Consider the following 72,089-nt stretch of genomic DNA (forward strand, 5'->3'; position numbering starts at 1 on the left):
GGCTGTATTTACTGCGATAAAATGAGAAAGATCATATTCCAGTGATGTATGGGGGGGATTAAAGTGTTACTAAACCCAGGGCCCTGCATTAACTATATCTGGTTTCCCACAGTACACAGAACATGGAAATGCAAATATTTTCATAAATATTAACGGGTAAATACCTTTTCCCAGTAGCAAGATAAAGCAGTCTTGTGACTTCAGTCAGTGTCTGGTTAAATCTTGTAGGGGGAGTTTGCATTCTCCTCTGACTGTCATATGAGGCTGCAGGACCCCTGACCCTCTGTCTGGACAGTGCTAATTGGCGCTGTGCTAATCACATGCACACTCCCAAGATAAAAGAAAAAAAAACGCTCTAGCAATAAACACCAAACTGAGCATGTGCAGAGTGACTCCAAAGGACAGAATCAAACAGGATCAAACAGCCCTTTTACACAATGTGGAGGATCAACCTCTTAGGTTCCACTGTGAGTATAACAAGCATAAGTTACTGCATGTACAGACTGATTTTACGTTCGTTAGTTTAGTAACACTTTAAGTTACAACCAGAATGGATTGAAACATCAAATTCCAGGTGATACCTTTGGGCCTATATGTACAGTTACAAGTATCAAGGAATTATCAGAAATCAGACTGTTACAACCCGATATAGGCTTGCAAAGAGCAAGCACCTGCACATATAAAAGAAGGGATCTTTATTGGCTATTCTCTCACTTACTGTGTATTTCCAACAAGGCAGAAACTCATAATAGTTATTTTAAAAAGTGTGTTTCACCACCCTCAATGACCCTGAGCTTATCCCTGTAGTTTAACAATCTTGTAACAATCTTGTTAAAAGAGGCCCGAACGAGTTTCCAAGAGAAGGGAGGTGGGAGGAAGGTGCCCTCCCCACCACAAACATGGGAGACAACCTGTTGATAAACTAATTTAATGTCAGATTGCATTAAAGTGAAGGTGCACCCATTTTTTTTTAAAAAGCCAGCAGCTACTAATAGTGCAGCTGCTGACTTTTAAAAAATGGACGCTTACCTGTGCAGCACGCCGGCAATGTCGGCAGCCTAGGCCGAGCAATCACTCGTCCCTCGGATGCTGCCACCTCCATCCTCGGTGGGGGAATCAGGAAGTGAAACGTTGCGGCGCGCGGTGCATTGTAACTGGTCCCCGCTCTCTCTTGTGTGTTTCCCAGAAGACAGCGGATTGGGGACGGCAAGTGGCGTGGCTCCCATGGAAGTCTATGCCCGGAAGTGGGTGCAAATTACTGTCTTAGACAGATATCTGCACCCCCTCCCCCTGAAAGGTGCCAAATGTGGGGGGGGAGGGTTCCGAAAAGTGGAAGTTCCATTTTTGGGTGGAACTCCGCTTTAAGAAGGTAAGGTCTTCAGGTTCCCCAGCTCAGCCTTCTAAGGCCATTGCTCTCTCCCTGACCTTCTGTAGATCATGTCTGAAAAAAGAATCATCTGCTTTCCTGCTCTAAGCTTGCTCTGTGAGAGTAGAAAGAAATGATTTACACAGCAGAACCACAGAATACACATCCCTATTTATTGTTTGGACAGTTCACCCTTAGAATGTAAAGGCCCATCATGATCATGCCCACTGCAGTAGACCTACCAATGGGAGATTGCTCAGCATTAAATCTGTAGCTGAGCTGAGATCTCGCATGGAGGCAGAATAGAAGGGGTGACTGTGTGCTGGGCAAAGCCATTCAAGTGAACTGCAGCCTCTTTGGCTTTATCCTTTACAGGCTTGCTTGGTATCTGCAGAGTGGACTGAGAACTTCTGCCATCTTGCAGGTTAGGGCAGTAAACTATTGCTTTAACCTTTTTCTTCCTCATGGCCTAAGAGGGCAGCACCCTTTCCAACCCAGTCTCAAGGGATCTCACGGGATACAAACAGGAAATCACGGGATACAAAGGATATGAAGTTAGAATTCTCAACTGCTTGTCTGCTCACATGAGTCCACAGGCTATGCCCATAATAATTGTATTTTACATATGCACTACAATTTTACATTTTCTTCACAGTTTGGCAGAAGAAAACCCAGGAACTCACTGCATTACACTCTGTACGAGTAGCACTAAAAAAAACATAACATTTTCTTTAATAGATGATGAGGAATATTTTGGAGAAGAAGATGACAGAAATACAATTATTAACTCCACATGAATTCTTAAGTCTGACTTACATGAGAATTAAATTTGTAAATGACCAAACCATCAAAAGATCTTTCTCTTATCTTGCATTCAGTGCATTTCCTCTGGTGATTCCATAGCCTTTAAGCCATTGTAGCGTAGTATCGGTTTGGTCTTTGGAAATCAACACCCGTGATAAATGTCAATTTCTGTTAGATTCATCTATCATCATGTACAATATTTCTACATCTATAACACGTTTGGGGGCTTACATTTGAGAAGGAAAAGTGTTCATTACATTAGCCTTCTCTGCTTGTATATGACAAATTGCAGGTATCCTCTACTTTAGGACAGTGCATTCATTTTAATGCACATGTAGCACTAAACCTATAGGACCTGCTGGATAGGATGGGTCCTCTGCTCTTTGCCTCGATCTTCTTAAGAACCTCAGCCTCTCTGACACACCAGGCTGAGTGTACAAACAAACAGTATCACAGGAAATCAAAGAAAACCAGCACCAAACCAGGTAGTAAAGGCAAACTTAATACATTGCCACCCAATATGGTTGGTAACTAGGCATGCATAAAATTGATTAACAATGGTAATAACTAGGCATGGTCCCGATGTTCGAGTCGAACGTAAGTTTAACTTGAACATTGGGTGTTCGGTTGCTTGCAAACGAATTTAACATATGGGACTTTGTGGCAAATTTGAGCGCCCCATAATGCACTGCGAGATTGCAGTGCATTGACGGCTGCTGATTGGCCAAAGCATGCACCTGACCTGCATGCTTTGGCAAATCACAGCGTGATCTGCTGTGAGAGCCATGATTGGCCAAAGGCAAGGTGCATTTGGCCAATCATGGCTCAGGGGGCTAAGCCCATGCCCCACACTATATAAGGCTATTTACCCGGTGGCCATGTATAGTGTGATAATAAAGTGGAGAGGAGAACTTGAGCTAGTTAGGCAGGTTAGTTAGTGTCGTGCAGGCAGATATATATATATATATATATATATATATATATATATATATATATATATATATATATATATATATATACATATTTTATATATATATATATATATATATATATATATACATATATACATATATATATATATATATATATATATATATATATATATACATATTATATATATATATATATATATATATATACAGTATAGAATATATATATAATGCAGGCAATGTATTAATTAGTGTGTAGTATATACAGTATCTCACAAACGTGAGTACACCCCTCACATTTTTGTAAATATTTTATTATATCTTTACCATGTGACAACACTGAAGAAAGGACACTTTGCTACGATGTCTTATATTGGTCACTGTAAGTTCAACATGGCTCCTCATGGCAAAGAACTCTCTACATAAAGATGGCCTAGGCTTTAAGAAAATTGCCAGGACCCTGAAACTGAGCTGCAGCATGGTGGCTAAGACCATACAGAGGTTTAACAGGACAGGTTCCACTCAGAACAGGCCTCGCCATGGTTGACCAAAGAAGTTGAGTGCACATGCTCAGCGTTATATCCAGAGGTGGTCTTTGGGAAATAGACGTATGAGTGCTGCCAGAATTGCTGCAGAGGTTGAAGGGGTGGGGGATCAGCCTGTCAGTGCTCAGACCATACGCCACACACTGCATCAAACTGGTCTGCATGGCTGTCCTCCCAGAAGGAAGCCTCTTCTAAAGATGATGCACAAGAAAGCCCGCAAACACTTTGCTGAAGAACAGCAGACTAAGGGCATGGATTACTGGAACCATGTCCTGTGGTCTGATGAGATAAAGGTATTTGGTTCAGATTGTGCCAAGCGTGTGTGGTGGTAACCAGGTGAGGAGTACAAAGACAAGTGTGTCTTGCCTACAGTTAAGCATTGTGGTGGGAGCGTCATGGTCTGGGGCTGCAAGAGTGCTGCCATCACTGGGGAGCAACAGTTCATTGAGGGAACCATGAATGCCAACATGTACTATTATATACTGAAGCAGAGCATGATCCCCTTTCTTCAGAGACTGGGCTGCAGGGCAGTATTCCAACATGATAACGACTCCAAACACACCTCTAAGACAACCACTGCCTTACTAAAGAAGCTGAGGGTAAAGGTGATGGACTGGCTAAGCATGTCTCCAGGCCAAAACCCTATTGAACATCTTTGGGGCATCCTCAAACGGAAGGTACAGTGCCTTGTGAAAGTATTCGGCCCCCTTGAACTTTTCGACCTTTTGCCACATTTCAGGCTTCAAACATAAAGATATAAAACTGTAATTTCTTTTGAAGAATCAACAACAAGTAGGACACAATCATGAAGTGGAACAAAATTTATTGGATATTTCAAGCTTTTTTAACAAATAAAAAAACTGAAAAATTGGGCGTGCAAAATTATTCAGCCCCCTTAAGTTAATACTTTGTAGCGCCACCTTTTGCTGCAATTACAGCTGTAAGTCGCTTGGGGTATTTCTCTATCAGTTTTGCACATCGAGATACTGAAATTTTTGCCCATTCCACCTTGCAAAACAGCTCGAGCTCAGTGAGGTTGGATGGAGAGCGTTTGTGAACAGCAGTTTTTAGTTCTTTCCACAGATTCTCGATTGGATTCAGGTCTGGACTTTGACTTGGCCATTCTAACACCTGGATATGTTTATTTGTGAATCATTCCATTGTAGATTTTGCTTTATGTTTTGGATCATTGTCTTGTTGGAAGACAAATCTCCATCCCAGTCTCAGGTCTTTTGCAGACTCCATCAGGTTTTCTTCCAGAATGGTCCTGTATTTGGCTCCATCCATCTTCCCATCAATTTTAACCATCTTCCCTGTCCCTGCTGCAGAAAAGCAGGCCCAAACCATGATGCTGCCACCACCATGTTTGACAGTGCGGATGGTGTGTTCAGGGTGATGAGCTGTGTTGCTTTTACGCCAAACATAACGTTTTGCATTGTTGCCAAAAAGTTTGAATTTGGTTTCATCTGACCAGAGCACCTTCTTCCACATGTGTGGTGTGTCTCCCAGGTGGCTTGTGGCAAACTTTAAACGACACTTTTTATGGATATCTTTAAGAAATGGCTTTCTTTTTGCCACTCTTCCATAAAGCCAGATTTGTGCAGTATATGACTGATTGTTGTCCTATGGACAGAGTCTCCCACCTCAGCTGTAGATCTCTGCAGTTCATCCAGAGTGATCATGGGCCTCTTGGCTGCATCTCTGATCAGTCTTCTCCTTGTATGAGCTGAAAGTTTAGAGGGACGGCCAGGTCTTCGTAGATTTGCAGTGGTCTGATACTCCTTCCATTTCAATATTATCGCGTTCACAGTGCTCCTTGGGATGTTTAAAGCTTGGGAAATCCTTTTGTATCCAAATCCGGCTTTAAACTTCTCCACAACAGTATCTTGGACCTGCCTGGTGTGTTCCTTGTTCTTTATGATGCTCTCTGCGCTTTAAACGGACCTCTGAGACTATCACAGTGCAGGTGCATTTATACAGAGACTTGATTACACACAGGTGGATTCTATTTATCATCATTAGTCATTTAGGTCAACATTGGATCATTCAGAGATCCTCACTGAACTTCTGGAGAGAGTTTGCTGCACTGAAAGTAAAGGGGCTGAATAATTTTGCATGCCCAATTTTTCAGTTTTTTATTTGTTAAAAAAGTTTGAAATATCCAATAAATTGCGTTCCACTTCATGATTGTGTCCCACTTGTTGTTGATTCTTAAAAAAAAATTACAGTTTTATATCTTTATGTTTGAAGCCTGAAATGTGGCAAAAGGTCGCAAAGTTTAAGGGGGCCAAATACTTTCGCAAGGCACTGTAGATGAGCGCAAGGCACCGAACATCCACCAGCTCTTTGATGTCATCATGGAGAAGTAGAAGAGGACTCCAGTGGCAACCTGTGAAGATCTGGTGAACACCATGCCCAAGAGGGTTAAGGCAGTGCTGGAAAATAATGGTTGTCACACAAAATATTGACATTATGGGCCCAATTTGGACATTTCCACTTAGGGGCTTGCTCACTTTTGTTTCCAGCGATTTAGACATTAATGGCTGTGTATTGAGTTATTTTCAGGGGGACAGCAAATTTACACTGTTATACAAGTTGTACACTCACTACTTTGCATTGTAGCAAAGTGTAATTTCTTCAGTGTTGTCACATAAAAATATATAATAAAATATTTACGAAAATGTGAGGGGTGTACTCACGTTTGTGAAATACTGTACATATATATATATACAGTTGATTCAGTGTAGACTATACATACAGTGCAGTGCAGACAGTCTAGTATATATATATATATATATATATATATATATATATATATATATATATATATATATATATATATATATATTACACTAGGTATAAAATTAATATTAGATCCAAGAATATGTCTGCTAAATATAGTAAATAAACTGAATATATCAACAAACATTTATAGTGCAATAGCGAGATGCCTGTTTTTGGCACATAAATTGATAGCGCAGAAATGGATCTCCATATATCCCCCGACTGTAGAGGAATGGAGAACACAACTAAGGGAAACTTTAGTAAAGGAGAAAGATATTTACCTACATAGAAACAATCAAGTGGAATTTGAAGCTATTTGGAAAGATTGGTTGGAGGTTTGGGACCTTGAGCACTGAACGACCTTGCTAAATGAGGATGTGGATAGATGGGGGGGGGGGGGATAATGTATTATCCCCCCCCTAATTTTTTTAGGGGGGGGGGGGGTAATGTATGATGCAATATGTGTCAACTGTATCTGGATCTTATGAATGTATTATTAATGTAGAATGTTTCAATTTGTATTTGATGTAGTATAAAAAAATAAAAAAACGGAACGTTTGCCGGGATTGGCCCACGGGCCGGTCTTTGGACATGCCTGGCTTAAGCTAACATCAGTATCTCAGTAGAGGGAGAGAATAATGAAAGGCAATGTCTCCTTCTCCATACTGCTGTTGCCTAGAACCAAGGCTGCACACATGTATAATGTATCTATTCTGTATGTAGGTTTTTGTTGTCAGTTAATGTATTTAATTCTTTAACACTAAAATACTATTAAAAAGGCTATATTAAAATATATATATTATGTGATTTTTCTTTATGAATAATTATTTTGTATATTTTCTCCACTCATAAATTGCGTTATTGTACTTCTAGTCAAGAGCATATTAGTATAACAGCCTGAATGATAGAGGGCTGTGCATGCATTAATGTAGATTAGCCTGTACAGGCACCGCAGCCAACTGAGACTAGCAAAGGCTGGCAGTGACACAGGCTCTCCTATTTTTGAAAAATTTTAATTGCTAAAAAAACTCATTATTTCATCTTTTATTTCTTCATATTTCTACAAGGATAATTTTTAAAGGTTATTGTCCTTGTGCAAAATCCAAAAGCTTATTAACAATTGTGTGGATGCAGGAACATTACATTGTAAGTGCCTGAAAGGCAGGAACTGATAAACCTTTGTATGTATACTCTATAGCGTTATTAAAAAAATAAATTGATTACATGTTTTTCTATATTCTGTTTGTGTTATTGAAATATTTGTAAACACAATCACTAAGATCTCATCACTTTTACATATTAATAATTAATAAGTATTATCACTTAGTTGTATTAATCACTAAATCTATATTGTTCCTCTATTTTATCTGTAAGTCTAAGTTCTTTTTTTGTTGAGGAATTATCTACTCTAGAATAATGTATGTTTTTAGTTATATATTAAGTTTGCCTTTACTACCTGGTTTGGTGCTTGTTTCCTGTGAGGCCTCGTACACACGACCGAGTTTCTTGGCAAAAACCAGCAAGAAACTTGCTGTTTTTTTTTTTGCCGAGGAAACCGGTCGTGTGTACATTTTTCGACGAGGAAACTGTCGAGTAACTCGTCGAGCCAAAAAGAGAGCATGTTCTCTTTTTCCTCGACAGGAATGGAGAAAATTGGCTCGCCGAGTTCCTCGACAGCCTAACAAGGAACTCGACAAGCAAAACGATGTGTTTGGCCCGTCGAGTTCCTCGGTCGTGTGTACGAGGCCTGACACTGTGGGGGTTATTTACTAAAGGCAAATCCACTTTGCACTACAAGTGCAAACTACAAGTGCAAAGTGCACTTGAAATTGCACTTGGAAGTGCAGTCACTGTAGATCCGAGGGGGACATGCAAGGAAAATAAAAAACAGCATTTTAGCTTGCACATGATTGGATAATAAAATCAGTAGAGCTTCCCCTCACTTCAGATCTGCACTTCCAAGTGTACTTTCAGTGCAATTTCAAGTGCACTTTGCACTTGTAGTTTGCACTTGTAGTGCAAAGTGGATTTGCCTTTCGTAAATAACCCCCTGTATGTTTGTACACTCAACCTGGTGTGTCAGAGGGGCTTATCCCGCGTACACACGACCGTTTTTCGGGTTCTAATTTTTTTTATTTTTAAGGTTCTAGAAAAAACAAAGTTTTTTTCAACCCGATCATTAAAACGGCCTTGCCTATACATGATCGTGAAAAAAAAATGCTCTAGAAAAGCGCGGTGACGTACAACATGTACGATGGCACTATAAAGGGGAAGTTCCATGCAGATGGCGCCACCCTTTGGGCTGCTTTAGCTGATTTTGTGTTAGTAAAAGACAATTTGCGCTTTTCATTCTGTTACTGCGTGATGAATGTGCTTACTGTACTCCATTACGAACGGTAGTTTTACCAGAACGAGCGCTCCCGTCTCATAACTTGCTTCTGAGCATGCACGTTTTTTTCACGTCGTTAAAGCCCACACGATCATTGTTTACAACCTTAAAAACGACAAAATTAAAAACATTGTGAAAAAATAGAGCATGTTCGAAATTTTTAATGCCCATTTTTTAGATCGTGAAAAATGCTCTGAAACCCACACACAATAGTTTTTAATGACATTAAAAAAAACGGTTGCGTGTACGAAGCATTACATTCTTAAGAAGGTTGAGGCAAAGAGTAGAGGGCCCATCCTATCCAGCAGGTCATACAGGAGTAGTGCTACATGTGCATTAAATGCATGCACTGTCCTAGTAGAGGAGCCCTGCAGTTTGTCATATACAAGCAAAAAGGACTAATGAACACATTTCCTTCTCAAATGCAAGCCTCCCAACCTGCTATAGATCTATAAATTCATGATGATAAATGAGTGTCCAAAAATATGCATACTAGTAAATGCACCACTATATCCTGCCAAAAGTAAATACCATATAAATTATATAAACATGTGAAAAATATAAATAAAGAGATAATAAATCAAAACATAAAATAAACTTATGAAAAAAATGTGTAGAAACAAAAAGAGTATAAAACTTAACAACAATGTCCAGTGTTTTCCCACTTAATGGGCTTACTACCATCCACTTTTGCTTCTATAAAGGTGATCCTAAAATGTGACACAAATAGTGCTCCACTGCCAGTGATGCTACAAATGTACTCACTAGATCCCTATGGCCCCCTGGACCAATCAAGCCTTGTTATTTGGCCAAAAAGAACAGATTCACTCCCTCTTATACAGTAAGCATTTCTTCCTCCAATAAACATATTCTCCCATCAATGGATGAAGACCAATTACCAAAAAGGATAGTAACAGAATGGCATGAATTTTGTACTGACCGCAGGGGTAAACATACACTTAATCCACATGAGTTCAGGCGTTACACTGTGTAGAGCAGGGATCCTCAAACTACGGCCCTCCAGCTGTTGCAGAACTACACATCCCATGAGGCATTGCAAAACTCTGACATTCACAGACATGACTAGGCATGATGGGAATTGTAGTTCCTGAACAACTGGAGGGCCGTAGTTTGAAGACCCATGGTGTAGAGCCTCAGACTCTCCCGGAAGCCTATGAAGCACAGATTTTCTTAAATTCCAACAAGAGGTACCCCACATATAGGTTACTACATAAGATTTGGTTCACTAGGAACTAGCAAAGCTGCAGTGTGCAGCCCGGTGGCGTTCATACGGTGTTACCTCACATTTTAAGCAATGGCAGGTTCTCTATTTGCCCAGATGCAAGCCAGATATGGTTTGTCAAACAAAATGTACTTACCCTTACCTTCAATTGCAACACACCATTAAAGCGCAAGCACCCTCAGAGCAGGCGGTGTTATCTCCCACTACTCTTTTCAATATTATGCAGCAATCCTCATCCACTAAAGGGTTCATCTCCAGGTGCTATGAAATGCTGCTGTCAGAGTACCTGGAGAATTTTCCCAACACGGCTATGGAAAAATGGGTGGAGGATGTGGGTGAAATAGACTGGAATCAGTGGTCGGAGGCCTTGGAATCTGTCCACGGCTGCTCTTTAAATGTATCCCAAAGTCTGTCCCAACTATATATATTATTGCGGGTTCATCGTACCCCACTTAAATTGTTTGCTCTTGACCCATTGTGATGCAAGGGAGCTAATGGGCACCTGGTACATCTCATTTGGCGGTTCCTGTACCACTTTTGGACTGGCATAGTAACCATCAACAATATTTTTCAAGTAACTATCTCTCTTGTCCCTAAACCATGCTTAAACCCGCGTATACTGGATGAGGTAATAACTGACAAATATGTCAGAGAGGCGGTGTCCAGAGCACTTTTCCAAGCTCGGAAGCTGATCTTGCAACATTGGATCTCTCAAACCACTCTAACTTTAGAGATGTGGTTAGCCAACATAAATTTTGATATATGCACGCTTGATATATCAGCATAGAGGCAGCCTGACCCGGTTCAATAAGATCTGAGATTTGGGGATGCTGGCTAGCTACCCCTGGCTTGGCTCCATTAGACCTAATTCTTGTTAGGCTATTGACTTAACATGGGAACTCAACTGCTCAGTGTGTCCTCACCCTTGGAGTGAGTTGAATTTAAAGTACTGGGGAAGAGATATGATGAGAATATCTTCCTAAACCAGATCTAGGGATGCATACACTGTGAGATAGAATGACTAATGACATCTCAGGTTCAATTTGTTTTATAAACCTGCTTTGGCTATGTACAAGAACATTATTCTACTTTGTATTCTGTGAAGGTATTGTATACATGTAATACTTTGGAATGTGCATTGTTTATTGTACTGTTAAAAGTTGGTAATTACCTTTATTCTGAAAAAAAAGAAGGAAAGTAACAGGATGATGCTATTACTGGGAAGTACATAGAGGTCAGATCGCTGCTGGTTTACCTGTGGACCTCAAGTGATGTCACATCTGGATGTAGTGGAACACACGCCAGGGCTTGGTGAGAGGAACAGTGGGCATTTTCAATAATTTTATGAATCTTTGGGCACCATTTGAATACAGATATGCTGATCGAGCTGATACAGGTCTGGGCACTTTAGTATGTAAGCCCATTGATTGTGAAATACGTTTTTAAATGGGAAAATTTTAATAAAACTGTGTTGCACGATCATCCTGTTACTTATTTTTTATTATTATACAGGATTTATATAGCGCCAACGGTTTGAGCAGCATTTTTCAACATGAGGGCAGACAGTACAGTTACAATACAATTCAATACAGGAGGAATCAGAGGGCCCTGCTCATTAGAGCTTACAATCTAGAAGGGGGGGGTCAAGTGAAACAAAGGGTAATAACTGCGGGGGATAAGCTGATGGAGAAAATTAAAATACAGTTGTTAGGTGTGGGTAGGATAGGCTTCTACGAAGAAGAGGGTTTTCAGGGATCATCTAAAAGCAATAGAGTAGAAGATAATCATCCAGCTGGAGGAAAGGAGTTCCACAGGATTGGAGAGGCTCTGGGAAAGTCCTGAAAATGAGCATGAGAGGAGGTGATGAGGGAACTAGAGAGCAGGAGGTCTTGAGAGGAACGAAGAGAACGAGTAGGTTGGTATTTTAAGACTAGGCTAGTGATTTAGCTTGGGGCTAAATTGTGGATGGCTTTATAAGTAGTTGTATTTTGAATTTAATTTGTTGGATGAGTGGAAGCCAGTGAAGGGATTGACAGAGAGGAATAGCCGACACAGAGTGATTGGTACGGTGGATATAGAACATGTTTATTGGAGGAAGAAATGCTGACTATGGGAGTGAATCTTACATCTGATCGTATTGGCCTAAAAACAAGGCTTGATTGCTCTAGGCAGGCATAGGGCTCTGGTGAGTACATTTGTAGCATCACTGGCAGTGGAGCACTATTTGTGTCATGTTTTAGGATAACCTATATGGACAGTGGACGGGACTAAGCCTATTATGTGGGACTAAGCATATTAAGTGGAAAAACAGTGGACTTTTTGTTGACTTTTTATAAAGGACTCTTTTTGTTTCTACACATTTTTTCATAATTTTATGTTTTTATTTAATATCTCTATTATTTTTCACAGGATATAGTGGTGCATCTACTAGTAGAGATATTTTGGGGACACTAACCAATGGGTATGATTGGAATAATTGCAATGATACACGTTCTTTGAAACACAGGTCACTGTTTACGTTTGTGGAGTCTAACGCCTACTTTACTTTAGGTTTTGATATATTGTTTCACACTTAAAGGGTCACTAAAGGAATTTTTTTTTAGCTAAATATCTTCCTTTACCTTACTGTTTTTGTTGTTCAACAGCAGCTCAGGTCGGAGCCACTGTACTCATGGACGTCCGCAAGTAGGGTCAAGGGGGGGCATCAGGGATTGGCAAGGTGTCCACATTATGAGTGCGCACAGGTTGTGCCAAGGCACATCCTAATCACCCGAGCGGATCGCGCAGAGTGTCAGCGAATGCTGGGCGCTGGAACGCTCTCCATGTACCAGCACCCAGCTCAACAAAGAAGGTTGCATTGTAGGTGGCAGCCGGCAGGGCTTTTCATTGTTTGGAGCTTCTGTCACCTCCATCGCTGGCCTCTAGCAATCGGGAGTCAGTGCACACAAAACCCTTCCTACTCCCCCAGCTCTGCATATACAACAGAGGAGGGGGCGGGGCGGGTTATTCACACAGCTGCTCAAGCCTGCAGCGTGTATCCATAGAAGCCTGTGCCAAGAGCCTGTCCTGCCACTGAGAGTTATAGACAATTCTCTTCTGTGGGGGGAAAAGAGCTTTGGGATTGGGTATGCATACTGTCATAGCACAGCACATGCCTGGAATCTGCACCCTGTACATAGCGCATGCTTGGAAATCTGCACCCTGTACATAACACATGCCTGGAATCTGCACCCTGTACATAGCACATGCCTGGAATCTGTACCCTGTACATATCACATGCTTGGAATGTGCACCCTGTACATAGCACATGCTTGGAATGTGCACTCTGTACATAGTACATGCCTGGAATATGCACCCTGTACATAGCACAGGCCGGAATGTATACCCTGTACATAGCACATGCCTGGAGTCTGCACCCTGTACATAGCACATGCCTGGAATGTACACCATGTACATAGTACACGCCTGAAATGTGCACCCTATACATAGTAAACACCTAAATTGTGTGCCCTGTAGTAACTAATTGACTTGTGTACAATTCGATGTTAGTACAGCGATCTCCCCTGCTGTGCTATTATGTTCTAACAGGGGGACGTCCCCCTGCCAGAACACTCTGGTCAGTGCTGATCAGAAAATGGTTGGCAGACTGTTTTCGGTCATGAGCCTTCGACTGCTGTACACACAGGCTTAATTTGGCCCATGTGTACTAGGCTTAAAAGGTCACTAAAGGATTTTTTTTTTGTTAGCTAAATAGCTTCCTTTACTTTACTGTAGTCCTGGCATAAAATAACATGCAAAGACTAAACTACTTTCAGTTTCGTTTTTGCATCTAAGAGGCACATTATATGATTGATTTTTATCTATGTTTTATGTTTTTTTAAAAGGAATCAGTTAACTATTATGTCTCTATACCATGTAAACAGTCATTTCAGCAAAAAAAAAAATCCTTTAGTGATCCTTTAAGTCAAGTGGGTGTAAAAAAAGTTTTTAATGTTTTAAATGTTTCATTAAAATAATACCTGGTGATCTTGCCATAAAGGCCTTTGTTCAAGCATGTTTTGTTAGGTGACTGTCCCTGTCTCCCAGTTATGCCCCAGTGGTCTTCCAATGGAGAGAACAAGTGAGTGTATCAATGCACATTAGGTCAGCATGGCCCACTGTTACCTCCAGCAGGCAACCATCCCTAAGACACTGACAAATTATGAAAGCAACACATGTTTTAAAGATACACAGGGGTTGATTTACAAAATCCGGTGTAGCTGTGCATGGTAGCCAATCAGCTTCTAAGCTTGTTTGAAATATTCTTTGAAAATAAAACCTGGAGGCTGATTGGTTTCTATGTACAGCTGCACCAGATTTTGCACTATCCAGTTTTAGTAAATCAACCCCAATGTGCTTTATTTTAGCCTGGAACTGCTAATGCTGTGCTTATTCTGAAAACACTAGTTGCCTACTGTGCAAATTCACAAAAAAAACAACAATGTGCATCTTTGACTAAAGATGAATAATGCCCTTACCATAAATGTAGACCATACTGTATTAATCCTGACCCCCAAAAAAATTCTAGGACATTGCTAAGAGGGGCCTAGCTGTTAGAGTCGGTTCACACTGCAGCGGCACGACTTCGGGGGCGACTCTGCAAGTCACCCTGAGGACGACTTCAGAGGCGATTTGTAAAACGACTTCTGTATAGAAGTCAATGCACGTCGCCCCGAGCCGCCTCCGAAGTCGTACAGGAACCTTTTTCGTCGCTCCTATTAGAACAGTTCCATTGCATTCAATGGGACGCGACTCGTGTCACCTCAGTGTGAACCGGCAAACAGGTAAGAGAGCTGCCGCTCCAGGTGAGCTCACTAGGGTAATTGATGTCCACTCAGAAGCAGATGGGTGCTGGCAATGCACAGGATGTGCAAAAACAATAAGGATATGGACAGCCGCACTCCAGTAACTTGAAAAAAGATGTGCCCTTTATTGGGTACAGGGAAAAAATGCACTACAGGTATCAGCACACAGTGGGATAAACAGCTGACGCGTTTCGCATTGAGTGTCAATGCTTAATCATAGCTATTGTGAACCAGTGAGCCAGTGTGAACCGGGTCTTACTGTTCTCTCCCTCCTTCACAAGAAGTGAGCTCTTTCTGATTCTAATACACACTTACAAGCACTTTCTCTCCCCTGATGCAATAGCTCTGAGCTCAGCATTGAAAAGCTCACTTCTGTAATGGTGAAGGTAAACAGTAAAGCCCTGTACACACGATCGGTTTGTAGGATGAAAACAGACCGATGGACTGTTTTCATCGGAAAAAAACTATCGTGTGTGGGCCCCATCGGTTTGTTTTCCATCGGTGAAAAGAAATAGAACATGTTTTAAATTTTTCCTATGGATAAAAAACCGATAGAAAAAAACGATCGTCTGTGTGGAAGTCCATCGGTCAAAAATCGAAGCATGCTTAGAATCAAGTCGACGCATGCTCGAAAGCATTGAACTTCATTTTTCTCAGCACGTCGTAGTGTTTTACCTCACCGCGTTTTTGGCACGGTCGGATTTTGTGTAGGCAAGACTGATGAAAGTCATCTTCATCGGATATCCGACAAAACAATCCAGCGGATTAGATTCCAGAAGATATCCGATCGTGTGTACGAGGCTTAAAAGCTGGGTCTCTCTTAGTATGGTCTTTAGCAATGCCCTGGGAATTCTCCAGTCAGGCTTCATGAGGTATGTAAATTGACTATATGGTCTGTATAGGCACTTTAGGCTAGCCATAGGTTATGCAATTTTCTTTCCTTTCGACCACAGGCATAAAGATTTCCTAAAAGCAAGTATTGTAATATTGTATTAATATTTTGAACATTTTATTTAGGAAAAAGAGATGGAAACAATTTACAAGAGTGGACAGCAGAAAATTGTACATGTGCACCTAAATCCTGTCCCATCATGTGCGAAAATGCCACCAACTGAGATACAAAGTACATAATATATCTAAATGATGTTTTTGTGTTTCAGTTAATAAAAGGGATTTTTGGAGATAACTTGTTCCCCACTGCGATACAAGCTTTACTTCCTGCTGTACAGCAATTTTCAAAGCTCTGTACACTCATGTATTTTATGCTAGAGAAGAATAATAGGTGATGGCCAGTGGCAGACACAAAACATATTTAAGACATTAATCCGTTCTTGATAGCTCTGATTGTATGTCTTTCTATATACTGTACTATAAGCTTGTAAATCTCTTCAGTTTCTATGTCCTTGACAACCTCTTCTTCTAAAATGTAATTTAACCACTTGCCGACTGCTACACGCCGATATACGTCTGTAGAATGGCAGCGGTAGGGAAATGGACAAATGGTATGCAAATGGAAAAATGGTAGGCAAATGGACGTACCCGTACGTCCCCTTTAAGAAGTCGTACGGCGCCGCACTCTCCGTGCCCATGGGCCCTGCAAATTCGATGTCCACCGGCGACCCACGATTGTGTCATGGAGAAGCAGAACGGGGGGATGCCTGTGTAAAGAAGGCATCTCCCTATTCTGCCTAGTGACAGGACACTGATCGTCTGCTCCCTGTCATCGGGATCAGTGATCAGTGTCGTGTCACAGGTAACCCAGCCCCCACACAGTTAGAATCACTCCCTAGGACACACTTAATCCCGTCCTCGCCCCCTAGTGGTTAACCCCTTCCCTGCCAGTGTCAATTACACAGTAATCATTTTTATAGCACTGATCGCTGTATAAATGACAATGGTTCCAAAATAGCATCAAAAGTGTCTGATGTACCCGCCATAATGTCGCAATCACAATAAAAATCGTAGATTGCCGCCATAACTAGTAAAAAAAAAAAAAAATTATAATAAAAATGCCATAAAACTAGCCCTATTTTGTAGACGTTATAACTTTTGCTCAAACCAATCAATATACGCTTTTTGCATTTTTTTACGAAAAATATGTAGAAGAATACACATCGGCCTAAACTAAGGAAATAATTATTTATTTTATAAATTTTTTGGGGATATTTAGCAAAAAGTAAATAATATTGCTTTTTTTTCAAAATCTTCGCTCTTTTTTGTGTATAGCGCAAAAAATCAAAACCCCAGAGGTTATCAAATACCACCAAAAAAAGCTTTTTGTAGGAAAAAAAGATGTCAATTTTGTTTGGGAGCCACGTTGCACGACCGCACAATTGTCAGTTAAAGCCACGCAGTGAAGAAACGCAAACAGTGGCCGGTCATTGGGCAGCCACATCCTCCAGGGCTGAAGTGGTTAAAGATAAAAAATGTGCAAACTGCATTGTGACCAGTAGCTTTGCCAGCCAATTTTACATGTAAACCTGTTGACAGGGGACCCAAAGCAAAATGACACAGCTACATTTAATTTGATGCCCCACAACTCCTGTTCACAGATGTTAGTAGCAAGAATCCAGGAATGTGTGTTAAATATAAACTACTACTTTGTTTTTTACACTGTTACTCAAATTTGTGTTTATTAATTATTTTTGTTTTAATTTTGCAGCCGTGAAGTCATATTAGAGGTAGAGTAGAATTTCTTCTCCTAAATTGAGGATGCTTTGGGAATTTTGAAACATTCAGAATGCATTTAAAATGAGGAGGGAGACATCAGATAGAGAAGACTGCAGAAAACAAAGATACAAGTTGACTCCTGTCTCCTGACAAACAGAAATGTCTATCCAGCTGTAATAGTATGATTTATAAATTCCTTCAGATCTGGTTTCACAAAATAATTATTAATCAGGGTTATCTTTTTCTAACATGTTTATTGTAAGGTACTCTTGCTTTATATTTGTTAAGAGATTCATTAAAAGTTAATTGAGAACTTCTTCACAGGCATCTAGTTTAGCATTATTTACAGGGAGTGCAGAATTATTAGGCAAATGAGTATTTTGACCACATCATCCTCTTTATGCATGTTGTCTTACTCCAAGCTGTATAGGCTCGAAAGCCTACTACCAATTAAGCATATTAGGTGATGTGCATCTCTGTAATGAGAAGGTGTGTGGTCTAATGACATCAACACCCTATATCAGGTGTGCACAATTATTAGTCAACTTCCTTTCCTTTGGCAAAATGGGTCAAAAGAAGGACTTGACAGGCTCAGAAAAGTCAAAAATAGTGAGATATCTTGCAGAGGGATGCAGCACTCTTAAAATTGCAAAGCTTCTGAAGCGTGATCATCGAACAATCAAGCGTTTCATTCAAAATAGTCAACAGGGTCGCAGAAAGCGTGTGGAAAAACCAAGGCGCAAAATAACTGCCCATGAACTGAGAAAAGTCAAGTGTGCAGCTGCCAAGATGCCACTTGCCACCAGTTTGGCCATATTTCAGAGCTGCAACATCACTGGAGTGCCCAAAAGCACAAGGTGTGCAATACTCAGAGACATGGCCAAGGTAAGAAAGGCTGAAAGACGACCACCACTGAACAAGACACACAAGCTGAAACGTCAAGACTGGGCCAAGAAATATCTCAAGACTGATTTTTCTAAGGTTTTATGGACTGATGAAATGAGAGTGAGTCTTGATGGGCCAGATGGATGGGCCCGTGGCTGTATTGGTAAAGGGCAGAGAGCTCCAGTCCTACTCAGACGCCAGCAAGGTGGAGGTGGAGTACTGGTTTGGGCTGGTATCATCAAAGATGAGCTTGTGGGGCCTTTTCGGGTTGAGGATGGAGTCAAGCTCAACTCCCAGTCCTACTGGCAGTTTCTGGAAGACACCTTCTTCAAGCAGTGGTACAGGAAGAAGTCTGCATCCTTCAAGAAAAACATGATTTTCATGCAGGACAATGCTCCATCACACGCGTCCAAGTACTCCACAGCGTGGCTGGCAAGAAAGGGTATAAAAGAAGAAAAACGAATGACATGGCCTCCTTGTTCACCTGATCTGAACCCCATTGAGAACCTGTGGTCCATCATCAAATGTGAGATTTACAAGGAGGGAAAACAGTACACCTCTCTGAACAGTGTCTGGGAGGCTGCGGTTGCTGCTGCACGCAATGTTGATGGTGAACAGATCAAAACACTGACAGAATCCATGGATAGCAGGCTTTTGAGTGTCCATGCAAAGAAAGGTGGCTATATTGGTCACTGATTTGTTTTTGTTTTGTTTTTGAATGTCAGAAATGTATATTTGTGAATGTTGAGATGTTATATTGGTTTCACTGGTAAAAATAAATAATTGAAATGGGTATATATATTTTTTTTGTTAAGTTGCCTAATAATTATGCACAGTAATAGTCACCTGCACACACAGATATCCCCCTAAAATAGCTAAAACTAAAAACAAACTAAAAACTACTTCCAAAAATATTCAGCTTTGATATTAATGAGTTTTTTGGGTTCATTGAGAACATGGTTGTTGTTCAATAATAAAATGAATCCTCAAAAATACAACTTGCCTAATAATTCTGCACTCCCTGTACTGTAAAGAGCCTTCAAGTCAAAAAATTAAATCAAATACTGAAAGCTGAGCTCTAAGCAGATAAAGAACACTTTAAATATGTTATGTACTCATAAATATTAGATGTAATGTAAGTGAAATGTATATACTGTAAGTACCCAAGTTAGTCTTGGTTCAACCCTCCTGAGAATCATGTAGAGCAGAGGTGTCAAACACAAGGCCCACGGGCCGAATCTGGCCCTTCAGGACATTTCATGTGGCCCTCGCACCTCTCCTGCATCTGCAGGAGAGCTCTAGCCCTCCTCTGGTCCTCCTCCACACCCTTAATTTCTGCTTTCAAGCAATGCATCTGGCTTCTTCCCAGCAGCAGCATAAGGAACGGGGGGTACACTGTGATGTAAGGGAGAGTGGGGGACTCAACTTCTGATGGTGGGGTGGCTCTTGACATCTAAGATATGGGGAGGGGATGCGCTGGATATCTAATCTTACAGATACAACCGGCCCTTTTGAGGGCAATCATAATGCTTATGAGGCCCAAAATGAAATTGAGATTGATACCCCTGATGTAGAGCATTTCTAGGATTGGGAGAGAAAGGGCCAGCACTAATCAAGATCTGCTGCATTTTCATGAGCTGACAATGAACTTGCTGATGGAAGAGAAAGCAGTGAGCAGAGGTATGGCTTCATCTATATGCTGCTGGTTAATTGTATAATCAGCAGACCAAGTGCATTGCAGACTCCTACCTGTTGCTAGTCTCATGTAAAATGCCAGTACAAAAAGTGGTACAACTGCCTGTCAGATTTAAACTTGCCATTCCCGCCGTACTTCCCCTATACCTTTCATCCCTATCGCTTCCTCTCAAGATTCCATCCCATCCCATCTTATTGACTCCTCCATTGCTCCCACCATTGTCCATTGTACTCTCACGGTATCCCATTGTATCTCACCTCACGACCAGGCACGTGCCCTGGCGGTCTATTTGGTGGTCTTTGATTTGCCTGTTTTTGCGCTCGTAGCGGCATAAGGAGTAGTCCAGACGGGGCACAGAGCTCATCAAGAGCTGGGACAGTCGGAGAAACTGCTACCTGTCAGCTGGAGTACATGTGTAAGCCAGCAGCAGTGCTGTGCTTCGCTCTACTCTCTCCACGCGACCTGCTATCTCCACCAGACCTCCACCAGATCCAAACATAAAGTTGGACTTGGGACTACAGGGAATACAAAGGTTAACTGGAAGACCTCTGGCATCATAGCACACCCCTGGTTCACACCCCTGGTTCTGTGAGTAAAGACAGTAACCATAATCAATAATGTTTACAGGTCTCAGGGAGAGCCGGAGTGGTGAGTAAAATGATACAGCACTGTTTGGACTATTATTAGCTGTGGCAGCTTGCAAAAACAGAACCAATGTTTACATAAGGAGTAAGGAGCAGGAGAGAAATGACAAAAGAACTGTGAACTGTGATAAACTATGATTAAGAGCGTGACTAAATATCATATGCAGCATTGTGATTACTTTATAATATCACAGATGTATTGAACGGTGATAATGTTCCAAACAAGTGGCGAATGGTTAATAGAATCGAATTGAACAGTCCCTGAAAAGCACTGAAAAACGTTGTTTTTTTTAAACACTCTATTAGTGTATGTGTGTATATATATGTATATATACTTCATGGAAGTAGATCCAGTCCAGTTTTGACACTCCCTTCAATCTTCAATCTTCCCCATAGGGGGGCATCTTGGAAAAGGCCTCAATCAAGCCGTTGCTACACCACTAGCCTCACTCATAAAATACTCATTAAAATATAACTGAGACGCAGAATAGGGCGCTGATAACCTCTTTTCTCAGTGTCTAAATTTCTTGATATAAATAAAACGCAAAAAAAAAAAAAAAAAGGGGTTAAATTGACAGTTGGTACGGGCATAGTACTGAACTTACTATTTGAGATACTGAGTTAAAGAACTGAGATATTAAGTGCATGAAATAAGGGGGTATTAAGGGATCAGTAACTGACATATTGTAAATATCTCACAGCGATTGAATTGCACCTCTATGATTGCGATTTGAGGGGATATCAGTAGCGGTCAGATAAACAAAAAAAAAGGGGGAAAATTGTGGGAAAAAGCTACTGGTCAAATAAAAATTAGAATGAGGGGAAGATCACTGAGAGGGGCCACAGTAAACCCACCAAAAATAACCGATAGTCCAAGCACAATTAAAAAATATATGATAAAAAATCCAGCTAAAGAGACCCCCTGGAAAAAATGGCATCTACGAAAAAAAAAACTACAGAGGTCGCACAGAAAATGGGACTAAGTAGACAGTGGCTGATGCCGGAAGGGGCAAGGACGTCCACTATAGCAGATGAAGAATATGATGACGGGGAAGAGAATGGCTCGATAGAAGATCAGCTGCCAACAAAGGGAGAAATAGTAAAAATGTTTGCAAGGATGGAGACTATAATGAATAAAATGGAATCTTCTCTTAAAGGGGAAATGGTATTAATCCATGCAGATATGAACCACATTCTGAGGAGGGTGGAAGAAACAGAAGAAATAATAGAGGTTCAAGCAGCAGAGGTCAGGGAACTTAAGGAACAGATGAAAGAGATACAGAAAGAACAAAGACACTTAAAATATAGATTGGAAGATCAGAAAAACAGAAACAGAAGAAAAAACCTGAAGATAAGGAGATTGCTGGATGAACAAGTGGAAGACTTACAGGAAAAAACTGACAAAATATTTGGCCAAATGTTAGGCAAAACTGCAACAGAAAAAATAAAAATAGAAAGGATCCATAGGATAAGGAAACCAGTAGGAGTAGCAGAAGAAATGCCAAGAGATGTTATAGTGAGGTTTCACAACTTCCAAGACAAGGAGCAAATCCGAATGTATTTAAAAACCAATGACCCGGCAAAACATGAGGAGTCTGTGCTGCAAATTTTTCCTGACCTGGCAGCTGAAACACTGGCAAGGAAAAGAATACTAAAACCATTATTGGAGCAACTTAAGCGACAAGAGGTACAATACTTCTGGGGCTTCCCAGCCTGCCTAGTAGGAAGAAAGGAAGGACGTTCTGCTACTTTAAGATTTCCAGAAGATACAATGGATTTTTGTAAAAGATTGAATATCCCAGAGATTGAGATTCCGGGCTGGTGGGGAAAAGCACAGAGAGGGCTAACGGATGACCAGCAGCAATGGAAACGGATCACAAGAAAAAACAAATAATAATTTAATTTTATAAGTAGTGTGATGAAGAGGGATGCCGAGGGGGAGGGGTGGGGTGGGGAGGGGTGGGGTGGGGTGGGGTGGGGAGGGGAGGGAGATGTGGGAAGCAGATCAGTCGCTAGACACATGAAGATATTAAAGAAAAAAGATGATGGTGCACAGGAATCTCCTTTGGAGAGGGCAACGGCACACAAACTCGCCCACTCTAAGCTTAACCTCAAGGGGAGAACCATAGGGCCATATGGGTGAGGGCCACGGATCTTTAGACCTTGGGAAGGTCAATAGTCCCCAATATAGGAGGGGGAGGGGGAGAAGGGGGGAGGAGGGTAGAAGGGGTGGGAAGGGACCAAGGGAGGGGGGGACTGGTAGTTGGGGAGGGAGGGAATTGAGGGAGGGGGGATTGGAAGGGGAGGGGGGAGGTAGTAGAAGGGGAAGTAAAGGGGCCAGTAAATTTGCAACAACATATTATAATTTCAGTACTTGATGCCAAAAATTAATATAATTTCATATAATGTACGGGGGATTAATGCGCCAATTAAAAGAGAGAATATAATGAGAGAACTAAAATTTTTGAAAGCAGACGTAGCTTTTATACAGGAGACGCATCTGACCGGTGAGGCCAAGAGCAGGGCCCGTTCAGATGAGTTTCCTGTATGGTTTTATGCGGACTCACCCATGAGTCGCGCCAAAGGCGTAGCTATAGGTTTCTCCAGAAACTTTAAGTTTGTACTGGAGAAAATGAAGATAGATCCAGAAGGACGTTTTCTTTTTTTAAGGGGGAATCTGAATGGGGTAAAGATGTCCTTTGCGAATGTGTATGGACCAAATAAAAATTCACTAAAGTACCAGATAGGAATAGTGGATGAGTTTATGAACTTTAAGATAGGGGATGCTATTATGGGAGGAGATTTTAACACATGTCTGGACCCCAAATTTGACAGTACGTCACATGCACAGAGCGCCGGAATTAGGGAGAGGAAAACCTTAAAAAGGAAAATGCATCAAAATCAACTTGTGGATGTTTGGAGATCCCAACACACAAGACAAAAAGATTACACTTTCCGATCCCCTGTGCATGGGACGTACACAAGAATAGATTACTTCTTAATAGAACATAAATTACTGGAAGTAGCTGAAGAAACAAAAATAGGTATTACAACATTCTTCGATCACGCACCAATTACATTACAATTGATGATAGGAGAGAGGGTATCTGGGAAAAGGAATTGGAGACTAAATGAAGACCTATTAATGAATAAAGATATTGAGAGGAGATTAAGGAAATAAATTGAACAGTTTTTCTTAGAAAATAACACGGAAGGAATGTCTGAAGCAATAGTGTGGGAAACTCATTTTTTAGGGGAATACTGATTAAAGAGGGAGCGAAAAAAAAAAAAAACAATGAAAAAAAAGTAAGATTAGTAAAAGAAATTTCAGAGCTTGAACAACTACAGTAGGTGTTTGTGATATTGTGTTTTTAGCACGACAGCATCGCGCTGATTCTCGGCGACATGGTGCCGAGATCTCGCCGACATCTCGCACTCACTGGAATAGTGACAGCACATTCCAACGTGCGCGTCATAGAAGCGACGGGAGATCCGACTTGGATTCCCGCCAATTCTACACGTGTGCGGCGTTTGTTATGAATCCTGAGGGGGAAGTCCCCGCCGGATTTTAAATAAAAATTTGGCATGGGTTCCCCCCTCAGGAGCATACCGGGCCCTTAGGTCAGTTATGGGTTGTAAGGAGAGCCCCCCTACGCCGAAAAAACGGCGTAGGGGGTCCCCCTACAATCCATACCAGACCCGTATCCAAAGCATGCTACCCGGCCGGTCAGGAAAGGAGTGGGGACGAGCGAGCGCCCCCCCCCCTCCTGAGCCATACCAGGCTGCATGCCCTCAACATGGGGGGGGTTGGGTGCTCTGGGGCAGGGGGGCGCACTGCGGGGCCCCCCACCCCAGAGCACCCTGTCCCCATGTTGATGAGGACAGGGCCCCTTCCCGACAACCCTGGCCGTTGGTTGTCGGTGTATGCGGGCGGGAGGCTTATCGGAATCTGGGAATCTTTAATAAGGGGGCCCCCAGATACCGGCCCCCCACCCTAAGTGAATGGATATGGGGTACATCGTACCCCTACCCATTCACCTGGAGGAAAAGTGGTAAAAACACAAATAAAAAACACAGGGTATTAAAATATTTTATTAGTCTGCTCCGGAGGCTCCCCCTGTCTTCTTTAGCTCTTTTACCAGGGGGAGCTTCTTCTTCCGATTTCCGGGGGTCTTCTCCTGCTCTCCGGGGTCTTCACCGCTCTTCTGTGACGTCTTCTCCGCTCCGGGGGGGTCTTCTTCTATGTTCGCCGCTCTCCGCTCTTGACTCGGCGCACCCCGGTTCTTCCTCCCGCTGTCCGGTGCCTTCTCCTTCTTCCGCTGTTCTGTGACGTCTTCTCCTCTTCTTCCGCTGTTCTGTGACATCTTCTACTTCTCCCTTCAGGCCGCTGTGCTGTGACGTCTTCTCTTCTTCTCTTCTCCCGATGCTGACACGTCGCCTCTTCTCGCTGCAATGGCGGGTGCGTGGCTTGCATCGGATTTATATAGGCCTCACAGTCCCATCATGCTCCGGTAGGTACCACGTGGGTAGGTATCACATGGGTAGGTACCAGAGCATGATGGGAGCATGCAAGCCACGCACCCGCCATTGCAGCGAGAAGAGGCGACGTGTCAGCATCGGGAGAAGAGAAGAAGAGAAGACGTCACAGCACAGCGGCCTGAAGGGAGAAGTAGAAGATGTCACAGAACAGCGGAAGAAGAGGAGAAGACGTCACAGAACAGCGGAAGAAGGAGAAGGCACCGGACATGTTGAGGGCATGCAGCCCGGTACGGCTCAGGAGGGGGGGACGCTCGCTCGTCCCCACTCCTTTCCTGACCGGCCGGGTAGCGTGCTTTGGATACGGGTCTGGTATGGATTTTAGGGGGACCCCCTACGCCGTTTTTTTCGGCGTAGGGGGGCTCTCCTTACAACCCATAACAGACCTAAGGGCCCGGTATGCTCCTGAGGGGGGAACCCATGCCGAATTTTTATTTAAAATCCGGCGGGGACTTCCCCCTCAGGATTCATAACAAACGCCGCACACGTGTAGAATTGGCGGGAATCCAAGTCGGATCTCCCGTCGCTTCTATGACGGCTCTGTCTCCATCGCGGCAAGCCAGCTCGGCGCTGGCTCCCGCGATGGGGCTCGTAGGTGCTCAATCTCGCCGAGAAAGGGAGCGAGATTGACACAATATCGCGTGCACCTACTGTACATAAGGAGTTGGGACAGAGGGAAATTCTCTTAAACATTAACATCAAAAGAGAAGAATTAAAGGGACTAATTGAACAGGAAACTTGAACAGCCTTAAATTCGGTCAAGAAAGAAAAGTATATATGGGGTAATAAGACAGGAAAATATTTGGCAAATATGGTTAAGAAAAAAAGAATAGCTAATTACATAGAAAAAATACAATCAAATACGGGAGAAATAAGATACAAAACATCAGACATAGTTAAAAGTTTCCTTGAATTTTATGAGAAACTTTACTCAATTAATAGGAAAGGTACTAAGGAAGAGGATATAATAAAAGGGGAACAAATTAAAACATATCTAAGTAAAGTGAATTTAAATAAGATTTCAGAGGACAAATATAATTTTCTTGAAGACCCCATAAGAGAGGAGGAAATAAGCAAAGTTATTCGAGAGCTATTAAACGGGAAAAGTCCGTGCCCTGATGGTCTGACCAGCTCATATTATAAAAAAATTTCAGATATACTAACCCCAATACTATGCTCTTACTTTAATGGGATTGGAGAAAAATGGGAGATGAGGAAAGAGGCGCTCGAAGCAATTATATCAGTAATCCCTAAAGAGGACAAGGATGAGTCTTTATGCTCGAGCTACAGACCGATCTCCCTCCTTAACACAGACTTAAAAATATTCTCAAAAATTCTTGCAACTAGGATGGAAAAAGTTATGCAAGATTTGGTACATACGGACCAAGTAGGGTTTATTATGGGGCGGGAAGGAAGGGACAATGGGATCAGAACCCTCCTGGTGATAGAACAGATTCGAAAAAGTGGAGCCCCAGGACTACTCCTATCTATAGATGCCGAAAAGGCTTTTGATAGGGTAGACTGGGGCTTCATGCAACAGACTCTAGATTCAATGGGCTTTGGCCCTAGAATGAGAGGCTGGGTTAGATCTTTATACAGTAAACCCACAGCGAGAGTTAAAGTTAATGGGACTCTTTCAGAAGTATTTGAAATGAAAAATGGTACCCGACAGGGATGCCCCTTGTCTCCAATGCTATTTACGTTGGCATTAGAACCCCTGCTAAGAGCCATAAGGCAAAATGTGGACATCAAGGGGTTAACATTAGGGGGTGAAGAACACAAAATTGCTGCTTACGCAGATGACATATTATTCTATGTAATGTACCCCAGGACAACGTTACCTAAATTGACGAAAATAATTGAAGAATATGGCATATCTTCAAGATTAACTCCACTAAATCTGAAATATTGGGTATTAACATTTTAAAGAAAGACAGAAGCGAGTTACAAGAAGAATTTAAGTTTGCTTGGAAAAATGAATTAAAATACTTAGGAATTAAATTAGCAGTCTCCATAGAAAACATATACAAGATAAATTTTACAACTTTGTTAAGTGAGTTAAAAACGGAATTAAATAGAATCGCACCAGGACAATTGTCCTGGAGCGGCAGAATAAACATTTATAAAATGACTATCTTACCGAAGGTACTCTATAAAATGCAGATGCTTCCAATACCAATTCCCGAAGCCTATTTTAAAAAATTAAAATCAATGTTCGTAAAATTTATCTGGAGAGGGAAAAAGCCACGCGTTAAATTTAGTACACTGATTAAAGACAAATCACAAGGAGGGTTAGGGGCACCGGATTTAAGTAAATATCATTGCGCAATAGTAATTTCACGTCTTATAGATTGGGTGAAAAATAACACAGAAAAAAGATGGGTACATCTAGAAATTACGATGAGTAAATCAATATTAGGAAAATTAATTTGGGTTCCGGCACAGTATAGGGGAAATAATGCAGAATTTCACTACATCACGAGATATGCTTTAAAACTTTGGGATCAAACGCACAAAAAAAATAAATGGGATTATAACTCTCCCTTAATTCCTTTAACGGACACAAGATATTTCCCACCGGGGGAAAAAAATAGCTTTGGAAAATGGTTATTACAAGAAAATATAAAATTAAAAGATGTCATGAAGTATAATAGGCTATTAACAATGCAGGAATTAAAAAATAAAAAGTAAATAATACAAATTAACGAATGGCGGTACACACAACTTAAACATTTTTTCAATAGTCTTCCCCAACCGATCAGAGCAGGGACAAACCTTCTCCCCCTGGAAAAATTATGCGAAGGAAAAATTGACAAGGGAATAATTTACAAGATATATCAGATATTAAATAATACAAGAACACAGAATACTTTACCATTCATCGAGAGATGGGAAGAGGAACTGGGTTCTCGGCTGAATGAGCTCGAGATTAACCAAATAATAACCAGGGTCCATGAAACCTCAATAAACAACGACACCAGAGAACTAAACTACAAGTGCTTGGTTAGATGGTACCTGACGCCTGATAAATTATATAAGTTCTCAGGCTCTGCTTCACAGCAATGTTGGAGGGATTGTGGTGAAGTGGGCACTATGGCCCATGTTTGGTGGACATGCCCCAAAATAAAAACATACTGGAGGGAGATCAGAAAAAAAATCAAAGAAATCACAAATAATGTAGTCCCGAATGATCCTTGGGTTTGCGTCTTGCATGGAGCCTGAACTCCAACAAAACAATACCTGAAGATGCTGATCCCAGAGTTTTTAAATGCGGCAAAACATCAAATAGCGCGGAACTGGCGGAAAAAAGAGAGTCCTTCATTAAGAGGGTGGTGTAGCAAGGTAGAAGAAATTTATAATTTAGAATCTTTAAGATTTAGGGACGAAGAGAAATGGGAAGAGTCCATGGAAAGGTGGGATAAATGGAAAAGGTTTAAATATACAATGAGTTTTATAGATACCATGGGTATTCAATATACATTTTTGAGGAATTGAAGAGAGGCTGGATCTTGTGTAGCATATGGTTAGGAAAGGCTTGCATGGGGGGCGACTGATGGGGGAGAGGTCGAGCGGGCAGGAGTGAGCCCGAGCGGTCTCTCCCTAGTAGTCCGGCGAGAGCTAGGGCGCAATGGATAGGATGAAGAGAGGGGAGGGATTGTACAATAATGGCATCTAAAAGGTACTGAAATTTGAGAAAAGGAAAAAGAAACTGGCAGGGGAGGTTGGAGGGGGGGGGGGGGGAGGAAGGGGAGGGGATGAAAGTGTATTTTTTCCACTCAGATTCGGAGTGTCTCGTTGCCTTTACGAAAATGAATATGAAAAATGAAAAAAAAAAAAAAATCTTAATTAAAGAAATAGATTTAAATAAAAAAAAAAAAAGAAGGAAAAAATTAAAAACCTAATTAAAACGATAGTGAACCACTTATGATGCGATACCATAGAGGAGATGATATAGGCAAGTGAAGTATGGGCCAGGAGCGTGGTCCTCTCCTCACCCAATAGATCCTTATTTTTATTTTTGGTCTGAAGTGGAAAAAAAATAAAAAAATAAACTTGCCTGGTAAGTCACCAGATTGAAACTGGCCTTGAAAGTTTATTGGATTGAGGATACAGGCAGTTCTTGAGTTACAAACATCGGACTTAAGGGTAGGTAGTGGCGCTACCTACCCTTGAATGACCAAGGGGTCTAAAGGAGTAAAGACCTACAGCAGGCTAAGCCTAGGCCTAACTCATGAGGACATGTGTAGTGCTACAGAGAAGGGCTACCTGCAGGTCAGCAATGGAGTCCTAAATGGAGACAAAGTACTGTAAACACTGACTAGATACAATACGTGTGGATAAATGCAGAACAATGATATAAACTCAGTACACAGGTGGTGTAAATAGACCAAATAGCACAAAGTATAGGGTACATCTTGAGCTGGTACCATATGTGAATAATAAGTGCAAACCTCAACAAAAATTATATAAATAATAAATCCACTAGATAGGTAAGTCAACCTGTAGGTGAAACCCTCCTGTGAGGGAAATGGAGAAGGAGCCCCCAACTTGGGTGACTCAAATAAAATAATTTGATAAATATATGAGAAAGTGTCCTTGTATCAAGTAACTGATGCTCCCACAAAGATGGGAGATGGACTCAGTGGTATAACAATGTGCAATAAGGGCTAAATAACCAAACAATAGTAGCCACGTGGTGCAGCAAAATTAACAGGTGACTTAGTCCATAATCATAAAGATATATATGTATATAGGCCCAGATTCTCGAAGGCGTTACGACGGCGCAACACCATTAGCGCCGTCGTAACTCCTCATCTGGCCCCGGGTATCTATGCGACTGATTCTTAGAATCAGTTGCGCATAGGTACCCATTAGATCTGACAAGCGTAAGGCTGTTACGCTGTCAGATCTTAAAAGTAATTTTTTTTCCCGCCGCTAGGTGTCGCATCGTCGCTTTTCCCCGTCGTCTATGCAAATGAGGTAAGTACGGCGATTCCCGAACATACGCGAGGTCGACGCAGCGAATTAACGTCGTTTGCGTAGCGTACCCGACGCGTAAGGTTGCCCCTGCTATTAGCAGGGGCAACCAATGTTAACTATGGCCGTCGTTCCCGTGTCGAATTGAATCAAAATTACGTCGTTTGCGTAAGACGTCCGTGAATGGCGCTGGACGCCATTTACGTATACATCTAGGCAAATGACGTCAGGGCGACGTCATTTAGCGCAATGCACGTCGGGTAATTTACCCGACGGAGCATGCGCAGTACGCTCGGCGCGGGAGCGCGCCTAATTTAAATGGTGCCCGCCCCATTTGAATTGGGCGGGCTTGCGCCGAGCAATCTGACGATACACCGCCGCAAGTTTACAGGTAAGTGTTCTGAGAATCAGGATTTAAACCTGTAGACCTGCGGCGGTGTAACGTAGAGCTCATACATTACGCTGCCCAGGAGCAGCACGAATGTATGAGAATCTGGGCCTTAGTGTCCACCACTGCATGTAACTCCAAAAGAGTGAATGCAGTTAAAGGATGACTAAGCATCAATTTGGCTCCCAGAGGTATCTGTAAACAGGCAGTGCATGGGTAGTGTTCAAGAAAGAGTTTCTCCAATGGTTCATAAAGTGACTGGTGCTCCGTGCTGGCAGAAGTAAACAGATGACTTCAGGTGCTCCCCGCATGTGTCCCCACTCGCCAGATGCCGCAGCCCCTGCAGGGGCAAACAGCGTGTAGGATCAGAGCCACAACGGGTCCAGGACCTCCTTACCACCGCTCACTGGTACTCCAGGGTACTGGTCTCCAAGTCCAGGAGTTGAAAAGCAAAAAAGAAGGTAAAGCACTTCGGTGTTCCTCAAAGAATACAGAAATTTGCTCGCCTTGGTGTAGTAGTAAAAAATAGTTTTAATTATAAAAACTAAAATTAAAATTAAAATAAATACACCAAACATCCAAACCGCTACAGTAGAGCAGCGTGGGACAGATCATAAAAGCTTGCTCGCTTGTTTTATTATCTGTCCCACGCTGCTCTACATTCGATGCATGCTCGGAATCATTAAACTTAATTTTTCTCGGCTTGTTGTAGTGTTGTATGTCACCGCGTTCTTGACGGTCGGAATTTCAGACAACATTTGTGTGACCGTGTGTATGCAACACAAGTTTGAGCCAACATTCCGTTGGGTAATTTACCAATAGAATTGATTCATAGCAAAATAGAGCCAATACATTCATCCTATTCTCTAATTTTGGTGCTGACATTGGATTGTATGTGTGTGTATTCCTGAATGTGGTCTACATTTTGTGGGGTGCTGCCGAGCCAGAACCAGTGTGCCCAGTCACAATTTCATTGACGCTTGGAAAATCGAAATCCAGTTTCCCATTTGTTCTTGTGTTTAAACAGTGGAAGTAGAAGCCACAACAACCACATTAACCTGCCTGGCGGTATTCCCGAGTCTGACTCGGGGTTAGATTTTCCTGCTGCGAGCGATAACCCCGAGTCAGACTCGGGCTTGCCTCGCTAGATCCACAGGCATGGTTTACTTACCTTGTCCCTGGATCCAGCGATGCCACAGCGCTGTGTGAGCGAGCGGGACCTCGCTCGATTCACACAGTGCCTCTGTGTAACGCCGATCTCCGTTCCCTGCGACGTTACGACGCACGGGGACGGAGAACGGCGCCAAATTCAAAAAAGTAAACAAACACTTTACATACAGTATACTGTAATCTTATAGATTACAGTACTGTATGTAAAAACAACACACCCCCCTTGTCCCTAGTGGTCTGTCCTGTGTCCTACATGTTCTTTTATATAATAAAAACGTTTCTTTCTCCCTGCAAACTGTAGATTGTCCATAGCAACCAAAAGTGTCCCTTTATGTCAAAAATGGTTTTACATCAGCTAAAAAACAGCGATAATAAATTATAATCACTTGCAGAATTGTGCGATAGCGATTTGTGGGGAAATTCGTCATAAAAAAAAATAATAATGACAGCGACAATTCTGCAACTGAGCAAATTTCAGTGATTTTGATTTGATTACATTATTGAATAATTTTTATTATAATTATACTATTATTTGTTATAATTATTTATAATTATTTATTATATTATAATTTATAATTTTGTTTTTAAAAAAATGTCATACCCGGGATGCCTATTAGAATCTTGTTTGGTCAGATTTAAGTGAGTTATTTCTAAAAATTACAGACCTACAATATAAAACGCCAAATTTCCTTGCAAATAATGGTACCGCTTTCAGCACCTTTTTTCTGAAAGAATCATACTGCCAGGGAGGTTAAAGTTGTTGAGCGGGGGGGGGGGGGAATTAAAGTTGTTGAGCCGGGGGGGGGGGATGCCTCTCACCTGTGCTCTCTTCCCTTCAGCAGTCACACACGCTCTGGTTCCTCCTCCTTCCGTGCTGCCCATTCAGCTCCGCTTGGTGAGGGGGGGGGTTGCAGTTGTTGAGCGGGGGGGAGTGCCTCTCACCAGCCGGCCACAGACTGTCATTAGCCTGGCTGTCGGCTCTCTTCCCTTTAGCAGCCACAGTCCTCCACACAACTGATTCCGTGCTGCCTACTCTTGCAGTGCCGGAAAATTAATCCTTTCGCGGGAATGCTGTCTGTGCGGGAAAGTCCCGCAGAATCCGTACGTGTTGGGAGGTATGGTTTAAGGCCTGGTTCACACTGGTGCGTTTTGACATGTGATTTGGCATGTCAAATCGCATGTCAAAGCGGCGGTATTTGCCGCAAATTGCCGGCAATGGCACTGTCCTAATCGGTGTGACGCCGCATCTGCGGCGCTGAACCGATTTCAAAAAGTAGTTTCTGTACTACTTTTTGCGATTTTGGTCTGCGATTTACATTGACATCTGTGCAGAAACCTGCACAGATGTCCCTAAAATCGCGGCCGAAATCAGGACTGCCAGTGGGAGTGAAATTGTGCGAGTTCAGCTGAACTCGCACGGATTCACTCCCACAGCCCAGTGTGAACCTGGGCTGATAGTATAGATTTTGAGAATCTTTTTTCACTATGCCACACCAAATTGTCTTAAAAAATTTCAAAAACACTGCAAAATCTAACACATATTCCCCAAACCACCTGTCATCCACATATCTCCAAATATTTTCTTAAAATATAAAAAAAATATTGACTTAAGATATGTTTTTGTGAGAATCATTTTTTAAATGTTTTTTTTTTTTCTATTACCGGTACTTATAGTTTTTTAACTTTGGACATGAGACACAGGTTTTATTTTTAGCCTTTTAAACATATTGCCCATGGGAATGTATTTTGCAGCATATTTGCATAGTACAGTTGCACAGCCAATTTAAAGCATTCCTACTTCTATTCTATTTTCTTCAATGACAATATTCCTTCCCAGACTTAGGCCCCATACACACGATAGAATTTATCCGCGAATACGGTCCAGCGGACCGTTTCCGCGGATAAATCCTCTCGAGGATTTCGGCGGATTTTCATGCGATGGAGTGTACACACCATCGCATTGAAATCCGCGCCGAAATCCTCTAGCGATGACGTGTCGCGCCGTCGCCGCGATTTTGACGCAGCGACGTGCGCGACGCTGTCATATAAGGAATTCCACGCATGCGTCGAATCATTACGACGCATGCGGGGGATCCCTTCGGACGGATGGATCCGGTGAGTCTATACAGACCAGCGGATCCATCCGTTGGGATGGACTCCAGCAGATGGATTTTTTCTGCATGTCAGCGAATATTCGATCTGCTGGAATCCATCCCAGGGGAGAAATATCCGCGGAAACAGATCCGCTGGCGTGTACACACCATAGGATCTATCCGCTGAAACCCATTTGCTCGGATTTATCCGCGGATGGATTCTATGGTGTGTATGGGGCCTAAGTCTTGGAGAGCAACCCTCTGCCTTGGAAATCTTTCTCTCTTAAAGTGTTATGGCTTTCATTAAAGCCACTGAAAGCTCTTCTCCTTTCTCCCTGTGGAGTGATGGAGGTGTTAGGTGGATATGTGCTGGGAGGGAGAAGACTAGAAGTGTGGATTGGATTTGAAATCTGACAACCTCTTCTTGCACTATCTCTCTTGCTTCCCAAAGCACCCCCAGCACATTTCTGACCCCCCCCCAAGCACCCCCCAGCACATATGGGCACAGGCTGCACATGATGGGCACAGAGGTTGCATGATGGGCACAGTGGCTGTATGATAGGCACAGGCTGCATATGATGGGCACAGAGGCTGCATATGATGGGCATAGGGGCTGCATATGATGGGCACAGAGCTGCATATGATGGGAACAGAGGCTGCATATGATGGGCACAGCAGCTGTGTAATGGGCACAGGCTGCATATAATGGGCACAGAGGCTGCATTTTATGGGCACAGAGTCTGCATTTTATTGGCACAGTGGGTGCATATGATGGGTAAAGTGGCTGCATTTTATTGGGCAAAGTGACTGCATTTTATTGGGCACAGTGAGACTGCAATTCATGTTTTTTTTTCAGAAGTTTGTTTGTGCCCTCCCAAAAAAATTTGAGCACCAGCTGTCACTGCCCCCCAGCACATATATAACCCTCCCCACCCTCCTACTAGCAATAGCCCTCTCCCCAGAACATATCTGACCCATGCATTCTGTGCAGAACACTCACAATTCAGCCACACGCACTGTTTTCTATGCCACATTACTACTCTCTTTCAGGCCACCAAAAGTGTCCCAGGTCTTTTACAATCTTATAGCGAATACTCCCCCAAAAAAATGACGCCGCAAAAGTGTTTGGATTTGGCTTGAAGAAAAGGTGGCAACCCTAGGCCTGTCCCCTGCCAGAACACAATATCTCAGAGGGGGCGATCACTATACTAACTTTGTATCGTTAGTATAGCGTCTCCGACCAGAACTGCCAGTTTTAATTTGAATAGAAAAAACCTAATAGTGTGTACCCAGCTTTATTCCTAAGATGTTGTCCATATAAACATATGTTTAAAGCTGGACACAGATAAAAATTCAACTGGTTCAGCAAGTGCGACTTGTGTACAACCAGTCTGTCATGTGTGTGATGATGGGGAAATCAAATCAAATGCATCATCTATGGCCTGCCTAAGTCTACTAAGATATAAGACTTGACATATTTACTCATTGCATAAACATTCTCTGACTGGTTGACTTCATTATGTAAATTTATATATATTGGTCAATTTATAGGTACAGTATTGTTATTGGTCAATTTGAGTCAAATGCTTAGGTTAAGGGATAAGTTTACCTTTGCATTGTCTATTGAAACAGTGACTGTCCGGCAACATATTTCTGTACTACACTAGTCCTTTTTTAAGGGCCTGCTGCCGGCTCCACATACTTATGCTCCCCTATGCAAAGCTCTATATTGGAGACATCTCTACCTATCAGTGAGGAACCACTGGTCCCTCTAGCTTTGCCTTGCCAGCACTGTGCTCCCAATTTCAATATTGGGTATCTTCGTTAGCTTATTGCTTATTGAGATTTGAGGTATTTGCAAGACAGTGAGATCCTCTTTTGGCTTTTTTCTATTATTGATTCCTGAACTGCATCCTGAAGAAGCATAACAGCGAAACACGTTGATGCACTCTGGCTTTTATCATACAATTTGTATTCTTATTATCGTCTTGTCATTTTGTATACCATGTATGCGTCTTTTTTCTATTAAAATTATTTTTGTACTTTCTAATTGTTTACTGTGCCAAAAAGTCTAAATTGGGTTCACCTCCCCCTCCCTTTTTTAGCATATTATATGCGGATGTGGCAATGTGAGTGCTACTCTTTTATTATTTCCTGCTTCTCAGTTTGTTTGTCTGTCAGTACACATTATGGCATTGTTTTAAGCCCAGTACACACAATCAGATAATCGTACAATAAATACCGCTCTTGAAGCGATCGCAAGATAATCTGATCGTTAGTACAGAGCTTTTGAGAGCTGACATGTTCATTCGATATTATCCGATCGGACATGCACACATTTTTTTTCGTACAATACCAGATCGTACGATTTTAGTTTACTCAGTACAGTTGTTTTTCAAAAATGCAATGCAAATACACTACACCACATTGGGGGTTATTTACGAAAAGGCAAATCCACTTTGAACTACAAGTTCAAAGTGTACTTGAAATTGCACTGAAAGTGCACTTGGAAATGCAGTCGCTGTAAATCTGAGGGGTAGATCCGAAATGAGAGGAAGCTCTGCTGATTTTATCATCCAATCATGTGTAAGCTAAAATTTTGTTTTTTATTCCCCTTGCATGTCCCCATTGGATCTACAGCGACTTCACTTCCAAGTGCACTTTCAGTGCAATTTCAAGTGCACTTTGCACTTGTAGTTTGCACTTGTAGTGCAAAGTGGATTTGCCTTTTGTAAATAACCCCCATTATATCACTTCAAAAATTTTATTCTGTCATACGAGGATTTTCGTCACTCTTCATTAGCATTAGCATGCAAAAAAAAACTGACAATCAATCGACTGATAATCTCAGGCATTAAGCTCAGGTCACACTACCGCGACCTGAAAGTTGTGGGGCGACTTACAGTGCAACTTTGGCCTCCATTAATTCTTGTAACTAGGTCATTCCTTTGACCTGACACAAAAAGCCTCCCGCCCCTACCCAGGGGTTGAGCTCGGGAGGGAGGGACACCCCCCTTACAGGACACACCTCCTAAATAGATCCAAATACTGATATCTACCCACATTCTGCCCTCTGTGGAGACCAAGGGGATGACACCCTCAGATTTACATTCACCCTTCCCCCACATCCCTTCCTTTTATCCCCCCTTTTTTTTATCTCCTACCTTTTTCACCTTTCACTGTTTTCCTTTTCCTCCATGCTACCCTTCCCCACACCTACAGAGCAACTTTGCCAAGCAACTTGGCGTGACTTTGAAGCAACTTCAGAGAATGCCTGTGAAATCTTCCTGTAATGTTGGATCCAAAGCACATCAATTAAGATGAGGATCCGACTTGGAGGCAATTTCCATTAAAGTCTATGGGGCACAAGTCGCATAGAAGTCACCTTGAAGTAGTACAGGAACCTTTTCTAAAGTCGGACCGACTTCAGAAGTGCTATTTAAGACAACTCTCATTGACTAACATGAGATTTCACATGTCACGCGACTTGGGGGGTCTCACAAATCAGATCCCAAATTTCAGCAGTATGAACAGAGCCTTAAGCCCTGTACACACAGTTGTTTTTCCTGACAAGATTCTTGGCAAGAATCTCTTGCCGCCCGAGTTTACAGACTCTCCTTTCAAAAGAACCTTGGTGCTCTTGAAAGGCAAGAACGCGGTGACGTCATCGCGTACGACGAGCATGTGCTCGTCACATTCAATGCCGTCGCCGCCATCTTGCTGCACCCTACCTATGCCTAGGAAGCTACCGCGCATGCATCAAAGTCATTTCGAGCATGCGCAAAGTTTCCACGGCGACCAGGTAAGTATACACACTCTCGGGTTTCTCGGCAGGAAAACTGCAGAGAAATTCACGACGAGAAAATAGAGAACATGTTCTCTATTTTTCTCGTCTAGATTCTGGGCAGTTTTCTTGTCGAGAAACCTGAAAGCCTCGTACAGACGCTCGGTATACTCGGCAAGAAAGCTCTGCCAGCAGTTTTCTTGCTGATTCTTGCCGAGTAAACCGAGCGTGTGTACGAGGCTTGAAGGTGTACAATTAAATATCTATAAACACAAACAAGTGGGTTGTGAAATTAAAGAATCAAAAAAGTTGACATTTTAATTTTGTTTTGTTTTGTAGAGACTAGATAAATGAAACATTAGAAATGATAGAAATATTATAAAAAAGTCAGGCCCTATTTGTCATCATTCTCTTGTGTCATTAATGTCAACTGTTAAATTAGTAAGATTATACCTCAATCATCTTCTGCAGAAAAATAAAACTTTTCATTAATAATACAACACAGACTTTGATTATAAGCCTTGACAGATATTCATTTTGATTCAAGTGTTATGACATGCAACTAAAATGTTATCAGGAGATTTATTTGTTCAGCCTTAGCAAACAAAAAGTAACAAATGATATTAACATCAAAGCAATATCTACCTGCAGGATTCAATAGACTTTACAATCAGACTTTGACGTATGAGTAGTGGATGTTGTAAAGATGCTGCAGGTCTTTACTATATTCCAAGTTATTTCGAAAAATCTCCTCCTGGCATATTTACCAAATCTTAACATTTTTATTATTATTAGTTGCTCTGCTGTGGGTGAAGAACCTTGATATTGCAAAGCAACACAAGAATCGTGGTGTGAATTACTCCACCCTGCCTCTGCCCCAGAAAGGCGAACCTGGTCACATCAGCTGGCAAAGTCTTGTGACAGGTTTCCTTCTCCCAATATGTTTTTTCCATTCAATATAATGAATAAGGGTTTCTTTTTCTTCATAGTCCTGAAGCAAGTGAATATTAAAGCACATTTGTTAACACACAGCTTCCTAAGCACACAGCTTGTTAAGCACACAGTATCACATTTTATGGGCATTGTTTTGATGCTTTGTGTAATTTTTTATCCTGATTTTTGAGTGTTTTTGCATGTGTAGAGTTTTTAAAGCTTTTTTTTAGAGCTTTAGCATTTTTTCAATTAGCCAATAAAGAAACATGTCATCTGTTTCAACTAGGGTTGCACCAATACCACTTTTTTAAGACCGAGTACAAGTACTGTACCTTTACTTTTTTTCAAGTGCTCACCAATACCGATTATCAATACTTTTTTTATGTCATGTGACAGTGGACTGTGTCAGTAGTTTTTTATTTAAAATTGTATTTTTTACAATTTATTTATTTTTACTATCTTTTACAATGTATATGCCGTGTCCATCTGAAGGGCTCCTTTGCTGTGCCTTCATATCCGCATGCCGGCGGGACCTTACTATCTGCCACACGCAAGGGCTGTTACACTTCCCTCTATCACTTCCCTCTATCAACCTGGGATTCTACAGCCATCCACTGGGAGTTGTGATAGTTCCCTTCACGGGACATCTACATGCCGATGGACTGACGTTAACCTCTCCTCATCTGGATTCAGCAGTTGTATCGTTGTACACATTTTTATACCAGTATTATACTTAGCTACATGTTTTTATGACTGCTTTTGCTACCGTTTGGTATTACTAGCTAGTTTATGTAGCTACATCAATTTTATCTCCAGTGCAATATTTATTTTGTTACCTACTTGAAGACTATAAAAGTTTTAATGCTATTCCCATCAAGCGCTGCCTTTGTGTGTGTTTTGTATCCTGCTATCCATTTTTCCAGTGGTTGGTAGCTGCACTGGGAATCAGCGTGCAAGGAGATCAGCTAAAAGTAGTTGGATCTGTATGTGCGTTATAATTAATCGAAATTAGCCGATTAATCGATTAAAAAAAAATCGATCAATCGAACACGAAAATTGTATTCAGTAACAGCCCTAATATATGTATATATATTTTTACAATGCTTTCTTTTTTTTGAGGGGGGGGGGGGGTGTAATGGATGTTGTCAGTGTTTTTTTTTTTTTTTACAATTTTACTTTTTAAATATTTATTACATTTTTTTTAATTAATATTGTTATTATTATTAATATTATTATTATTATTATTATTTTTAATCAGCCCTATTGGGGCTGACATCTCCCCTTTGAGACAGAGAAAGGGACTGAGGACACAGATTCCCCAGTTCCTTTCTCTGCAGCCTCATCTGCACTGAAGATGAATAGAGAAGAGACAGCGACTCCTGTTCATTCATAAACTGAGACATCGTAAACACAGATTACAATGCTCAACTATGAATGCACAGAGTCAGTGACTCGGTGCATTCAGAAAAGGAAGGATCAGGTAAATGACAGATTTACTGGCTCCTTTCTCCACTCTCCATCCTGACAGATCCAGGACAGGGGGGACCGGAGGACAGAGGGGGACTGGAGGAGCACGAAGGACACGGTGGAGGACCGAAGGAGCACAGAGGACACGGCAGGGGGACTGGTGGAGCACATAGGACACAGTCAGGGGTAATTGGTGCGGCGTGAGGGAGTTACATTCACCAATCTCCCTGTATAGATTTAAATAAAGTAGCTAAAAGCTGCGATGGGGGGGGGGGAAGCGGCTGTCAGCTGCTATATTAAAATCTATACAGGGAGATTGCTGCTTGTAACTCCCCCCACCGCCGCACCGATCACCCCTGACTGCCCAGGTATTTGATCAGGTATTGGAGCATTTGCACGAGTACTCGTGCAAATGCTCGGTATCCACACTGATACCAATACTAGTATCGGTGCAACCCTAGTTTCAATATTTGTTGTAATGTTTTTCAGCTTTTTCATTCATGTCATCTTCTTCTTCCTGGTGTTTATTTGTTTATTAATTAAGGTATTATTATTATCAATTATTTATTTATTTATTTTTAGGGCTGGGGTTAGGTTAGTTAACCCTAAGAATAACAAAAGAATAACAAAAGCAATACATTAATAATAAAAATAATAAATAAATAAATAAACACAAGGGCTAGGGTCAGGGGTTAACTCTAACCCCTAACCCCAACCCTGAATCCTAACTGTGAAGCCTAACACTAACAAAATAAATAACATTATGTTTCCCTGTGACATCCTTACTATTTAGTTAGGCCTTGCTTGTTAATTTTTTATTTTGTTTTATTTATTTTAAGGGTGCTGAACCCCTGGTGATCTTTGATCTCTTTCATGTTGTTCAGGTAGATCTCCATTTCTCAAAGGTTGCCTATCTCTGTTTTAGAGGATATAACTGCATTCAGTGGAGGAATTATAGGGGTCACCAAGGTCGCCATGGCGACTGGGCCCCCTGCACTCTTCGATAGGAGGAGTGGCAAGGGCGGCTGAGACCCACGATTGTCAGCCAAAATCACTGTACTCGGCACTGTGCGGGGAGCTCGTCATCATATTAGTGAAAGCAAGCACAGTGTGTGCTGTGCTCTTTGTCTCCCCCTACAGTGCAGTACCTGGCAGGAAGAGCCAAGATAAAGCACTGCCGTTTTTTTATAAGATGTTTATAATGTGTGTTTATATGTGTGTGTGCAACTGTGCATATATGCATGTGTGTGTGCATATGTATGTGTGTGCATTTATGTATGTATGTGTGTGTGTATGTGTGTGTGCATATGTATGTATGTGAGTGTGCCTGTATGTGCATGTGTTTAACAGTGGCTGTGCGTCCTTAAGGGCGCACAGGCGCCGCCCCCTCTCTCAGGAGATGAGGACGGCAGGAGACGCATGGAGGACCCCGCTCGTGGCCGTCACTCGCTGCCCCACCGAGACAGGGTAAGTGCCAGGCAGACGGGCGGGGGGATTCACAGTGGTGATATTCAATGGCACAGTTGCAGCATTTAATGGCACACTGGCAGCATTTAATGGGCACACTGTTGGCATTTGATGGCACAGTGGTGGCATTTGGTGGCACAGTGGCGGCATTTGATGGCAGAGTGACGGCGATTGATGGCACCATGGTGGCATTTGATGGCACAGTGGCGGCATTTGATGGCACAGTGGCAGCGTTTAATGGGCACAGTGGCAGCATTTGATGGCACACTGGCAGCATTTAATGGGCACACTGGCAGAATTTGATGGGCAAAGTGGCAGCTTTTAATGGGCACACTGGCAGCATTTGAAGGGCACAGTGGTGGCATTTGATGGGCACAGTGGCAGCATTTGAATGTTTTTTTTTTCAGAATTTTTCAGTTTGCTCGCGCCCCCTGAAAATTTTGAGCACCAGCCGCCACTGGTTTATATGTGTGTGCATTTATATAAACGTGTGTGTTTTTTTTATATGTATGTGTGTATGTATATACAGTATATGTGTGTGTTTATATATGTGTGTATGTGTGTATACATGTATGTATGCACAAACTTATACCTCTTTTGCCAATCATTCCGCCTGCCCCCATTTATTAACATACATCTATTGATTCTATCACTTACATAGCAGATACAACATTCATGCATCTGCCCCTGAAGAAGCGAGCAGGGTCTTGCGAAACTAGTAGGGCTTTATTGATGCTTGTATTATGCCTGTACATGCTGGATATCATTGATATCTGCATTATGTCTACATATTTCTCTGTTTATATGTATGTACATTTTATTTGTTTATTGTATATGTGTATCCACTGGCTCTGCAAAATTTTATTGCTCATTGATGTATAACAATTGTAATAAATCTTTACATATTTACTTTCATCTGTGCTATGTACATTGGCTATTATGCCGGGTAACTCACAATCATTGTTGTTGCCGCTCCCCTACATAACACTTTGGAAATAATAAATTGATTTTGTTTTATTGTTCGCTGTAAACATTGGCTAAACCTCTCTCACCTCATTCAAAGTCCCAGGGCTGCTCCCCTTTTGTCTTTTTGCACATTTTATGTATGCACTTTTAATCCTGACCCCCTATATGTGTACAATCAGAACCTATATTTTAATTTTTTTGCTTGTACATAGTACCTGGGAAAAAAATGCTTTTCCTCCAAAAAGCAATCCATGCTCAGATTGCTTTTCAGAGGCATTTGACAGCCGGTAAAGAGGCAATATATTGCACCACATAGTAAACACAAAAACACTGGTAATTCTTTGACCGCTCTAAATGTTCAATTCCTTTTCCAGTCAGTGTCATTAGTCAAGTGACAGTGTATATTTTTAGCACTGATCACAGTATTAGTGACACTGGTTCCCACAAAATGTCAAAAGTGTTAGTGTCCGATTGTCCACCGCAATATCGCAGTCCCACTATAAGTCGCTGCCATTACTAGTAATAAAATATTAAATAAACACAAATTCCAGTATATATACCATAGTCTGTAGAGGCTATAACTTCTGCGCAAACCAATCAATATACGCTTACTGGGATTTTTTTTACAAAAAATATGCAGCAGAATACATATTGGCCTAAATTTATGAAGACATTGAGGCCCTGGGTTTCGAAGGCGTACGCCGGCGTAGGTGGAAGTAGGCGTGACCCATGCAAATGAGGCGTGACCCCATGCAAATGATGGGCCGAGCGCCAGACAGATACGTATCACGAACTACGCATGCGCCCGTGACGTGGACGCATCCCCCTGCGCCTGCTCACAACCACGTCGGAACAACTGCCTAAACTACGCCGGATTACTGCGTACGGCGTGAACGTAACCTACGCCCAGCCAGACACAGGTCCAACGTAAAATACGCCGGCTTGTGTTCCCTGGTGCAGACCTTTGCATGTCTGCTGCTGGGTTTCGCCTCCTTTATGGGGAATAACTTTACGCCGGACGTACAACTTATGCGCACCTCGCGTAGCCTGCGTCGGGCGCACATACGTGAATCGCCGTATTTCCTTTATTTGCATATTTGAATGGCTAATCAATTGGAGCGCCACCATGCATCCAGCCTAAATTTGCGCCCATCCTACGCCGGCGTAGGAAAGTTACGTCGGCGGGGAGAAGCCTGTTTTTAGGCGTATCTTAGTTTGTGGGTCTGGCGCACAGATACGACGGCGCACATTTGCACTTACGTCGGCGTAACTTGTTATATGTCGGCGTAAGTGCTTTGTGAATCCAGGCCTAGATGTTTATTGTATGTGTTTTTTTGTTTATAGCATAAAAAATTTAAAACACAGTTGCTATCAAATACCACCAAAAGAAAGATTTGTGGGGAAAAAAAGGACATAAATGTAATTTATGTACAGCGTTGTATGACCACGCAATTGTAAGTTAAAGTAACGCAGTGGCAAAAATCTAAAAATGTCCCGGTCATCAAGTGGTTAAATGATAGCCTTTACTCTAGGGAAATAATCTGATTTGTTAAGGATAGCGAAAGAACATTACTGTGATTTATAAAGTATTGGTTGCGATTGAACAATTGTACCCAATGGTGCAATTTAAATCCTGACTGTGTATATATGTCTTTATTGAACTGTGTTTTTTTCATATTTGGCCAAATAAAAGCAAGGTATTGCCCAAACAAGAAAAGTACATCATGATAATGTGGCTCACGGGGCATGTACTCTCTATTTGGTGGACATGGACTTTCCAGCAAGGATGTGAATTATTAATAAAGTCAAAATTTTTCCTTCAAAATTATAAACGTTATACTTACCTGCTCTGTGCAGTATTTTTGCACAGACCAGCCCCGATCCTCTTCTTCTTGGGTCCCTCTTTGGTGCTCCTGGCCCCTCCCTCCTGTTGAATGCCCCCACAGTTAGCAGCTTGCTATGGGGGCACCTGAGCCAAGCTGGAGCTCCGTGTGTCAATTCAGACACGGAACTGTGGTTAGGCCTTGTTGCCTCTCTCTCCTGATTGTCTAACTGACTTTGATTGAGCCAATGTCGCTGCTGCTGAGTCTCAGCTAATCAAGAGGGAGAGTTCCGGACAGCCAAGGCACTCGTGCACATCACTGGATAGAGATGGGGCTCAGGTGAGTATTAGAGAGGGACTTCTACACACAGAAGGTTATAAAATGCATTAAGATAAAAAATCTTTCTGCTTTTACAATAACTTTAATCAAGCAAATCATAATGGTCAGCACAATAAAGAATGATTTTATTTTATACATTTTTGGTGTTGATGCATAAAATCTAGATGTAGTCTAGGCAACGTCCAGTATGAAGTTTTTGGTAAAATGTACTCATCGAAGAACGCTTTAATTCACTTTTAATTCTTCTAAGTTAAAGACATTTTCATTTTGTTACACTTTACACAGCTGATTTGTTCTGTCCTATTACAGTCTAGTAGATGAACAAGAGTTTTATATTACTAACTAAATGCGTTATGATTTGTAATTGCCACTTTAATGTCTTATGACAGGTGCGTTCAGAACCAGATGTCTTTAAGAGCTCATTCCATTAATAACATCCAAATGTTTATTAAAGCTAATGTTACTTGGAAATCTCCTTACATATTTGAAAGTAAATGTACCCAGTGTGATGATAATGATTATGTGCAGGTAATAATGAAGGAAATTCAATAAAGAGAAATGGTATTTCACACCCTTCAAGAACAAATCAAACATAATTATTCATTTTAGAAGATTGTCTATGGTCAGAACTATACTGTAAGGACCCGTACACATGACCGAGTTTCTCGGCAGAATTCAGCCAGAAACTCGATCGGAGCCGTATTCTGCCGAGAAACCCGGTCGTGTGTACACTTTTGGCCGAGGAAACTGACGAGGAACTCATCGAGCCAAATAGAGAACATGTTCTCTATTTCCTCGTTAGTCAATGAGGAAACTTGGCTCGCCGAGATCCTCGGCGGCTTCACAAGGAACTCGACAAGCAAAACGATGTGTTTTGCCCGTCGAGTTTCTCGGATGTGTGTACGGGGCCTAAGAATAATAGACTGTGCAGTGAAAGAAAGATTTTGTATAGGCCTCATGATGATATGCTCTGAAGCCATAAAGCCATGAGACTCCCTTACCAAAATCAGGTACCCCCCAAAAAAGTGCCAAATGTGGCAGTGAAAGGGGGGGAGGTAGTTGCAAACAAGCAGAACTTCCGCTTTTGGGTGGGGCTCCACTTTAAGTTCAGAAATTACAGCGACCCTATGTCATAGGTACAATTTGTACTCATTTTTAGTCATAAAATGATATAAAGCATGTAAATAAATAAAATTAACCTGATCTTAAATCATTATATATATTCCCCTTAGGCTCAAGTTTTGGGCTGAATTTGGACCTGAAATTGAAGAAAAGACACACAGCGTTTTTCTGTAAAACGCACCAGACCTGCTGCAGAGATATGTGAACCGGCTCCATAGAGAGACGGTCAAAATCTCCTGTTATTGCGAATTAGATGCAGGGATTCTGCATCCAATTCGCAATGGTGCGAACCCTAAAGGAAAAAATGGCTTGATAAGGTTCATGACAACTGGAGCTAGGAAATTTACAAATACAGATGGTAAATTTGTCTGGATAGTGGACAGAACTAAAAGCTCTTGGTTTGATATACATTTTCTTTTTGGGGCTGGCTTGCTTTGAGAAACTACAAGATCAAAGAGAAAATAGTGCAGAAACTAGATGTATATGGATGAAGATCTCTAAATGAATGGACTTTATGTTTAACCTAATTCTGGCTTCCACATTTCCATAAGGCTGAGAATATCTTTATAATGTTTACAGCTGCATGCACAGATAAGCATCCTGGCATGACCTCAACGCAAGCTGTAATCTCCATGAAATGCACAGGCATGAGTGCATCAAATCCTGCTAATTGGTGCTCTAAGGTATAAAAGCCACATGTCAGTCCTGTACTATATATATATATTTATTTTTTTATAATAATTTTTTTCGCAAAACCTTAAACACAAAATTACCAATATGTTATTAGTTTGCAATTTTTCACATAAGTATGACATGTAGTATCTTTATTTTGTTTGCTTTGATATTTGATAGCTTAGTGATACTGTATGTATGTAGTGGGCCATATCCAGGCCAACCCCCATCCTTCCCACCTATTCACCATTTAAAAACAAAAGTACACTGACATTACGCAAATCTCACTGGGCTTGCAAATGAACCCTGACATAATAGGCATTCTTTGAATCACTAATAACTAAAATGCCAATGTGTCTATTTTTGGCAGAATTCCCAGGTGTCATGTGACCTGAATGTTCTATCCACAAGTGATTTGCACTCCAATTTGCAAAGAATATCACTTTAAAAACAATACTTTGTTTACTAATTTCATCACATAGATACATTTTTTTATTATTATTATTTTATTGAATTTTTAAATGACATACATAAGGCAAGCACATATAACAATCGGGGGATAGTCTGGCACCAGACCTCGCTCCCCAACAAAATTCAAACACCCCCCCCCCCCCATAAACAAAAACGCGTCTCAGCTTTGGGCACTTAGTATAACTCTGAAGCCTCGTACACGTGCTCGGTTTTCTCGGCAAGAACCAGCAAGAAAACTGCAAGTAAACCGTGCGTGTGAAGCCTCGTACACAGGACTGAGGAACTCGACGGGCGAAACACATAGTTTTCCTCATCGAGTTCCTTGTTAGGCTGTTGAGTTTCTCGACAGTTTCCTCGACGAAAATGTACACACGAGCGATTTCCTCTGCAAAAAAATATCTCCAAGCAAGTTTCTTGCTGGTTTTTGCCGAGAAACTCGGTCGTGTGTACGAGGCCTGATGTTTCTCGTCAAGAAAACTGCCCAGAATCTAGATGAGAAAAATCGAGAAAATGTTCTCTATTTTCTCGTCGTGAGATTCTCGGCAGTGTTTTCCTGCCGAGAAACCTGAGCGTGTGTATACTTGCCTCTCCATGGAAACCCACGCATGCTCGAAATGACTTTGACACATGAGCGGTAGCTTCCAAGGCATATGTAGGGTGTAGCAAGATGGCGACGATGGCGTTGAATGTAACAAGTGCATGCTCGTCGTCGTCAATGACGTCACAGCGTTCATACCATTTAAAATAACTTTTGAATGGAGTGTCTGTACACTCAACCAGCAAGAGATTCTTGCCAAGGATCGCGTCAGGAAAAACAATGTTTTTTTCCTGACGAGATTCTGGGCCATGTGTACAGGGCTTGGCGTTTTGAAACATGAGCATAGTAACAACAATGTATCATTATAGTTGAATGCAGTTTCATAGAATGACATATTTCTAGCTCCGCACAGCTATGGCATACCACCTGCCATCAAATACTAATATCAGACCCGCATATAAAATATTCAAATAAATGTCCATGCTTTTATCACACTGAAACAGACAGGATGTGGTGTGAATGGGCCTTGATTCAAGCCTGGGTTACTCTTCCTTTAGAAAAGGTAAGGATCCCATCCCTTTTATTACTCTTTATGTATCTATCCCAACAAATCCCAAATATTTGTATTAAAGGGGTTATAAAGGTTTGTGTTTTTTCACCTTAATGCATCCTATGCATCCTGGCAAAAACGCCCCAGCCCTCCGTTTACTTACCTGAATGAATGAATGAATGAAAACTTATATAGCGCAGCACATGCGAACTTAATCGCCTCTGGGCGCTTGTTGTTCCTGTCTCCTTTGGTATCAAAAGAGATGCGTCTTGATCTTTCTCCTGAATGCTAAGTGGTTCTCCTCCAACCGAATGCTGGTTGGTAAAGCGTTCCATAGTCTAGGCCCTTGGACCGCGAATCTCCTTTCTCCTTTGGACTTGTATCTGGCTTTGGGTATCTGGAGGAAATTTTGATTGGTGGATCGCAGAACGCGATTGGGATTATGAGCTTTTATTTTTTCGCATAGATAATGGGGAGCATTCCCATAGATACATCTATGCGTTAGACAGAGTGCTTTAAAAGTGATTCTGTCTTTTACTGGTAACCAGTGAAGGGTTCTCAGTGAAGGTGAGATTGATTCCCAAGGTTTTTTCCCAGTCACAAGTCTAGCGGCCGTATTTTGAACGACTTGTAGACGAGCGATTTGGTACTTGGGGAGTCCGAGGTAAAGGGCATTTGCATAGTCCAATCTTGAGTTTACAATAGCTCCCACCACGACCGCTATGTCTTCCTTGGGAATAAAAGGAGTAAGTCTGCGTAGTAGGCGCAGCAGATGGTGAGATCCGCTGACTACTGACCCTATTTGTGCGTCCAATGTCATGTGAAAGTCAAAGATGACCCAGAGACTTTTGACTTTGGCGCTAGGGGCGATGATTTTGCCCAGAATGGGCGGGGGGGTCCAAGTTGTTGTAGGTTGATTCATACGCTTGGCGTGAAACAGGAGAAGTTCTGTTTTCGCTCCGTTGAGTTTAAGATAACTCTTTGTCATCCAGTCCTCTATCAAAGAGAGGCATGTCTCTAGATTGAGGTGATGATCCTTTTTATTGCAAATGCGGAAATATAGTTGCGTGTCGTCTGCATATGAGTGGTAGAGCAGTTTTTGACTGCTAATAATTTTAAAAAGAGGGCGAAGATAGATGTTGAATAACACCGGCGACACGGGGGATCCTTGAGGGACTCCGCACGATAATGTGCGTTTCTCAGAAGTGAAAGGTCCTAACTTCACTATTTGCGATCGGTTTTCCAAAAAAGAGGAGAACCAAGATAAATCGCCTTCTGCGACTCTGGCTACTTCAGCTAGCCGAGTCAATAAAAGCTTGTGGTCTACTGTGTCGAAGGCTGCGCTTAGGTCCAACAGAACCAGAAGACAAGATTCTCCTTCGTCTGCGGCCTCTAGAGCGTCGTCCCATATTTTGAGCAATGCGGTTTCTGTCCCGTGTCCAGGCCGGAATCCCGATTGAAATGGGTCAAGTAGGTTGTGGGTATCTAGATGCTGTTGCAGTTGTTGTACCACTACTTTTTCCATTACCTTTGAGAGTACATTTAGACCTGTTATTGAACGACGGTGGAGTGGGTCCTTGGGGTCCAGGTTGGGTTTCTTCAAGATGGGTCGAATTATACCCTCCTTCAACTGGGAGGGCACTATGCCTTCCCTGAAGGATTGGTTGATAAGCTGCGTGATAGGAGGTGCCAGGATGTCGGCGCATTCCGTCAGCAGTTTAGTGGGGATGATATCATTCGGCGCGGTGCTGTTATGCAGAGTACCGATGATATTTTTAGTGGCATGGATAGAGATAGGTTCCAGCGTGAACTTACCTGGTTGTGATGAATTACTGCAGGTATTGTGTAAATCATTATGGGGAGGGTTGAGGGAGGAATTATTTTGCTGAATGCTTTGTCGGATCCCCTCGATTTTATTAATGAAGTAATCCGACAATTCACTGCAAAATTCTTGTGAGTCCGAATTGGGGGCTTCGAGCCCATTTACCTGAGCCCATTTACCTGCTGTGCGCGTCCCCCGTTGTCCTCTTCTGCACAGAGTCTGGCCGTTGATTGGATAGATTGGATAGATTGATAGCAGTGCAGCCATTGGCTCGTGCTGCTGTCAATCACATCCAATGACGTGGCCGCCGGGGGGTCGGGACCGAGTCATACACTCTGTGTCTATAGACGCAGCGTGTATGACAGGGAGCACACCCGCAAGCTAACCCCCTTGGTAGAGCGCTTCCCAGAGGAGGGTTAGCTATTGCGGAGAGGAGCTGAGACAGCCGCCGAGGGACCCCAGAACAGGAGGATCGGGGCCACTCTGTGCAAAACAAACTGCACAGTGGAGGTTAGTATAACAAGTTTTTTTTTGTTATTTTCTAAACTAACCCATACAACCCCTTTAGCATTTGAGTAGATTTATTACTGCTACCTTGCCATTCAACACTGATTTGTAACTCTCTTGTAACAGGGACATTTCTGGATTGTTTAACAGAAATGTTTGTTTCCATGGGAAGTGGTACTATTATCTAGTCCAGCAAAATACTGGTCTCCAGCATTTCCTCGTTAGTAAGACTGTAAACAACAGACACTGTATCTCTGTTTAAAATTTTTAAAATCTATTGTTTTACATATGACTGTTCTACAACAGATGGTACATAAAATGAGATTTGTAACAGTAGAAAATATATACTGTACATGGCTGACAGATGGCTTAGAGGAATTTTCCACTTTGTAGTGTTTTGGAGTGGGTCCATCTCAGACAATTTATTTTGCTTTAAAGGAATTGCCACACTAGAATGTTTTTGGCTATTCAGTGACCAATGTGTATTATTTACCAAATCATTGTGATCTGCAAGGCTATCTTCCTATTTACCTGAATGATAACATCTTCATACATACACTATGAAAAGACAGAGGGTATGAAGTTAAAATGAATGATGCCAAGTACAGTACGTGTAATAACAAAATTAAGTTGTCTGTAATACTCAATCTTGAGCCTATTAATAGTCCTCTTAGCAAAGCAATTGTAGTGGGGATTTCTATAACAGGGTTGGAACCAGGTGTGATGTTTGCCAAGCAAACCATTTTCTTTCTAGAAGAGATTGCAACCTGTTAACTTTTAGGCCTCATGCACACTGGACGTTAAAATAACGTTATAAAAACACCAGTAGCTTTGCAGTGAGTTTTTCAACTTTTTTCAGCTTTTTTAAACGTTTTTGCAATAGCGTTTTTTGCGTTTATTAACGTTTTTTAACTTTTTTCCGCATTAGCGTTCTTTAGCGTTTTTTTGTTGAAGACATTTTTTTCAATGGATCAAAAACGTTAAAAAACGCCGGTGAGTGAGGTTTTTGAGCGTTCATCGATGTTTATCGGCGTTTATCAACGTTAGAGCGTTTTTACAGCTGAAAAATGTCTCTCAGAACCCACTAGTTTTTTGGGGATTTTTACTGCTCAAAAACGCCACTGCCCACAACTGCTGATAACAGCCTATGTGTACATGGACACATAGGATAACATGATGGAGAGTTTAATGACTGTAGAAAAAAACATCTACTGCCAAAAACGTCCAAAAACGTTCAGTGTGCATGAGGCCTTAAAAAGGGTAAATTCACCCCAAAAACAAATAGTTTTGTTCCGCCTTATGTGTTCACAGCTTGCATGCTGCCAGTACCACCACAAAGCCTCTCTTGTCTTGTCTTCAGTAGTGACAATTGCCATGGCAGGCTCTGAGCCAGTGGGGGATTTAACTCCATGCCATCTAATTGTAACTGGAACTTCAGGGTTGGTTGACCCTTTGTGTAACTATGGCTAGACTATGGACATTTAAGTACTGTGGTAATTTAATAGTCCTCACAAGCTGTGAATTAACTTTAAAGACAAACCCTCAGTATGTCTACATTCACACCGGCAATTTAGAGGCAGGAATCTTCTGATTCCTGTGGTGGTTCTGAGTAGGGATGAGCTTCGTGTTCGAGTCAAACTCATGTTCGAGTCGAACTCATGTTCGACTTGAACATCGTATGTTCGACCGTTCGTTGAATTGCGAACATTATGGGCCACTCGTGCCAAATTCAAGTGCCGTGTCACGGCCAATAATTCACTGCGGCATCGCAGTGCATTGCTGGCTGATGATTGGCCAAGCATGCACTATGACCCGCATGCTTTGGACAATCACAGCACGCAAAAAACACGCAAAAAACGGAGAGCCATAATTGGCCAAAGCCAGTGTGGTTTTGGAAATTATGGCTCAGGGTGTTTAGTACATGCCCCACACTATATAAGGCCGCCTCCGTGGCGGCCTTGTGTAGTGTGTTGCGGTGGCTAAGAATCTTAAGACAGAGAGAAACAGAGAGAGACCGTGTCATTTTTTTTGGAGTTAGATAGAGAAGGCAGGCAGGCGAGTCAGTTACAGTGTGCAGAGGATATATATGCATCCCAGGTGTTTTATATACAGTGGGTACGGAAAGTATTCAGACCCCCTTAAATTTTTCACTCTTTGTTATATTACAGCCATTTGGTAAAATCATTTAAAGTAAATTTTTTCCCTCATTAATGTTTACACAGCATCCCATATTGACAGAAAAACACAGAATTGTTGATTTTTTTGCAGATTTATTAAAAAAGAAAAAGTAAAACATCACATGGTCTTAAGTATTCAGACCCGTTGCTCAGTATTTAGTAGAAGCACCTTTTGATGAGTCTTTTTGGGAAAGATGCAACAAGTTTTTCACACCTGGATTTGGGGATCCTCTGTCATTCCTCCTTGCAGATCCTCTCCAGTTCTGTCGGGTTGGATGGTAAACATTGGTGGACAGCCATATTTAGGTCTCTTCAGAGAGGCTCAATTGGCTGGGCTATTCAAGAACAGTCACAGAGTTGTTGTGAAGCCACTCCTTCATTATATTAGCTGTGTGCTTAGGGTCATTGTCTTGTTGGAAGGTAAACCTTCGGCCCAGTCTGAGGTCCTGAGCACTCTGGAAAAGGTTTTTGTCCAGGATATCCCTGTACTTGGCCGCCTTAATTTTTTCCCTCAAATGCAACCAGTCGTCCTGTCCCTGCAGCTAAAAAACACCCCCACAGCATGATGCTGCCACCACCATGATTCACTGTTGGGACTGTATTGGACAGGTGATGAGCAATGCCTGGTTTTCTCCACACATATTGCTTAGAATTAAGGCCAAAAAGTTCTATCTTGGTCTCATCAGACCAGAGAATCTTATTTCTCACCATCTTGGAGTCCTTCATATGTTTTTTTTAGCAAACTGGAGGGCTGCAGTGATGGTTGACTTTCTATAACTTTCTCCCATCTCCCGACTGCATCTCTGGAGCTCAGCCACAGTGATCTTTGGGTTCTTCTTTACCTCTCTCACCAAGGCTCTTCTCCCCCAATAGCTCAGTTTGGCCGGACGGGCAGCTCTAGGAAGGGTTCTGGTCATCCCAAATGTCTTCCATTTAAGGATTATGGAGGCCACTGTGCTCTTAGGAACCTTAAGTGCAGCAGAATTTTTTTTGTAACCTTGGCCAGATCTGTGCCTTGCCACAATTGACATGCACTGTGAGCTGTAAGGTCTTATATAGACAGGTGTGTGGCTTTCCTAATCAAGTCCAATCAGTATAATCAAACACAGCTGGACTCAAATGAAGGTGTAGAACCATCTCAAGGATGATCAGAAGAAATGGACAGCACCTGAGTTAAATATATGAGTGTCACAGCAAAGGGTCTGAATACTTAGGACCATGTGATATTTATTTTTTAATAAATCTGCAAAAATGTCAACAATTCTGTGTTTTCTGTCAATATAGGGTGCTGTGTTTACATTAATGAGGAAAAAAATGAACTTAAATGATTTTAGCAAATGGCTGCAATATAACAAAGAGTGAACAATTTAAGGGGGTCTGAATACTTTCCGTACCCACTGTATATTTATACTCTGTATTGAGTTTAGCTAGATCCACTCTTCCTAATATACTGACAGGCAGGCAGGTGATTGTGCTAGCTGCAAAATTTTCACTACTGTCCTCTACACAGTGTGCACCTAAAGCTACGTGAATACAATTGCTGTTGTTCTCATATTAATACCACAGGCAGTGGCTGATCAGCAAGTATTTTCACTTGGTGTACTGTGTCCTCTGCACAGTGTGCACCTAAAGCCACATGAATATAATTGCTGTTGTTGTCATATTAATACCACAGGCAGTGACTGATCAGCAAGTATTTTCACTTGGTGTACTGTGTCCTCTGCACAGTGTGCACCTAAAATCAAGTGAATACAATTGCTGTTGTTGTCATATTAATACCACAGTCAGTGACTGATCATCAGCAAGTATTTTCACTTGGTGTACTGTGTCCTCTGCACAGTGTGCACCTAAAGCTACATCAATACATTTGCTGGTGTTCTCATATTAATACCACAGGCAGGGATCTGCAAGTATTTTCACTTGGTGTACTGTGTCCTCTGCACAGTGTGCACCTAAAGCTACGTCAATACAATTGCTGTTCTCATATTAATACCACAGGCAGTGACTGATCAGCAAGTATTTTCACTTGGTGTACTGTGTCCTCTGCACAGTGTGCTCCTAAAGCCATGTGAATACGTCACGAGCCGATAAAAGAGGGCAAGCAGGCTCTGCGTCTAGAGGCAACAGTGCTGCTGGTCGTGGACACGGTGCATCCTCATCAGCACATGGCCGTGGGACACGCTCGTCCTTTTTTTCTGCAGCTGGCCGTGTTGAGCCACAACATGCCGAACACTTGATAGAGTGGATGACCAAGCTGTCCTCATCCTCCTCATCCTCTCTCACCCAGGCTCATGGTACTTTGTCTGGCAAAGCAGCTGCCAACGCGGCCTTTTCCCTCTGCTTAATGGCATCAGTCCCTCCTTCCCTAGCCCCACCATGTCCTCCTGAGGAGTCCCCCGAACTGTTTGACCACAGTGCTAGGTTCATTCTGCAGGAGGATGCGCAGCATTTTGAAGGCTCTGATGATGGTAAACAGCTAGAGGAAGGCAGTAACGTGAGCCCTGAGAGAGGGGGTGCCCAAGAAGGACAGCAATCTGGCAGTCATGTTCCCCCAGCTGCAGCATACTGCCAGGTTTTCTACAGTGATGAGGAGGGAGGGGATGATGAGGTCACTGACTTCACGTGGGTGCCTGATAGAAGAGAGGAGGAGGAGGAGGCACAGGCACATCTCCAACAAAGCAGGATGCCCTCCAGGGGCCAGCTTAAGGGCAGCACACCGACTGCATCACAGCCTAGTACATGCGGGCAATCTACTATCGGTACACCGATGGCATATTGTACCAGGCAAATTTCCCTGCCCCAGCTGCTGCAGCGCCAAAAGAAGTTCTCTCCCAGCCAGGAGGAGGCACATCTCCAACAAGGCAGGATGCCCCTCAGGGGCAAGTTTAAGGGCAGCACACCGACTGCATCACAACGCAGAGCTCCGCATGTGCAGGGCGCTGCTGTCTCTCCATGTTATTCCAAAAGTTCTTTGGTGTAGGCCTTTTTTGAGACAAGTGCATCAGATCGCACCGCTGCTATTTGCAACATATGTCGCAAGCGTATCTTGCATGGCCAAAACATCATCCGCTTGGGCACCACATGCTTGACCAGACATATGTCGACCTGCCATGCAGTTCGTTGGCAAGCGTACCTCAAAGACTCACACCAAAGAACAAAGCGGACCTCTCCTTGCTCCTCATCTTCTGAGATCTCCAACTCCACTATACCTTCAGTCCTGCACTTATAGGACTGAAGGTGAAGAATAAGGTTTGTCACAGCCAAGTACTTGCGGTCAATCTACTATCGGTACACCGACGTCAGATTGTACCAGGCAAATTTCAGCAAATTTCAGCAAATGCCAGCAGGCATGGACAGGCACGTTACCTATCTTTCACAGCACATTGGGTGACTCTGCTGGCAGCTGGAAAGGATGCAGGACAAGGTACAGTAGTGTTGGAGGTTGTTCCGCCACCACGCCTCCAAAATGCTACTACTGGTCATAGTGACACACCTCTCTCCTCCTCCCCCTCCTCTTCTTCTTCCTCTGTAGCCTCTTGCTGTGCTGATGTGTCCTTGAAACCAGCGGTGCTTCGTAGGCGTTCATGGGGCTAGGCAGGTACGCAGGCAAAGAGATGCCATGAGGTGCTTGAGCTGGTGTGCTTGGGGGACAGGAGCCACACTGGGGCATAGGTTCTGTCAGCTCTGCAGGAACAGGCTCAGAGGTGGTTGACACCAAGCCAGCTTAAGCCAGGAATGGTGGTTTGCGACAATGGCACCAACCTCCTCTCCGCCCTGCGACAGAGACAACTGACTCATGTGCACAGTTTTGCTCATGTCCTTAACTTGGTGGTGCAGCGGTTCTTGGGCAGGTACCTGGGCTTACAGGATGTCCTGAAGCAGGCCAGGAAACTCTGTGTGCATTTCCGACGGTCATATAATGCCAGAGCTCGGCTGGCAGACCTCCAAAAGGAATACAACCTGCCCAAGAACCGCCTAATCTTTGACATGCCCACCAGGTGGAACTCTACGTTGGCCATGCTGCAGCGGCTGCACACACAGCAGAGGGCCATCAATGAGTATCTGTGTAAATATGGCACCAGGACAGGGTCAGGGGAGCTTGTTTTTTTTCCCCACGCCAGTGGGCCATGATCAGGGATGCATACACTGTCCTGTCACCATTTGAGGAGGCCACACGGATGGTGAGCAGTGACAGTGCATGCATCAGTGACACTGTCCCTTTTATCCACCTGTTGGAGCACACACTGCATGGAATAATGGATAGGGCCCTTGAGGCAGAACAGTGGGAGGAAGAGGAGGACTTCCTTGCCTCTCAAGGCCCCCTTTATCCATACAGTGTTCCTGCTTGCCCGCCTATCACACAGGAAGAGGAAGAGGAGGAGGAGGAGGTTTGTGTCAGCATGGAGGTGGAGCCTAGCACTCAGCATCAGCAACAGTCTTCAAGGGATCAATAACAGTCCCACGAAACCCATGGACTTGTACGTAGCTGGGACGAGGTGGCTGCGGATCATGTCGTCCTCAGTGACCGAGAGGACTCTGCACCAAATGCCTCAGCAAACCTACATTGTATGGCCTCCCTGATCCTGCAAAGCCTGCGGAAGGATCCTCGTATTTGTGCTATCAAGGAGAGGGATCATTGCTGGCAGGCAACCCTCCTTGATCCACGTTACAAGGGTAAGGTTGCGGACCTTATCTTGCCGGCGCAGAGGGAGCAGAAGATGAAACATCTTCGGGAGGCCTTGCAGAAAGGTCTGTGCAATGCGTTCCCAGAGACTGGGGGGTTACCAAATCCTGGTCCTGGACAACGTGTTGCTAAGGCTTCGGTCAGTCACAGAAGGAGCAGTGGAGAAGGTGGCCGTCTGACCGATGCGTTCAGACAATTTTTTAGTCCGCAGCCCCAAGGTATGACCAGTTCCAGCAACCATCGCCAGCGTCTGTTTTACATGGTGCGGGAATACCTAGGGGCAAATCAGACTTGGACACCTTTCCCACCGAAAATCCTCTGGCTTACTGGGTCTTGAGGATGGATCACTGTCCTGCATCCAGCGTTCTTTCGGAGCGCACATTCAGTGCTGCTGGAGGCTTTGTAACCGATCACAGGGTGCGCCTCTCCACCGACTCTGTTGATCGACTGACCTTCATAAAAATGAATCAACCTTGAATCACCACCAGCTACCAAGCACTTGATGCTGATGTAACTGAATAACTTTTTTTGAAATGTCAGATCACTTCAAGGCTGCCTATGCTGATGCTAAGTGACTACCCTGTTATGCTGAGTGACTATCCTTTTCCTCCTCAATGATCATGCTGATAGCTTGTAAGAAAATGTTTGATTCTGGGCACCGCCACCAGTGGCTAAGGCCCAATTTTTCTGCCCCTGTTTAACAGGGGCGTGTAATTTCAATTTTTGATGCAATACTTCGTAGCAGGGCTCATTCCTGCGCTCCAACTAGAGTATCTGTGAGAGGTTGCAGTATTGTGGCACCAACACCAGTGAATAAGGCCAGAGGAAGGAGGCAGGAATCAGAGGATTCCTGCCTCTACAATTTGCACTGTACTAAATCACAGGTGTTAATGTAGATTAAACACTCTGAAACAATTCATCCACAGAGTTAATATCAGAAGCACTTAAGGTATACAAGTTGTTCTCTAGGCAGCTCAGCAACTCCTGCTTCCCAATCTCAGAGCACCTTCCCTTTGTTTATAATGGAAGTTAGAAGGTGGAATAGATGCTCTGTCAAGACTGGAAGTGGGGGGCAGTGTGAACTAAGTTGGTTTTGACAAAGTATTTTTACTGTGAACGTTAAAGATGGATTGCCCACAATGCCTGCAGCTATAGAGGTCAGTGATGCATGTTTCAAAGTCTGTTTACTGCATGTTAAAGGGTTAGTTCACCTTTACTTACTTTTCCTAAATACCTCCCTATGCTTTAAATTATCTTTATTATGTTAACACTCTATTTTGTAAAGACATTTTTACTTTTTCAGTTGCTTTATATTTCTACTCGCTTTTTCATCCTGAAGATGGCAAGAGGTACCCATTGTTGGATGCACAGCCCCAGAATCTCACAAAAAAAGACTCCTGGCTCCCTACCCATGCATATTAATTCACCTCTTTTGCACTCTCACAGAACACTGAGCTGTGAGAGAAAGCACACTGCACATGCATGGGCAGAGGACAGAGAAGGGAGTGCTCATTCATGGGTTTCCAGGGCCGCATATCCAACACTTGGAATGTCCTTCCATGGGTCTTCATCTGTGGGGACACAAATATACATACCCGTGTTTGTGCTGGATAGCACATTCTCAGCATAGAGACTGTGCTGTCCATGAAAGCTTTATCTCTTGTACTAACATGATTGGTTATTACAGTGACCAGTAACTGTACAGCCAAACCTGCCTACCCTGCCTACCCTGCCTACCAGCCTACCCTTTATTCTTTCTCCTTAAGAATATACACATTTACACTGTATCCCTTTCTCCTTGATAGAGGAGGAAAATGTTTAAAAAAAAAGAGTCTGTGTAAAAATAATTAAAAAAACATGAGGATATATAGCTAGATCAGGGTTTGTGCTGGGTTATTGTCAGAATTGGGGTCAGGGTTAAACTCCAGTGCTATGATCAAAGTTTATGGTCAGTATCAGTGTGTTTTAGGTAGGATTATAAAAAAAAATGTTAGTGTCAGTTTCAGTGTCAGCGTGTTTTAGGTAGAATGGAAAAACAAAAATAAACACATTTTTTTCTGGTTCTTAGTGTGGTTGCAAGAAATAAATACCGGTAATATGCACATATATGGTATTGCTGCAATTATCAGCAGTACGAGGATTTATCTTTTAATGGTGTTTGGTGGGGGGTTATGGCAAAAAAAAATGTACAGTTACATTTAAAAAAATAATCTTTTATTACTATTTTGGGTCAGTTTTCTTTTAATAATAAAACAATAAATCAGATAGTATCCATTGCAATATACCACCAAATTAAGGTCCAACTTTCCCTGAAAAAACAAGGCATATTATATCTGGATACGCTAAGTAGTTACAAAATGGGCAAAGATTTTAAATTTAAAGTCTGGCCAATTTGAATAGAAAGTGATTTTCAACAACTCTTGTCTTGTCGTTGTGTAGCACTACCCGAAAGAGCTGCTGGTTTAGATTTTGGGAAATGCACGTTACCTCTAAGTTCGTTGTCCAGGGGAGGAAGTCTGTAGTAATTGGAATGTCCACACAAGATGTAAAACCTTCAAATATAGGCTTTATTTTCACTGCGTAAAACTTGCGAGGGAAGTAGAGAGTATAGAGAGAAGGGGAAGGTTCAGGAATGCGGTACAGAATGCACAACAGTATTCAAGGCTCCAATATTTGCGACTCAGTCCTGAGTGGGTATTGCTCACCCGGAAAGACCCCTCTCACATGGCCCAGCAGCCGGAGTGAAGCACGGACAGTATAGAGACAGTCTCTGCCACAGACCGTTTGAGAACACAGAATAGATATTCAGAAATCCTCTGCCACAGGATTTAAAAGTCCAGAACTTCCTGTCTTACAGCCAAAGGACCTTTAAGCCAATCCGGCAGACTGTAAGGTGTTGTAGGCTATGGTGCATCCTTCAATAAGTTACCAGGCCTCTCCCAAAGTACCAGCCTTCTGCTCGGTCCTTTCCGGGACAGGTCCTCCCCTGGCTTCCTTCATTGAGTGGCTTCTTCCCGCAGGACAGACAGCACAGGATCACCTTCAGAGCATAGGCCCCAGCCAGAATAACTGAGCCTACTCGACAAGAACACAGCCTCAGACCAACGTGGTCCCGAGACTGAAATCACACACACCCACCTCACGCCAGAAGGGTCACAAGGCGAAGGACACCAAAAAACGGTGTCTTAAGTATCCCCTCCCAGCATGCACAGCGGAGTCACCACTCCCACTGTACTGCTGCAGAGGAGGGACACTCAATACACCATGGTACACCTGCCTTCCAACAAGGGCCCAAAGTGTTAAGGCCACCCACAGGCAACAAGGGAAAATACTACCAGGCAGTACCACAGCCAGAACAGAGGCAAATTTGTATAAAATTCAGCAGGTCTGGGCCCAACAATTGGCCCAGACATCCCCTAAATTTGAAATAGCGCTACATATGCATTATAAAATAAAATATTAGAAATTAGCATTTTAGGGGCAATAATCAGAATTTTCTTTGCTGGAGTTTTTGTAAAGCAGCCTCTCTTCTGATGAATAAATATAGATCATGACAATTACTCTAACACCATAATGGTCATATGCAGACATAAACACAATTACAGTTACAGTTTTATGTTATTTAAGTAGGCATATTCATTAACTCCAGACAATGTTACAGCATGTCAAAGCATGGCAGTCCTACTTTAATTGGGAAGTTATTTTGACCTTAAAACTGTACATTTGGGGAAAAAAGTGCCTTACATGTATTTTATTTGACAAAATATGAAAAAGTACTTAAGAGCTGTAACAATATGGATTTAATTTGAGATATTACTGCACCATAACATATATTCTAGTCTTTTATTCCCTATTTAGTTATATCAGTTTGCAGACCTCTTTTAAAGAGACAATATCAGCTTGCTTATGCAAGACAAAATAAGAGTGTTTGTCACGTACCTGGTCCTGAGGCCAAAATGCTGAGAGGGCTCTCCTTGCGGCGGAGTGCTCAGTGTCCCTGAAGGTGGTAACAGGAAACACCAAGCCCAAAGGTCAGAGCTGGGAGCAAGACAAGAGGCCGGGTTGGTAACAGATTATTAGAAGCAACAGCAAACACAGAAACAGGAAGCAGGAAGCTGAAGACCAGTCAAAAATGTCCATGTTTCACAGTCATCCTTTTAAATGCCTGAGGGTGCCGGGATCTGAAGTCCATTGCCAGCGCACCTGTCTTTACCATTGCGAACGTGCATTCACCAAACACGTGCGTGTATTCGTGTGGGTGAGGCCATATTGCAAAATGGCTAATGTGAGTGAGCGACTATTTTCTGGCTAGTTCCCTGACAGTGTCCCCTCTTATGGTCAGCCTCCAGCAGCCCAAACGTGACACTTTCTCAGGGTTTCTGTTGAAGAATTCTTGTAGTAACCTGGGGGCAAGAATATTTTCCTTGGGCTCACATGAATTTTCTTCAGGTGGGTATCCCTTCCACTTAACAAGATACTGAATATGTCTCCCTCACTTTCTGCAGTCCAGTATTGCTTTCACCTCAAGTTCTGTTTCCTCGCCAACAGTAACTGGAGGTGGCGGTGGATCCTCCCTTCCTGGAAAACGATCTGAAACAGCAGGTTTATGAAAACACACGTGTGAACTTTGGCGCTGCTGGAAGAAGTGGTACCCACAGCATATGGGGCCATCAACTGCCAACATGAAAGCGTTTATGGATAACTTGTGATATCAGACTGTAAATAAAGGTTTAATACTGTTTTCTTTTGACTCTGGTTGGTTGACTGGCATTTCATTTTTTCACTTTTCATTTCTCGTACTTTTTACTGTCCATTTATCTTATGTTGAAGAAGTATATTGATTTTAACTAACAGCATGATATGGATCACTAGATTGTAACTGGATTTTGTGTCAACTAGTTCATCATCTTCAACTGTACCCTACTGTACGTGAGACAGAGATAAGTAATACAAACTATTCTTATTCTGTATATATAATGAACCTGTCTGTTATGTAATAATAGTGGTTGGGATCAACCACTATAAACACAATGCGGGTTATTTACGAAAGGCAAATCCACTTTGCACTACAATTGCAAAACTACAAGTGCAAAGTGCACTTGAAATTGCACTGAAAGTGCACTTGGAAGTGCAGTCGCTGTAAATCTGAGGGGTAAATCTGAAATGAGAGGAAACTTTGCTGATTTTATCATCCAATCATGTGCAAGCTAAAATTTTGTTTTTTATTTTCCTTGCATGTCCCCCTTAGATCTACAGCGACTGCACTTCCAAGTGCACTTTCAGTGCAATTTCAAGTGCACTTTGCACTTGTAGCTTGCACTTGTAGGGCAAAATGGATTTTCCTTTCGTAAATAACCCCCAATGAAAGACTGGGTGGATCTTGCAAGATTGGGGAAGAGAAAGTTCAAAAGCCACAGGATTGATCATTCTTTCAATTACAAATGATTCAATTAACCTTGGTACCAGCTTACAAGAAGGACAGGGGAGTTTTAGGTTGGCCGAAAGGAGCCAGATTGTCATCAGCCTTGAACGCTGGGTTCTCACCTCTTTTTGTCATCGTTCCTTTTATAGTCATCATGGGCCTTTTGTATTGCCTACTGCAGGGTCTGATAGTTCATAGAGATGGAGTGGAGGTTAATCTATCTTCTACCGCGGGCACAGCAGTTTCTGACAGAGAATCTAAAAGAAAGTATGGATGAAAGCCATAGTTAGCCCAGAATGGGGTTTGGTTGGTGGCAGCATGGACTGAGTTATTGTAGGCAAATTAAGCACAGGGGAGCAGAGATACCAAGTTGTCCTGTGAAAAGGTGGAGAAACACAGAAGATACTGCACTAAGGTCTGTATGGTCCTTTGCTTTGTGGGTGGTAGGCTAATGCCAAACAGACATCAACATTTAAAGCGGAGTTCCGGCCACAATTTCACTTTTTATATATAAATACCCCTGTAATACACAAGCCTAATGTATTCTAGTAAAGTTAGTCTGTAAATTAAGGTCCGTTTTGTTAGGTTGTTACAGCATTTAGACACTTTATAAAAGAGAAATTGACTGGGGCCATCTTAAGTGTGGGCATCATGAAGCCAGACTGTATGACTTCCTGGATTTCAGCCTTGCAGATCTCGCACATGCTCAGTGCTGCACAAGCAGTGTAATAGGTTTCAGATCAGGTTTCAGCACCTGTACTGTCCAAGTCACATGATTCTTTGAGACTGGGGAGTGCACAGACTCCTGGAAAGTTATACCCACTACATTCCCAGGAGTCTGTGCGGTGTAGGTTAGGAAGCTTAAGCACCTAGGTGCAGGAAGTGGGAAGATTAACTATTCTGCCTAGCAACAACACTTTGAAGGCATCTAAAAAAAAAAATTATTAAAGGACTAATGACATTTTTTTAAAACTACTGATGTAATGTTATATTTATGGGTGGAACTTCACTTTAAAGATTTGCAAAGGGTTCTCCAGAATTTTGAGGTGAACTGCACGCCTCTGTCAGGCACAATGCTTCTGGGCAGGCTATTTAGTCTCACTACTTCTTTAATAAAAGCCTAAGCCATATCAGTAGCCGAAGGCATACCCACCATAGGCACAAAATGTGACATTTTAGATAATCGATCAATTCCCACATCTCGAGATACGTTGGCGTAAGTGTTTTGTGAATCCGGGCCATGATGTATACTTTCCTCCCTTTATACTTTCCTCCCTTTCATAATCGTTTTCTTCTATTTTGATCCAGACCAGATCAATTATGAAAAAAAAAGGAAGAATAGTAAACTATAGTTCTTATGCCTTGTACACACAATTGGAATTTCCGATGGAAAAAGTCAGATGGAATTTTTTCATTAGATATTCCGACCGTGTGTGTGCCCCATCAGAGTTTTTCCATTTGAAATTCCGACGGACTTAGAAAGATAACATGTTCTCTTATTTTCCGATGATCGGTAATTCTGTTCGTCTGTATGGAACTCCGAAGGAGAAAAAAAACATGCATGCTCAGAATCAAGTCGACGCATGGCTCGATAGCATTGAACTTCATTTTTTTCGGCTCGTCGTAGTGCTGTACGTCACCGCATTTTGGACGGTCGGAATTTGGTGTGACAGTGTGTATGCAAGACAGCTTGAACGAAATTCCGTCAGAAAAATCCATTGGAGTTTATCCTTACGGAAATTCTGATTGTGTGTACGGGGCATTAGAGTAAACAGTAACAAAATTACTAAAATTTCTATGCAATAGAAAATGTATCCCATCTCACAAAATACTCTTTTAATGAACTGGCAAGCATTTTGCTAATTTACATTTGAAGAGCTAAAATGTGGTAGACAGACATCTTATTTTATTACTTTTTATTATTTATTGAATTTATTGTTTAAATGGTTAAAGTATATGGTGTGCCACACGTGCCTCTATTAAAAATCATTAAGCTATACAGTATGCAGCTTACACAAGAAATAAAGCCTTTAAATATGGTAGTTCAAGCACCACGTTTACAAGAATACTAAATAAATGTAAATTGATTCATTCCATAGTGACTTATGAAAGCTCTTACTGGAAATGGTCGCCCTGGGTCACGACAATATAGAATCACAATTTTCTGTTTGAACTGCAAATGTTAGATTGATTTTACTTCTGCAGATGAGTCTGAAAAATATCCACAGTCTATGAGAATCTGTTTAGAAAGAAAATACTTTTTTATTGATTGACGCCTTGGAGGATTATGCTGCTAATGTAATTAATTCAGTATGAAAATTTTCACCTACCTATTTACAATATCTGTCTTGGAAGAATGGCCCTTTGCATAAACTATCCAAGAACTCAATATGTTAAAGGAAACAGGGGATAAATACAGGTCTAGACATTGACTTATTTATATTTACAAACCTTAATCTCCAGCTGTATGCTTGAATTTTAGACAATTTAATCCTCATATATTTTCCTATGCGGAAAGGATTTTATAGGTTATATAGATATACAACATTGGAGATATTTATAGTGCAGATAAGTGCTGTATTGATTTTCATTTCCATAGAGCATGAATGAAAAACATGGAGATTTCCTAGGTAATAAATTAGGTTTGTGACTGTATTTGCGTGTTACAGTTGTGTTAAGCAAAAACATAACAGGCACTCAGGGAGTGTAGCAAAGTGTATTCATATTTGAATTTTATAGTAAAGATTCTGGTCTGTTATTATGGGGGCTTACTAAAAAAAATCCTATTTACAAGGGTTTGCCCTTAGTTAGTTATAATGTGTGTTATGCAATCAGATATTTACACCATAGCTATTCATCCATCCACCCATTCATCCATCTACCTATCCACCCATCTTCCCATCCACTCATCCACTTTCAGGAGACTGACTCCAATGATGTAGGAATTCAAGTAAATGCAGAGTGAGCATGTCAGTCTATGCCTCTTTCTGGGAATTTAAAAGGAGTTCTTATCTCAGCTGCCATGCAATTACACCAACAACACCACTTTTGATAAAAAATAAATAAAGCTATTTTGTACAGTAATGTTATCTAAAACTATATTTTCCTTGCAGACTAGAGCTGCAAGTGACTTACAGGATTATGTCCTGAGCATCCTGAATGGGCTGAAAATGGCATTGCACAGAATCGCACAGGAATAGCGCAAGAATGAAGAGCGCGTTCCTCTGTGATTCCCGGTCCGAACTGGCCTTAAAGGCAGGGTGTTTCTGATGTGCTGCCTTTTTAGGTAGGCAAATATTGGTAGCATATAGTAAACTCAGATACAAAACATGAATTTAAACATGATTTAACCACTTGCGTTACTTTAACTGACAATTGCGCGGTCATGAGTCGTCCTTTTTTTCCCACAAATAGAGCTTTTTTTGGTGGTATTTGATCACCTCTGTGTTTTTTTTTTTTTTTGCTATAAACAAAAAAAAAAAGAGTGACAATTTTGAAAAAAAAAAACACAATGGGGGTTATTTACTAAAGGCAAATCCATTTTGCACTACAAGTGCAAACTACAAGTGCAAAGTGCACTTGAAATTGCACTGAAAGTGCACTTGGAAGTGCAGTTGCTGTAGATCCGGGGGGGACATGAAAGGCAAATAAAAAATAGCATTTTAGCTTGCATATGATTGGATGATAAAATCAGCAGAGCTTCCCCTCATTTCAGATCTACTCCTCAGATTTACAGTGACTGCACTTCCAAGTGCACTTTCAGTGCAGTTTGCGCTTGTAGTGCAAAGTGGATTTGCCTTTCTTAAATAACCCCCATTATCTTTTACTTTTTGCTATAGTAAATACCCAATATATTTTTTTAAAAAAATCGAATTTCTTGATTAATTTAGGCCAATATGTATTTTGCTACATATTTTTGGTAAAAAAAAAAACAAGAAGTGTATATTGATTGGTTTGCGCAAAAGTTATAGCGTCTACAAACTATGGGATAGATTTATGCCATTTTTATTATATTTTATTTTTACTAGTAATGGCGGTGATCAGAGATTTTAAGCGCGACTGCGACATTGTGGTGGACAGATCGGACACCTAGCTTACATTTTTAACACTTTTTTGAGAATCAGTGATGTTATTACAGTGATCAGTGCTAAAAATATGCACTGACATTGTACTAATGACACTGTCAGAGAAGGGGTTAACATCAGGGGCGATCAAAAGGGGTAACTGTGTTTCCTCAGTGTGTTTACTAACTGTATGGGGATGGGCTGCTTGGGACAACACACAGATCTGTCTTCCTGCATAGCAGAAAGACATGATCTCTGTGTGATGCCCTGTCAGAATGGAGATTTGGCGCCAGACCCGCTGATTGGCTCCCCGCTGGCCAATGATCGTTTACTCTGATGCCGCGTACACACGATCATTTTTGGGCATGAAAAAAAACGTTGTTTTTAAAACATGTCATTTAAAATGATCGTGTGTGTGCTTCACATCATTTTTCGGGTTCTGAAAAACGACAATTTTTTTTGAACATGCTGCATTTTTTAACAACGTTTTAAACTATGTTGTTTTTTGGGTTCTAAAAAATGATCGTGTGTGGGCTTTAACAACGTGAAAAACCTGTGCATGCTCAGAAGCAAGTTATGAGACGGGAGCGCTCATTCTGGTAAAACTACCGTTCATAATGGAGTAGGTACGTTCATCACGCTGTAACAGACATAAAAGCGCGAATCGTCTTTTACTAACACGGCTAAAGCAGCTAAAGCAGCCCCAAGGGTGGCGTCATCCGCATGGAACTTCCCCTTTATAGTGCCATCGTACGTGTTGTACGTCACCGCGCTTTGCTAGAGCATTTTCTTTAAACGATGGTGTGTGGGCAACGTCGTTTTAATGATGAAGTTGGAAAAACTTTGTTTTTTCTAAATGCCGAAAAATGATCGTGTATACGCGGCATTAGACTTTCTGTGGCTTTTGACACAGTTGCTCTCCTCCTCAATAAACTCCCTTAGCCTCTGTGACTATGTGTCTACATCTCTTCCGACTTCTTCTCCCCTCTCTGGCTATTCTTTGCTCTCTCTCCAGTTCTTCTCCCTCTGTCCACTGTTACATATATGCAAATTGGATGCGATTTAAAAAAAAAGATTTTGCCAACTATCTAGATAGCTGTTTGGGTCCATATCCCTGATATAGGTAGAAAAAAAGAGTAGGACTTTTAAGGACCAAGAACAGTTAATTATATCAGAAAAGGTACACAATTTACTGAAACAAATATTCAAACAGTGATTGGTAAAAAATAGTTGATCAATAAAAAAAAAGAACATGGGACACAGTTAGCAACATGGACTCGATGAACATAAAGACCTAGGATTGAGAGGATAGAGACCCCTGGATAAGCAACAAACAGGCAGGGAGAAAGGAGAGCGACAGAAGTGACCCCAAATGTAAACCACAGGCCTCCAACAGGGGCAAGAGTACCTGAAGGACAAATGTGCATGAAGCACTGATATCAAGCATCTAAGTAAAATATAAAAAAAATAGTAATATGATAAAAATATAGACCACAATTAATGAATAGAGATATTACCATAATAGTCCTAGACATACCTATGTCATATGGGACACTGGATGACAATAATGATTTGAGATGATCAGGCCATACATATGTAACACCCAGATGAAAGGGGAAATACAAGCACAGTCTTTATTGAATTTGGGTCAGTTATATCTAGCTATTTAACCTCATCATGAAAGTGTGTCAAAACTGGCAATTTAAATATAATCCCCATAAAAATGGGGTGTGGTGCCAAGGGCGTTGGTCCTTCAACCAGGCTCCTAAGTGGCCCCCTGAGCTGGCAGCGCACCACGCGGTCCCGGAGACACAGACAATGCTGGTCTCCGTGATTACAGGAGCCTGAGCACTGGAAAATGACGTCAGCTGCGGCATCGGGCTACCTGGTCATGTGACGGCGCTGTGCGTCATCAGCCCACTGATGCACGCTGGGTCCTATGACAACCAGGAGAAGAAACTCCTGTGACGCCAGACCCTGTGGATGCCATCATCGCCGTCAGAGGGCAGCGAGCTATCCTACGTGCGCCGGGTGGGAGCGAGCGGTCACATAGGGGATAACATGGCCCAGAAACAGTCTCCATAATATGTGAGTGTGACCTGCTTTCAATGGAGCTGATTCACACATGTCCGGGGGGGCTGTGGTGTGGTTTTGAAAAGGGTTGTGTGTGTCTTTTTGGTCTGGTTCAGCTGCGAATTCAGGGAACAATTTTCACCTGAATCACATTTGAACTGGTAAGCCTTTTTTCATGTTCTTTCGCTCTTTTTCATGTATTTTTGGGCACTCGCAGTAGCAGAAAAGTTGTCTTTTGCTGGACAGCTCCTCTCAAAAATGCGCGTTTGGTGGGGTTTTTTTTCTGCCTGTAAGAACATATGCCTTTAAATACCTGAAAAAGCCATAGTGTGCATGGAAACATTGACAAACATAACCCCCACACACCCTCCAAACCGCACCAAATAGTGGGTGTGATAAAATTTTACCAACAGTAGTAATGCACTCCTGGTATTAAGTGCCATTTTAGGTACCAAGTGCAGAGTTGGGGGGGGGGGGGTTATACACAGAGTGCAGACTTTGGTGGTGTGCTATGTACATAGTGTAGAGTTCAGGGGTGCTTTGCATGTAGATTACAGAGTTCAGCCTTCTTCCACATCTCACTTTCATCCCTCTCTCAGCTCTGACCTCTACATGCAACCCCCCTCCAATTCCCCATTTCCCCCCTCATTAAAAGCGCCACTATCTTTCACGTGTCGTACTTTTGTTGCTGTATTAAGCTGAATCTGGCTCTAGTACCTCTCACACACTGTAGTTGGCTCTGGCACTCTCACTTGCAGGGAGATCATCCAGTAGGGGTGTAGGCATCTGCACTGCACCCTGGGCACCTGCATCTCCCTTGTCCCCATCTTGCACTCAGTGGGAGCCGCTCGGGGGAACATATCGTTGGGAGACATGCTGTCACTTGTAAACACAGAAGCCAAACTTGTTTACAAGTGATAGTGGTGAGCAGGGAGCAGAAGACCTGAACCAAAGGTGGTGGAACTGAGTTCCACCAAGTTCCAGCAGAAAAAAAGCCCTGAGTGTACCTAAATATGTCAGTACATCGATCTCTAAATAAATATGCACCCTATGGAAATATACCCTAATTTCCAGAGTTTAAATGTATCATTTAACATATGAAAAGGTATCTAGTGCTGTGTCTAGTTTGTTGCATGGGTATATCATGATTTTATACAGTACATCTGTGTTAATTGCATTTTTTGGGGTGGGTCAGGACTAAATAAAATGTAAAAGCAAATGTAGAATACTGAATGTGAATGTTATATATTTGTTTATCCAGATAGCAGGTGGAACTCTAGGCTTCTTTTCGCATGCTCTCAAATTTCTCTGTACAACATTATCATAGAAATCCTGGGCCAAATCCTCAAAGGAGATACGCAGGCGGAACTGCTGTTCAGCCTGCGTATCCCTGTGCCTATCTTTGGATCTGATCCTCAAAAGGATTTTTCCTAAGATAGGCAGAAGATCTGACATCTGTAAGACACTTACACTGTCAGATCTTAAGATGCAGTACCGCATCCGCCGCTGGGGGCATTTCAAGTCGAAATGCCGCTTTGCGTATGCAAATGAGTACTTAGGCAGATCCACAAAGCTTTTTAGCTTTGTGTTTTCTGCGTAAGTTACGTTTTGCATACGTAAAATTAGTTCTGCTTTTACAAAGTGTAAACTAGTAACACCTTGTAAAAACAGACCTTTTTTTCGATCGCCGCGATTTTTTTTAAATTTAGAATTTTTTTACCCGACGCAACTTTATTGTCCCGTCGCAATCCACAAAGCCCGACGTAACGTATTTTTTCGCGATGCACGTCGGGAAAATGACGTCACACGCATGCGCAGTACGGCCGGCGCGGGAGCGCGCCTCATTTAAATTGTAATCGCCCCCCGGAGAGGAGGACCGCCTTGCGACGGAAGGAACTTAAGTTACACGGCCTGAAATTTCTTGGTAAGTGCTTTGTGGATCGGGCACTTAGGTAGAAATTTTAAGGCCGTGTAACTTAACTCGGAAAAGTTAAGTTACGCTAGTTTTCTGAGGATTTGGCCCCCTGTTTTTACAGATATGAATAGTTCATTTTGTTCTAAATTCCAGCTCCCCTATGTCCCAGTTTACCATTAGTGTACTTATTTTGCAAAAATAAAAAAATTCTCTTTTTTTTGTCCACATCCTTTATCTCACTGTCCAGCTGGCTGTATGAAAAAACATCTCCATTACTTCCCGAATGGACCTTGGGATGTGACACAGGAAGAAGTTTACCAGCTGACCTCCTTACACACACCCTGCAACATCTACCCTTCGCAGATCACTACCACCTCTTATCAGCTGCATGTTTTTTTTTCTATACAATCAGTGAATATCGTTCTCATTAAATACACAACTATAGATAATTCATTTGGCAGAGTGTGTGGGAGCTGAGCGATCAGACAACAGCACTCTAGTCAGCTTGTAAATGCCTTCCTGTGTCACATCCCAATGTCCATCCAGGAGGTAATGGAGAAATTTTTCATAGAGCCAGCGCGACAGTGAGATAAAGGGTGTAAAAGATAAATAGAGAGATTTTTTTCTGCTAAAGCAATAGACTAATGGCATAATGGTACAGATGGGAGCTGGAATTTAGAGAAAAAAAGTTGAACTTATTCTTTAAAAAATTATACTCATGTCCATGTTGCAGCATCTGTGTAATGTTACAGCTGTCCAACATCTGCTCTAAGACTGAGAACTGAGCGATCACATGACTGTTTCTCGGTCTGTTCTGAACAGAGAGTGGTGACTGTCAGTCACTGCTCTCCACTCTGCACCCAGCACTCACAGGAGTGGACCCTGAAAATGTTGATAACTCACGGGGCTCTGCCCTGTCAGTTAATAATGGGCAATAGGCTGTTATCAGCTGACTCTGGGTCACAAAAGAACAAAAGTAAATGTACTCCTGTGACTCACAATTGCAGCCAAAAACTTTAGCCCAACTTCTCTTTTAAACCTAATAATTTTGAGTGGAAGTGATTTTGAGAGCTGAAATTCAAGTTTAGAACTGAAATTAGCCTGACATGTATTTCCCTGGAATAGAGAGACACCAAGTCCATACTATTTTTAATCCTATATTCTCATTGTCAGAGAACTTTTAACATTACATCTAGTCCTATTCCCATTTGCACAGAGAAGATTGCTCTTAATGTAGAAGTTGGACCACTCTGACACGAAATGATGGAATACAGGCAGCTTTCACTAACTAAACAGCTCTGAGCTGAGGGTCTTACCTTCCCCAATACAG

This window comes from Rana temporaria, chromosome 1 (genome assembly GCF_905171775.1).
Source record: "Rana temporaria chromosome 1, aRanTem1.1, whole genome shotgun sequence".
Classification (NCBI taxonomy): domain Eukaryota; kingdom Metazoa; phylum Chordata; class Amphibia; order Anura; family Ranidae; genus Rana; species Rana temporaria.